Source organism: Cetorhinus maximus, chromosome 29, assembly GCF_964194155.1.
Source record: "Cetorhinus maximus chromosome 29, sCetMax3.hap1.1, whole genome shotgun sequence".
NCBI classification, from domain to species: domain Eukaryota; kingdom Metazoa; phylum Chordata; class Chondrichthyes; order Lamniformes; family Cetorhinidae; genus Cetorhinus; species Cetorhinus maximus.
Genome location: NC_135907.1, coordinates 3,747,261 through 3,819,349, shown reverse-complemented (window position 1 = coordinate 3,819,349; position 72,089 = coordinate 3,747,261). Strand labels below are relative to the sequence as shown.

Below are 72,089 nucleotides of genomic sequence, written 5' to 3'. Positions count from 1 at the left end.
CTCCACTGTGGAACTTCCAAGTAACCCTGGCTCCAAGCTCCACTGTAAAACCTCCGGGTGAGACTGGCTCCGAGTTTCACTGCAGAATCCCTGGATGACACAGGCTCTAAGCTCCATTGTATAACCTCCGGGTGATACTTTCTCTGAGCTTTGCTGCAGAATGCCTGGGTGGCACTGGCTCCAACCTTCACTGGAGAATTTCCCGGTGACACTGGCTCCAAGCTCCATTGTGGAGTGCCTGGGTGACAGTGGCTCAAGCTGCACTGCAAAATAGCTGGGTGACACTGGCTCCGAGCTCCACTGTAGGATGCCTGTGTGACACTGGCTCCGTGCTCCACAGTCGAATGCCTGGGTGACACTGGCTACAAACTCCACTGTAGAATCCCTGAGTGACACTTGCTCCAATTCCACTGTGGAATGCTTGGGTGACACTGGCTCTGAGCTACACTGTAGAATGTCTGGGTGACACTGGCTCTGAGCTACACTGTAGAATGTCTGGGTGACACAGGTCCGAGCTTTACTGCAGAATGCTTCACTGCCACTGGCTCTGAGCTCTACTGCAAATGCCTGTGTGACACTGCCTCCAAAATCTGGTGTAGAATGTGTGGGTGACACTGGCTCTGAGCTCCACTGTAGAATTCCTCTGTGACACTGGCTTTGAGCACCACTGTAGAATGCCTGGGAGACACTGACTCAAATTTCCACTGTGGAATGATTGGATGCCACTGGCTCCGGTCTTCACTGTGGAATGCCTGGGTGACACTGGCTCTGAGCTCCACTGTAGAACGTATGGGTGACACTGCCTCTGAGCTCCACTGTAGAATTTCCCGGTGACACTGGCTCCGAGCTCCACTGTAGAATTTCTGGGTGACACTGGTTCGGAACTCCACTGTAGAATGCCTGGGAGACACTGGCTCCGAGCTCCACTGGAGAATGCCTCGATGACACAGGCTCCGAGCTTCACTGTAAATACCTGGGTGACACTGGCTCCAACGTTCAATGTGGAATGCTTGGATGAGCATCACTCCGAGCTCCACTGCAGAATGCCCGGGTTACACTGGCTCTGAGTTTGACTGTCGAATGCCAGGATGACACCCGCTCTGAGCTCCACTATAGAATGCCTGAGGGACACAGGCTCCAACCTCCACTGTAAATGCCTGGGTGACTCTGGCTCCAAGCTCCACTTTATAACATCCAGGTGATACTGGCTCCGAGCTTCACTGCAGAATGCTTGTGAGGCACTGGCTCCAAGTTCCTCTGTGGAGTGCCAGGGGGACACTGGCTCCGAACTTCACTGGAGAATGGCTGGGTGACTCTGGCTCTGAGCTCTACTGTAGAATGCCTGGGCGACACTGACTCCATTTCCATTGTGGAATGCTTGGGTGACATTGGCTCCGAGCTACACTGTAGAATGGCTGGGGGGACACTGGCTCCAAGATTCACTGTAAATGCCTGGGTGACACTGGCTCCGAGCTCCACTGTAGAATGCCTGAGTGACACTGGCTCCGGTCTTCACTGTGGAATGCCTGGGTGACACTGACTCGAATTTCCACTGTGGAATGATTGGATGCCACTGGCTCCGGTCTTCACTGTGGAATGCTCGGGTGACACTGGCTCCGAGCTCCACTGTAGAATTTCCCGGTGACACTGGCTCTGAGCTCCACAGTAGAATGCCTGGGTGACACTGGCTCCGAGCTCCACTGGAAATACCTGGATGACACTGACTCCGATCCTCACTGTAGAATGCCTGGGTGACACTGGCTCATAGCTCCATTGTTGAACTTCCAGATGACACCGGCTCCATGCTCCACTGTAGAATTTTGAGGTGACACTGGCTCCAAGCTGCACTTTAGAATGCTTGGGTGACACTGTTTCTGAATTCCACCGTGGAGTGCCTGGGTGCCACTGGCTCCAAGCATCACTGGAGAACGGCTGGGTGACCCTGGCTCTGAGCTCCACTGTGGAATGCTCGGGTGGCACTGTCTCTGAATTCCACTGTGCAATGCCTGGGTGACACTAGCACTGACCTCCACTGTAGAATTTCCAGGTGAACCTGGCTCGGAGATCCACTGTAGAATGCCTGGGAGACATTGGCTCCGAGCTCCACTGGAGAATGCCTCGATGACACAGGCTCCGAGCTTCACTGTAAATACCTGGATGACACTGGCTCCGATTCTCACTGTAGAATGCTTGACTGACACTGGCTCCAGTCTTCATGGTGGAATGCCTGGGTGACACTGGCTATAAGCTCCACTGTGGAATGACTTGTTGACACTGACTCCAAGTTCCACTGTGGAAATCTTGGATAGCACTGGCTCCGAGCAACACTGTAGAATGCCTGGTGGACACTGGCTCCGATCTTCACTGTAGAATGCCTGGGTGACACTCCACTGCAGAATGCATGGGTGGCACTGGATCCAGGTTCCACTGCAGAGTGCCTGGGTGACACTGGCTCCAAGATCCTCTGTAGAATGCCTGGGTAAAACAGGCTCTGAGCTCCACTGTAGAATGCTTGAGTGACACTGGCTCCAGTCTTCACTGTGGAGTGCCTGGGTGCCACTGGGTCCGAGCATCACTGGAGAATGGCTGGGTAACACTAGCTCTGAGCTCCACTGTGGAGTGCCTGGGTGACACTGGCTGCGAGTTCCAATGTAGAATGCCTGAGTGACACTGGCTCCGGTCTTCACCGTGGAATGCCTGGTTTACACTGCCTCGGAGCTCCACTGCAGCATGCCTGGGTGACACTGGCTCCAAGCTTCACTGCAGAATGCATGGGTTACAATGGGTCGGGTTTTCACTGTAGTATGACTGGGTGAAACTGGCTCTGAGCTCCACTGTAGAATGCCTAAGTGACACTGGTTCCGACCTCCACTGTAAATGCCTGGGTGACCCTGGCTCCGAGCTCCACTTTATAACCTCCAGGTGATACTGGCTCCAAGATTCATTACAGAATGCCTGGGTGACACTGGCTCCAAGCATCACTGTAGATTGCATGGTTGACACTCGCTCTGACCTTCACTGTAGAATTCCTGGGTGACACTGGCTCCAACGTCCAATGTGGAATGCTTGGATGAGCATCACTCCGAGCACCACTGCAGAATGCCTGGATGACACTGGCTCTGAGCTCCACTGCAGAATGCCTGGGTGGCACTGGCTGTGAGCTTCACTGCAGAATGCCTGGGTTACAATGGGTCAGGTCTTCACTGTAGTATGACTGGGTGAAACTGGCTCCACTGTGGAATGCCTGGGTGGCACTGGCTCCGAGCTCCACTTTATAACTTCCAGGTGATACTGGCTCCAAGCTTCACTGCAGAATGCCTGGTTTACACTGGCTCCAAACTCCACTGTATAAACTCTGGGTGATACTGGCTTCGAACCTTGCTGCAGAATGCTTGGGTGTCACTGGCTCCGAGTTCCACTGTACAGTGCCTGGGTCACACAGGCTCTGAGCTTCACTGAATGATGCCGGGTGACACTGTCTGCAAGCATCACTGTAGATTGCATGGTTGACACTGGCTCTGACCTTCACTGTAGAATACCTGGGTGTCACTGGCTCCGGGTTCCACTGTACAATGCCTAGGTGACACTGGTTCCAAGCTTTACTGTAGAAGTTCCAGATGTCCCTGGCTTTGAGCTCCACTTTATAACCTCCAGGTGATTATGGCTCCGAGCCTCACTGCAGAATGCCTGGGTTACACTGGCTCTGAATTTCACTGTAGAATGCCTGGGGGGGAACTGGCTCTGAATTTCACTGTAGAATGCCTGAGGGACACTGGCTGCGAGTTCCATTGTGGAATCCATGGGTGACACTGGCTGTGGTCTTCACTGTAGAATGCATGGGTAATTCTGCCTCCAAGCTCGACTGTAGAATTCCTGGGTGACACTGGATCCAAGCCGCACTGTAGAATGTTTGGGTGACACTGCCTCTGAGCTCCACTGTAGAATGCTTGTCAGGCACTGGTTCTGAGCTGTGTTGTAATATGCCTGGCTGATATTGGCTCTGAGCTCCACTGTGCAATTTCCAGGTGACACTGGCTGTGAGCTCCACTGTAGAATGCCTGGGTGACACTGGCTCCGATCTTCAATAAAGAATGCCTGGGTGAAACTCGCTCTGAAATTCACCATGGAATGCCTGGTTTACACTGCCTCGGAGCTCCACTGCAGCATGCCTGGGTGGCACTGGCTGCGAGCTTCACAATAGAGTGCTTGGTGACACTGGCTCCAAGCTTCACTGCAGAATGCATGGGTTACAATGGGTCGGGTCTTCACTGTAGAATGCATGGGTGATGCTGCCTCTGAGCTCCACTGTAGAATGCCTAAGTGACACTGACTCCTATTCCACTGTGGAATGCTTGGATGACACTGGCTCCGAGCTGTGCTGTAGGATGCCTGGCTGGCATTGGCTGAGCTCCACTGTGCAATTTCCGGGTGACACTGGCTATGAGCTCCACTGTAGAATGCCTATGTGACACTGGTTCCGACCTCCACTGTAAATGACGGGGTGACCCTGGCTTTGAGATCCACTTTTTAACCTCCAGGTGATTATGGCTCCGAGCTTCACTGCAGAATGCCTGGGTTACACTGGCTCTGAATTTCACTGTAGAATGCTTGGTGACACTGGCACCGAGCTTCACTGCAGAATGCCTGGGTGGTACTGGCTCTGTGTTCCACTGTGGAGTGCCAGGGTGACACTGGCTCCGAGCTCCACTAGAGATTGGCTGGGTGAGACTGGCCCTGAGCTCCACTGTGGAATACTTGAGTGACACTGGCTGCGACTTCCATTATAGAATGCCTGGGTGAGACTGGCTCCTGTCTTCACTGTAGAATGCCTGGGTGATGCTGCCTCCATGCTCGACTGTAGAATGTCTCACTGACACTGTCTCCGAGCTGTGTTGTAGAATGCCTGGCTGACATTGGCTCTGAGCTCCACTGTGCAATTTCCGGGTGACACTGGCTGTGAGCTCCACTGTAGAATGCCAGAGGAACACAGGATCTGAGCTTCAATGTAAATACCTGGGTGACAGTGTCTCCGATCTTCAATGAAGAATGCCTGGGGGAAACTGGCTCTGAGCTCCACTGTGGAGCTTCTCTGTAGAACTTCCGGGCAACCATGGCTCTGAGCTCCACTGTATAACCTCTGGGTGATACTGGCTCCGAGCTTTGCTGAAGAAAGCCTGGGTGTCACTGGCTCCGAGTTCCACTGTACAGTGCCTGGGTGACACTGGCTTCACTGTAGATTGCATGGTTGAAACTGGCTCTGAGATCCACTGTAGAATGTCTGGGTGACACTGACACGAGGTCCACTGTGGAATGCATGGGTGACACTGGCTCCAAGTTCCAATGTGGAATGCTTGGACGACCATGACTCCGAGCTCCACTGCAGAATGCCCGTGTGACACTGGCTCCGAGCTGCACTCTAGAATGCCTGGCGGCCTCTGGCTCTAAGCTCCACTGTCGAATTTCCGGCTGATACTGGCTCTGAGCTCCACTTTGGAATGCCTGTGAGGCACTGACTCCGAGCTCCACTGTAGAATGCCTTGGTGAACCTGGCTCTGAGTTCGACTGTAGAATTCCTGTGAGGCACTGGCTCCGAGCTCCACTGTAGAATGCCTGGGTGACACTGGCTCTGAGCTCCACTGTAGAGTGCCTGGATGACACTGGCTCTGAGCTCCACTGTAAATGCCTGGGTGACCCTGACTCCAAGCTCCACTTTATAACCTCCAGGTGATACCGGCTCCGAGCTTCACTGCAGAATGCCTGGATGACACTGGCTCCGAGCTACACTGTAGAATTCCCGTGTGACACTAATTCCGAAGTTCACTGGAGAATGGCTGGGTGACACTGTCTCCGAGCTTCACTGTAGAATGGCTGGGTGACACTGGCTCCTAGCTCCACTGTCGAATGCCTGGGGGGATACAGGCTCCGAGCTCCACTGTGGAATACCTGGGTGACACTGGCTCCAAGTTCCACTGTGGAATGCTTGGGTGACCCTGGCTCTGAGATCCACTGTAGAATGCATGTGGGATACAGGCTCCGAGCTTCACTGTATATACCTGGGTGACACTGGCTCTGAACTTCACTGTGGAATGCCTGGTTTACACTGCCTCGGAGCTCCACTGCAGCATGCCTGGGTGACACTGGCTCCAAGCTTCACTGCAGAATGCATGGGTTACAATGGGTCGGGTCTTCACTGTAGTATGCCTGGGTGAAACTGGCTCTCAGCACCACTGTAGAATGCCTAAGTGATACTGGTTCCGACCTCCACTGTAAATGCCTGGATGGCACTGGCTCCAAGCTCCACTTTATAACTTCTGGATGATACCGGCTCCACAATTTGCTGCAGAGTGCCTGGGTCTCACTGGCTCCGAGTTCCACTGTACAGTGCCTGGGTGACAATGGCTCTGAGCTTCCCTGGAGAATGGCTTAATGAGACAGGCTCTGAGCTTCACTGAAGAATTCCGGGTGACACTGTCTCCAAGCATCACTGTAGATTGCCTGGTTGACACTGGCACTGACCTTCACTGCAGAATACCTGGGTGTCACTGGCTCCGAGTTCCACTGTACAATGCCTAGCTGACACTGGTTCCAAGCTTTACTGTAGAAGTTCCAGATGACCCTGGCTTTGAGCTCCACTTTATAACCTCCAGGTGATTATGGCTCCGAGCTTCACTGCAGAATGCCTGGGTTACACTGGCTCTGAATTTCACTGCAGAATGCCTGGGTTACACTGGCTCTGAATTTCACTGTAGAATGCCTGGGTTACACTGGCTCTGAATTTCACTGTAGAATGCCTGGGAGGAAATGGCTCTGAATTTCACTGTAGAATGCCTGGGAGGAAATGGCTCTGATCTTGACTGTAGAATGCATGGGTAACACTGGCTCAGAGCTTCACAACAGAAAGCTTGGTGACACTGTCTCCAAGATTCAGTGCAGAATTCTTGGGTTACACTGGCTCTGGTCTTCACTGTAGTATGCCTGGGGGGGAACTGGCTGTGATATTGACTGTAGAATGCCTGGATAAAACTGGCTCCAAGCTCCACTTTATAACCTCCAGTTGATACTGGCTCCGAGCTTCAGTGCAGAATGCCTGGCTGACATTGGCTCTGAGATCCACTGTGCAATTTCCGGGTGACACTGGCTGTGAGCTCCACTGTAGAATGCCAGAGGGACACAGGATCCGAGCATCAATGTAAATACCTGGGTGACAGTGTCTACGAACTTCAATGAAGAATGCCTGGATGAGACTGGCTCTAACTTCCAATGTGGAATGCTTGGATGACCATGACTCCGAGCTCCACTGCAGAATGCCTGGGTTACACTGGCTCTGAGCTCCACTGTAGAATGCCTGAAGGACACAGGCTCCGACCTCCACTGTAAATGCTTGGGTGACCCTGGCTCCGAGCTCCACTTTATAATCTCCAGGTGATACTGGCTCTGAGCTTCACTGCAGAATGCCTGGGTGGCACTGGCTCCGAGTTACTCTGTGGAGTGGCAGGGTGACACTGGCTCCAAACTTCAATGAAGAATGCCTGGGTGTCACTAGCTCCGAGTTCCACTGTACAGTGCCTGGGTGACACTGGCTTCACTGTAGATTGCATGTTTGAAACTGGCTCTGAGATCCACTGTAGAATGTCTGGGTGACACTGACACGAGGTCCACTGTGGAATGCTTGGATGACCATGACTCCGGGCTCCACTGCAGAATGCCTGGGTTAACCTGGCTCTGAGTTCGACTGTAGAATGCCCGTGTGACACTAGCTCCGAGCTGCACTCTAGAATGCCTGGCTGCCTCTGGCTCTCATCTCCACTGTAGAATTTCCGGCTGACACTGGCTCTGAGCTCCACTGTAAAATGCCTGGGTGACACTGGCTCTGAGCTCCACTTTATAACCTCCAGGTTATACTGGCTCCGAGCTCCACTTTAGAATGCCTGTGAGGCACTGGCTCCGAACTTCACTGGAGAATGGCTGGGTGACACTGGCTCTGAGCTCCACTGTAGACTGCCTGGGCAACACTGACTCCAATTCCACCGTGGAATGCTTGGATGACACTGGCTCCGAGCTACACTGTAGAATGGCTGGGGGGACACTGGCTCCAAGATTTACTGTAAATGCCTGGATGACACTGGCTCCGGTCTTCACTGTAGAATTCCCGTGTGACACTATTTCTGAAGTTCACAGGAGAATGGCTGGGTGACACTGTCTCCGAGCTTCACTGTAGAATGTCTGGGTGACACTGGCTCTAATCTTCACTGTAGAATGGCTGGGTGACACTGTCTCCGAGCTTCACTGTAGAATGCCTGGGTGACACTGGCTCCAAGCTCCACTGCAGAATGCATAGGTTACAATGGGTCTGGTCTTCACTGTAGTATGCCTGGGTGAAACTGGCTCTGAGCTCCACTGTAGAATGCCTAAGTGACACTGGTTCTGATCTCCACTGTAAATTCCTGGGTGACCCTGGCTCCAAGCTCCACGTTATAACCTCCAGGTGATACTGGCTCCAAGCTTCACTGCAGAATGCCTGGGTGACACTGGCTCCAAACTCCACTGTATAACCTCTGGGTGATACTGGCTCCGAAATTTGCTGCAGAATGCCTGAGTGGCACTGGCTCCAAACTCCACTGTACAGTGCCTGGGTGACACTGGTTCCAAGCTTTACTGTAGAAGTTCCAGATGACCCTGTCTTTGAGCTCCACTTTATAACCTCCAGGTGATTATGGCTCCGAGCCTCACTGTAGAATGCCTGGGTTACACTGGCTCCGAGCCTCATTGCAGAATGCCTGGGTTACACTGGCTCTGGTCTTCACTGTAGTATGCCTGTGGATGAACTGGCTCTGATATTGACTGTAGAATGCCTGGGCGACACCGGCTCCAAGTTCCACTGTGGAATGCTTGGATGACCCTGGCTCTGAGATCCACTGTAGAATGCATGTGGGATACAGGCTCCGAGCTTCACTGTATATACCTGAGTGACACTGGCTCTGAACTTCACTGTGGAATGCCTGGTTTACACTGCCTCGGAGCTCCACTGCAGCATGCCTGGGTGGCACTGGCTGCAAGCTTCACAATAGAGTGCTTGGTGACAATGGCTCCAAGCTTCACTGCAGAATGCATGGGTTACAATGGGTCGGGTCTTCACTGTAGTATGCCTGGGTGAAACTGGCTCTGAGCTCCACTGTAGAATGCCTAAGTGACACTGGTTCCGACCTCCACTGTAAAAGCCTGGGTGACCCTGGCTCCAAGCTCCACTTTATAACCTCCAGGTGATACTGGCTCCAAGCTTCACTGCAGAATGCCTGGTTTACACTGGCTCCAAACTCCACTGTATAACCTCTGGGTGATACTGGCTCTGAACTTTGCTGCAGAATGCCTGGGTGTCACTGGCTCCGAGTTCCACTGTACAGTGCCTGGGTGACAATGGCTCTGAGCTTCCCTGGAGAATGGCTGGGTGACACTGGCTCCAAGCTTCACTGTAGATTGCATGGTTGACACTGGCTCTGACCTCCACTGTAGAATACCTGGGTGTCACTGGCTCCGAGTTCCACTGTACAATGCCTAGGTGACACTGGTTCCAAGCTTTACTGTAGAAGTTCCAGATGTCCCTGGCTTTGAGCTCCACTTTATAACCTCCAGGTGATTATGGCTCCGAGCTTCACTGCAGAATGCCTGGGTTACACTGGCTCTGAATTTCACTGTAGAATGCCTGGGGGGGAACTGGCTCCGAACTTGACTGTAGAATGCCCGTGTTGTGACACTGACTCCGAGCTCCACTGTAGAATGCCTGGGTTACACTGGCTCTGGTCTTCACTGTAGTATGCCTGCGGATGAACTGGCTCTGATATTGACTGTGGAATGCATGGATAATACTGGCTCCAAGCTCCACTGTGGAATGCCTAAGTGTCACTGGTTCCAAGCTCCACTGTAGAATGCCTGGGTGACTCTGCCTCCGAGCTCCACTTTTTAACCTCCAGGTGATACTGGCTCCAAGCTTCACTGCAGAATGCCTGGGTGGCATTGGCTCCGAATTCCACTGTCGAGTGCCAGGGTGACACTGGCTCCAAGCTTCACTGGAAAATGGCTCAGTGAAACTGGCTCTGATTTCCACTGTGGAATACCTGAGTGACACTGGCTGCGAGTTCCATTGTGGAATCCCTGGGTGACACTGGCTGTGGTCTTCACTGTAGAATGCATGGGTGATGCTGCCTCCAAGCTCGACTGTAGAATTCCTGGGTGACACTGGATCCAAGCCGCACGGTAGAATGTCTGGGTGACACTGCCTCTGAGCTCCACTGTAGAATGCTTGGCAGGCACTGGTTCTGAGCTGCATTGTAGTATGCCTCGGTGGCACTGTCTCCGAGCTGTGTTGTAGAATGCCTGGCTGACATTGGCTCTGAGATCCACTGTGCAATTTCCGAGTGACACTGGCTGTGAACTCCACTGTAGAATGCCAGAGGGACACAGGATCCGAGCTTCAATGTAAATACCTGGGTGACAGTGTCTCCGATCTTCAATGAAGAATGCCTGGGGGAAACTGGCTCTGAGCTCCACTGTAGAATGCTTGGGTTGCACTGGCTCTGAGCTCCACTGTGGAATGCCTGTGTGACACTGGTTTCGAGCTTCTCTGTAGAACTTCCAGGCGACCCTGGCTCCGAGCTCCACTGCATAACCTCTGGGTGATACTGGCTCCGAGCTTTGCTGAAGAAAGCCTGGGTGTCACTGGCTTCACTGTAATTGCATGGTTTAAACTGGCTCTGAGATCCACTGTAGAATGTCTGGGTGACACTGACACGAGGTCCACTGTGGAATGCTTGGATGACCATGACTCCGAGCTCCACTGCAGAATGCCTGGATGACACTGGCTCCAAGCTCCACTGTGGAATGCCTGGGTGAAACTGGCTCTGAGTATAACCTCTGGGTGATACTGCCTCGAGCTTTGCTGAAGAAAGCCTGGGTGTCACCGGCTCCGAGTTCCACTGTACAGTGCCTGGGTGACACTGGCTTCACTGTAATTGCATGGTTGAAACTGGCTCCAAGCTCCACTCTAGAATGCCTGGGTTACACTGGCTCTGAGCTGCACTCTAGAATTTCTGGCTGACACTGGCTCTAAGCTCCACTTTAGAATGCCTGGGTGACCCTGGCTCCGAGCTCCACTTTATAACCTCCAGGTGATACTGGCTCCGAGCTTCACTGCAGAATGCCTGTGAGGTACTGGCTCTGACCTCCACTGTAGAATGCCTGGGCAACACTGACTCCAAGTTCCACTGTGGAATGCTTGCATGACCCTGGCTCTGAGCTCCAGTGTAGAATGCATGGGGGATACAGGCTCCAAGCTTCACTGTATATACCTGGGTGACACTGGCTCTGAACTTCACTGTGGAATGCCTGGTTGACACTGCCTCTGAGCTTCACTGCAGAATGCCTGGGTGACACTGGCTCCAAGTTCCAATGTGGAACGCTTGGATGAGCATCACTCCAAGCTACACTGCAGAATGCCTGGGTTACATTGCCTCTGAGTTCGACTGTAGAATGCCTGGATGGCACTGGCTCCAAGCTCCACTGTAGAATGACAGGGTGACACTGGCTCCAAGCATCACTGTAAATACCTGGATGACACTGGCACCAATCTTCACTGTAGAATGCCTGAGTGACACTGGCTCCGAGTTTCACTGGAGAATGGCTGGGTGACACTGGCTCCGAGCTCCAGTGTAGAATGTCTGGGGGACACAGGCTCCAAGCTTCACTGTAAATGCCTGGATGACACTGGCTCCAGTCTTCACTGTAGAATTCTCATGTGACAATAATTCCGAGCTTCACTGTAGAATGTCTGGGTGACTCTGGCTCCAAGCTCCACTGTACAATACCTGGGTGACACTGGCTCTGAGCTCCACTGTAGAATGCCTAAGTGACACTGGTTCCGACCTCCACTTTAAATGCCTGGGTGACCCTGGCTCCAAGCTCCACTTTATAATCGCCAGGTGATACTGGCTCTGAGCTTCACTGCAGAATGCCTGGGTGGTACTGGCTCCGAGTTACTCTGTGGAGTGCCAGGGTGACACTGGCTCCGAACTTCACTGTAGAATGCCTGGATGACACTGGCTCTCAGCTCCATTCTAGAATGCCTGGGTGACACTGGCTCTGAGCTCCACTGTAGAATGCCTGAGAGACACAGGCTCCAATTCCACTGTGGAATGCTTGGATGACACTGGCTCCGAACTTCACTGGAGAACGGCTGGGTGACACTGGCTCCGAGCTTCGTTGCAAAATGCTTGGGTGTCAATGCCTCTGAGTTCGACTGTAGAATGCCCGTGCGACACTGGTTCCAACCTCCACTGTAAATGCCTGGGTGACACTGGCTCCGAGCTGCACTCTAGAATACCTGGGTAACACTGACTCCAAGTTCCACTGTGGAATGCTTGCATGGCCCTGGCTCTGAGCTCCAGTGTAGAATGCATGTGGGATACAGGCTCCAAACTTCACTGTTTATATCTGGGTGACACTGGCTCCAAGCTCCACTGTGCAATTTCCGGGTGACACTGGCTGTGAGCTCCACTGTAGAATGCCAGAGGGACACAGGATCCGAGCTTCAATGTAAATACCTGGGTGACAGTGTCTCCGATCTTCAATGAAGAATGCCTGGGGGAAACTGGCTCCAACTTACAATGTGGAATGCTTGGATGACCATGACTCCGAGCTCTGCTGCAGAATGCCTGGGTTACACTGGCTCTGAGATCCACTATAGAATGCCTGAAGGCCACAGGCTCCGACCTCCACTGTAAATGCTTGGGTGACCCTGGCTCCAAGCTTCACTGCAGAATGCCTGGGTGGCACTGGCTCCGAGTTACTCTGTGGAGTGCCAGGGTGACACTGGCTCCGAACTTCACTGGAGAATGGCTGGGTGACACTGGCTCTGAGCTCCACTGGAGAATGGCTGGGAGACAATGGCTCTGAGCTCCTTGTAGAATGCCTGAGGGACACAGGTCCGACATACACTGTAAATGCCTGGGTGAGCCTGGCTCCGAGCTCCACTTTATAACCTCCAGGTGATACTGGCTCCGAGCTTCACTGCAGAATACCTGGGTGACACTGGCTCTCAGCTCCACTGTAGAATTTCTGGCTGACACTGGCTCTGACCTCCACTGTAGAATGCCTGGGCAACACTGACTCAAGTTCCACTGTGGAATGCTTGCATGACCCTGGCTCTGAGCTCCAGTGTAGAATGCATGGGGGATACAGGCTACAAGCTTCACTGTATATACCTGGGTGACACTGGCTCTGAACTTCACTGCAGAATGCCTGGGTTACATTGCCTCTGAGTTCGACTGTAGAATGCCTGGATGGCACTGGCTCTGAGTTCGACTGTAGAAAGATCGTCTGACAATGGCTCCGAGACCCACTCTAGAATGACAGGGTGATACTGGCTCCAAGCATCACTGTAAATACCTGGATGACACTGGCACCAATCTTCACTGTAGAATGCCTGAGTGACACTGGCTCCGAGTTTCACTGGAGAATGGCTGGGTGACACTGGCTCCGAGCTCCAGTGTAGAATATCTGGGGGACACAGGCTCCGAGCTTCACTGTAAATGCCTGGATGACACTGGCTCCAGTCTTCACTGTAGAATTCTCGTGTGACAATAATTCCGAACTTCACTGGAGATTGGTTGGGTGACACTGTCTCCGAGCTCCACTGTAGAATGCCTAAGTGACACTGGTTCCGACCTCCACTGTAAATGCCTGGGTGACTCTGGCTCCAAGCTCCACTTTATAATCGCCAGGTGATACTGGCTCCAAGCTTCACTGCAGAATGCCTGGGTGGTACTGGCTCCGAGTTCCTCTGTGGAGTGCCAGGGTGACACTGGCTCCGAACTTCACTGTAGAATGCCTGGATGACACTGGCTCTCAGCTCCATTCTAGAATGCCTGGGTGACACTGGCTCTGAGCTCCACTGTAGAATGCCTGAGAGACACAGGCTCCAATTCCACTGTGGAATGCTTGGATGACACTGGCTCCGAACTTCACTGGAGAACGGCTGGGTGACACTGGCTCCGAGCTTCGTTGCAAAATGCTTGGGTGTCAATGCCTCTGAGTTCGACTGTAGAATGCCCGTGCGACACTGGTTCCAACCTCCACTGTAAATGCCTGGGTGACACTGGCTCCGAGCTGCACTCTAGAATACCTGGGTAACACTGACTCCAAGTTCCACTGTGGAATGCTTGCATGACCCTGGCTCTGAGCTCCAGTGTAGAATGCATGGGGGAAACAGGCTCCAAACTTTACTGTTTATACCTGGGTGACACTGGCTCCAAGCTCCACTGTGGAATGCCTGGGTGACCCTGGCTCCGAGCTCTAATTTATAACCTCCAGGTGATACTGGCTGCAAGCTTCACTGCAGAATGGCTGGGTGGCACTGGCTCCGGGTTCCTCTGTGGAGTGCCAGGGTGACACTGGCTCCGAACTTCACTGGAGAATGGCTGGGTTACACTGGCTCTGAGCTCCACTGTAAAATGCCTGGGAGACACTGGCTCTGAGCTCCACTGTAGAATGCCTGGCTGACACTGACTCCTATTCCACTATGGAATGCTTGGATGACACTGGCTCTGAGCTACACTGTAGTATGGCTGGGGGGACACTGGCTCCAAGATTCACTGTAAATGCCTGGATGACACTGAGTCCTGTCTTTACTGTAGGATTCCCGTGAGACACTAATTCCGAGCTTCACTGGAGAATGGCTGGGTGACACTGGCTCTGAGATCCACTGTAGAATGCCTGGGTGACACTGACTCCAATTCCACTATGGAATGCTTGGATGACACTGGCTCCGAACTTCACTGGAGAATGGCTGGGTGACTCTGGCTCTGAGCTCCTCTGTTGAATGCCTAAGTGACACTGGTTCTGACTCCACTGTAAATGCCTGAGTGACCCTGGCTGCTAGCTCCACTTTATAACCTCCAGGTCGTACTGGCTCTGAGCTTCACTGCAGAATGCTTGGGTGACAATGGCTCCGAGCTCCTCTGTGGAGTGCCAGGGTGACACTGGCTCCGAACTTCACAGGAGAATGGCTGGGTGACACTGGCTCTGAGCTCCACTGTAGAATGGTTGGGGGGGACACTGGCTCCAAGATTTACTGTAAATGCCTGGATGACACTGGCTCCAGTCTTCACTGTAGAATTCCTGTGTGACAATAATTCCGAACTTCACTGGAGAATGGCTTGGTGACACTGTCTCCGAGCTTCACTGTAGAAGGTCTGGGTGACACTGGCTCTAATCTTCACTGTAGAATGGCTGGGATACACTGGCTCTGAGCTCCACTGCAGAATGCCTGGGTGGCACTGGCTCTGGTTTTCACTGTAGTATGCCTGGGGGAGAACTGGCTCTGATCTTGCCTGTAGAATGGCTGGGTGACATTGGCTCCAAGCATCACTGTAGATTGCATGGTTGACACTGGCTCTGACCTTCACTGTAGAATTCCTGAGTGACACTGACTCTGAGCTTCACTGGAGAATGGTTGGAAGACACTGGCTCCCAGCTCCATTGTAGAACTTCCAGGTGACACTGGCACTGAGCTCCACTGTAGAATACTTGGGAGACACTGGCTCCGAGCTCCACTGTAGAATGTCAGGGGGACACAGTCTCCGAGCATCACTGTGGATTGCTTGGGTGATATTGGCTCTGATCTTCACGGCAGAATGCCTGGGAGACTCTGGCTCCCAGCTCCATTGTAGAACTTCCAGGTGATAATGACTCCATGCTCCACTCTAGAATGCCTGGGAGATACAGGCTCCGATCTCCACTGTGGAATGCTTGGGTTGCACAGGCTCTGAGATCCACTGTAGAATTCCTGCATGACGCTGGCTATGAGCTCCACTGTGGAATGCCTGGGTGACACTGGTTCTGAGCTTCTCTGTAGAACTTCCAGGTGACTCTGGCTCCGAGCTGCAGCGTAGAATGCCTGGGTAACACTGACTCCAAGTTCCACTGTGAAATGCTTCCATGATCCTGGCTCTGAGCTCCAGTGTAGAATGCATGGGGGATACAGGCTCCGAGCTTCACTGTATATACCTGGGTGACACTGGCTCTGAACTTCACAGTGGAATGCCTGGTTGACACTACCTCTGAGCTCTACTGCAGAATGCCTGGGTGACACTGGCTGTGAGCTTCACAATAGAATGCTTGGTGACACTGGCTCCAAGCTTCATTGCAGAATGCTTGGGTGACACTGGCACCAACTCCACTGTAGAATGGCTGAGAGACACTCGCTCCGATCTTGACTGTTGAATGCCTGGATGACACTGGCTCCGTGCTCCACTGCAGAATTCCTGGCTGACACTGGCTCTGATCTACACTGTAAAATGCCTGGATGACACTGGTTTCGAGCTTCTCTGTCGAATTTCCAGGTGACCCTAGCTCTGAGCTCCACTGTAGGATGCCTGGGGGACACAGGCTCCGAGCTTCATTGTAAATACCTGGGTGACAGTGCCTCCAAGCTCCACTGTAGAATGCGGGGGTGACACTGGCTCCAAGCTCCACTGTAGAATGCCTGGGTGACACTGGCTCCGAGCTCCACTGTAGAATGCCTGGGTGCCACTGGCTCCGAGCTCCACTGTAGAATGCGAGGGTGACACTGGCTTTTAACCCCCACTGTAGAATGCTTAGGTGACACTGACTCCAATCTTCACTGTAGAATGCCTGGGTGACACTGGCTCCACGTTCCACTGTAGAATGCCTGGGTGACACTGGCTCCCAGCTCCATTATAGAGTTCCCAGGTGCCACTGGCTCCGAGCTCCACTGCAGAATGCCTGGGTGACATTGGCTCTGAGCTCCATTGTAGAACTTCCAGGTGACACTGGCACTGAGCTCCACTGTAGAATGCTTGGGAGACACTGGCTCCGAGCTCCACTGTAGAATGTCAGGGGGACACAGGCTCCAAGCGTCACTGTGGATTGCTTGGGTTGCACAGGCTCTGAGATCCACTGTAGAACTCCTGGGTGACACTGGCTCCAAGTTCTATTCTGGAATGCTTGGATGACACTGGCTCTGAGCTACACTGTAGAATGCCTGGGGGACACTGGCACCAATCTTCACTGTAGAATGACTGGGTGACACTGGCTCCCAGCTCCATTATAGAGCTTCCAGGTTCCACTGGCTCCGAGCTCCACTGTAGAATTTATGGGTGACACTGGCTTGAGCTCCACTGTAGAATGCCTGGAGGACACAGTCTCCGAGCTTCACTGTGGAGTGCCTGGGTGACACTGGCTCCAAGCTCCACTGTAGAATGCTTGGGTGACACTGGCTCTGGTCTTCACTGTAGAATTCCTGGGTGACACTGCCTCCCAGCTCCATTGCAGAATTTCCTGTTGACACTGGCTCTGAGCTCTGCTGTAAAATTTCCAAGTGACACTGGCTCCGAGCTCCACTTTAGAATACCTGGGTGCACTGGCTCAGAGTTCCACTATAGAGTGCATGGGTTGCATTTGCTCCGAGCTTCACTGTAGAATGCCTGGGTGACACTGGCTCAGAGCTGCATTGTAAGGAGTTGCTGCATTTCCAACACTGCTTGCATTTTCAAATTGTTTTGGACCTTTGTCAGCTCCTGTTAGATGTATCGATCTAAGAACATTGGTTTTCTGACTTGTTTTCTGAGCTTGTGTAAAACTTGTTTTGAGAATTTAAATATCCTGCATTATAATAAAACATTATCCAAATACACCATGCACAGGTCTAAGAACCCGGGAATATTCTGTACCACACAGTCGAACAATTCTAGTGGAATTTCCAGGATATCTGCAGGAGCTCTCCCCCCATTGGCCTTATCAGCAGCCCCCTTCCCATTGGTTCCTCTAGGAGCTCTCTTACCATTGGTTTCCATAGGAGCTCTGTCCCCATTGGTGTCTCCAGGACCTTCCTCTCCCTATTGGTCGCTGCAGGAGCTCTCTATCAGCTTGGCCATTCTACATTCACGCTCCCAGTTGGATTTCCTGGAACTCCCACTGAAAAATGCCCCGCCCAGACTCCAGCCATTGGTCCGTTCTCCAGTTGGAAATTTAACACACTTCAATTGTTAGACAATTGGATTAATCTGGAGTGTTAGCGAAACAGCCTTTTCCCTCGTCTCCACAAGATTTTTACAAAGAGGATGAAAAGGAGCAGGATATTTCCTCAGCTTTTGCTCACAGCTTCACTCTGGAGTTTAATCTTCAGTTCATGGGCAATCCTGGAGGGTTGGCAACTCACTATCAGGGAGGAGTGGGAGACCTGAGAGGAGGGAGCAGGAAAATGAGGGCCTGAGGCGTGTGAGGCTGCTAAACAGATGAGACACTGGAATTCTAGATAGTTGTAACAGGTCGGTAGCAATTCGAGGAGAAGGTCCCTCTCACAAGGCAGCCAAGGCTAACTGCAGTTTTCCCAGGGTCATCCACATCCCAAGAACAAATAGAAACCTCCTTCCCGCTCACTGGAGGAGGATCTACACTCCCCTGGGCTGCCCGGAATAGTTGCTGCCTGGATGAGGCGGTATTTTTCAAATTCCAGTTCACTGCGAGAGGTCTGCAGGCCCCTCTTCCATTCTCCGAAGGAAACCGCTCCCTCTTCAACCTCTGCTCCACCTGAGTCCCACGCTCCTGAGCTCGGGACGCCTGGTGGGGAAGGGGCAGGTCGGAGGGCCTCGCTGTGGGCCTGATCCTGGGCCTGACCATGATGCAGGCCCAGATTAGACCCGTCTGCGGGGAAGGGTCATCGCTCGGGCTGACGGCCTCTCTTCCACTGCTGGCATCTCGAATACTGGGTGCAGTTTTGGTCTCCTTATTTAAGGGAGGATGTAAATGTGTTAGAGTCGGTTCAGAGGAGGTTTACTAGATTGATACCTGGAATGAGTGGGTTGTCTTATGAGGAAAGGTTGGACAGACTGGGCTTGTTTCCACTGGAGTTTAGAAGACTGAGGGGTGATTTGATTAAAGTATAGAAGATCCTGAACGGCCTTGACAAGGTGGACGTGGAAAGGACGTTCCCTTTTGTGGGTGAGTCCACACTAGTGGGCACTGTTTTAAAATTAGGGGTCGCCCTTTTAGGGACAGAGTTAAGGAAGAATTTCTTTCTCTCTGAGGGTTGAGTGACTTTGGAACTATCTGCCTCAGAAGATGGTGGAGGCGGGGTCATTGAATATTTTTAAGGCAGAGTTAGACAGATTCTTGTTAGGCAAGGGAATCAAAGGTTATCGGGGTTATATGGGAATGTGGAAATCGAAACATAAGACGATCAGCCATGATCTTATTGAATGGCGGAGCAGGCTCGAGGGGCCGAATGGCCTACTCCTGCTCCTGTTTTGTACGTTCGTAAGCTTCAAGAACACTGCGCTATTAGAGAGTTTGCTCAAGCTTCCACCGAGGACATTGGGTGGATTTCCCTCGCCATTGTCTTGTTGGGTCAGGTAGACACAGGTGTGAATGGACCCGTTTGGCTTTGGAACTGGGACCATCCTGGAGCATCATTCTGTCGGCTGAGTGATGGGGGAGGTGGCCCCCATCTTGGTCTTCCCATCAAGTTGTTGTTGTACTTGCTCCATAAGTGGGTGCGGTATTTTTCATGGTGTAAATGGGTTTGGCATCGTTTCTCAGTGTTATACTGTTTGCAGTCTTCAACCACTCCAGCCTCTTCCTTTCACACACACTGCCCTGGACATTGGTACATGGCGACTGTTTGACCCATACAGGAACCTAACAACAATTGCGCACAAGGAGTTATTCACAATATATATTAATGATTTAGATGAGAGAACTAAATGTAATATCTCCAAATTTGCAGATGACACAAAGCTGGGTGGGAGGGTGAGCTGTGAGGAGGATGCAGAGATGCTTCAGTGTGATTTGGACAAGCTGAGTGAGTGGGCAAATGCATGGCAGATGTAGTATAATGTGGATAAATGTGAGGTTATCCATTTTGGTAGCAAAAACAGGAAGGCAGATTATTATCTGAATGGCTATAAATTGAGAGAGGGGGATGTGCAACGAGACCTGGGTGTCCTCGTACACCAGTTGCTGAAGGTAAGCATGCAGGTGCAGCAGGCGGTAAAGAAGGCAAATGGTATGTTGGCCTTCATAGCGAGAGGATTCAAGTACAGGAGCAGGGATGTCTTGCTGCAATTATACAGGGCCTTGGTGAGACCACACCTGGAATATTGTGTGCAGTTTTGGTCTCCTTATCTGAGGAAGGATGTACTTGCTATAGAGGGAGTGCAGCGAAGGTTTACCAGGCTGATTCCTGGGATGGCGGGACTGACATTTGAGGAGAGATTGAGTCGGTTGGGATTATATTCACTGGAGTTCAGAAGAATGAGAGGGGATCCCATAGAAACTTATAAAATTCTAACAGGACTAGACAGGGTTGATGCAGGAAGGATGTTCCCGATGGTGGAGGAGTCCAGAGCCAGGGGTCACAGTCTGAGAATATGGGGTAGACCATTTAGGACTGAGATGAGGAGAAATTTCTTCACCCAGAGAGTGGTGAACCTGTGGAATTCGCTACCACAGAAAGTAGTTGAGGCCAAAACATTGTAAGTTTTCAAGGAGTTAGATGTAGCTCTTGGAGCGAAAGGGATCAAAGGGAGAAAGCGGGAGCAGGCTATTGAGTTGGATGATCAGCCAATGGTCATAATGAATGGTGGAGCAGGCTCTAAGGGCCGAATGGCCTACTCCTGCTCCTAGTTTCTAAGTTTCTATTCAAACTGTTTCTGCAGCAATTTTAACACACACTCAATAGAGGTTTTATTAAATAAGGGTCTTCTCTTCCCAAATACTGTATACAGACCAGGAGGGAACAAGGTTATTTCAGAGCCTGGCATCAGCCGTTCAGCACTGATCACCTTGTGGATTAAACCTATGGCAGCCTAATCTGAAGCGAGCATTAAATTGTCGGAGCCTGAGTTTAGGGGACATGACTGCTTCTCTGGCAGAATCTGTTTTGGGACGGTGGGGCTACTGGAGTGAGCAAAGTAGCAAAGGAGGGACGCCTGGGAAGGACGTCCCGAGAGTTCACTGAGTGTGTCCATTGTGTAACTGGGCCGTATTGACCAGAAATGTGCAGATTCAGTCCCCGTGGTCTGTGCTGTGGTTGGTAATGTCATCCCGAACGTGGGAGCACCATGTGCCCCATCTCCTCAGCTGGATGTCAATGGGTGGCTTCGGAGTCAAAAGATTGTGCGTTCCTCTCCAGAGACTAGACAGATCCTGCAGGGCAGTACTGAGGGAGGGCTGCACTGTCAGAGGCCCTGTCATTAGGATGAGATGTTAAACCGAGGCCCCATCTGTTTTCCAGTGAGGACATAAAAGATCCCATGGCACACTATTTTGAAGAAGAGTGGTGGGATTTTCTCAGGTGTCAATCAGCATTGTTAAATAGCTAGTCATTGTCACATTGCTGTTTGTGGGAGCTTGCTGTGTGCAAATTGGCAGCCGTGTTTCCAACATGACAACAGTGACTACCCATCAAAAGTACTTCATTGGCTGTAACACCCCTTGGGATGTCCTGAGGTTGTGAAAAGTGCTATAGAAATAGAACTCGCTGAATCCCCCACTGTCAACATCCTGAGGGTTGCCATGAGAAACTGAACCGGACCGGCCATATAAATACTGTGGCTACAAGAGCAGGTCAGAGGTTGAAAATTCTGTGGCAAGTAACTCACCTCCTGACTCCCCAAAGCCTGTCCACCATCTAAAAAGCACAAGTCAGGAGTGTGATGGAATACTCCCCACTTGCCTGGATGAGTACAGCGCTAACAACACTCAAGAAGCTCGACACCATCGAGGACAAAGCAGCCCCGCTTGATTGGCACCACATCCACCACTTTCAACATTCACTCCCTCCACCACCGATGCACAGTGGCAGCAGTGTGTACCATCTACAAGATGCACTGCAGGAATTCACCAAGGGTCCTTTGACAGAACCTTCCAAACCCATGACCTCTACCACCTAGAAGGATACGGGCAGCAGATAGATGGGAACACCACCACCTGGAATTTTCCCTCCAAGTCACTCACCATCCTGACTTGGAAATATATCGCCATTCCTTCACTGTCGCTGGGTCCAAATCCTGGAACTCCTTCCCTAACAGCACTGTGGATGTACCTACACCACATGGACTGCAGTGGTTCAGGAAGGTAGCTCACCTACCACCTTCTCAAGGGCAATTAGGGATGGGCAATAAATCCTGCTCTAGCCAGAGACGCCCACATCCTGTGGAAGAATACAAAAAACACAATGCCAGGTTTCTGGCCACTTGCTCCTCCCTGAGTTTAATCGCCCTACCGTAGGGAGCTGTGCCTTCAGCTGCCCAGGTCCCAAGCTCTGGAATTTCCTCTCTAAACCTCTCCATGTCTCACATCTCCTTAAAACTTACTCCCTGGTCCTATTTAGTTCAGCGTTAAATTTTGTTTGCTAACCTTCCTGTAGGGCTGGGATGTTCTTACCACGTTAGAGACACCATGGAGATGGAAGCTCAAATAGAAACTACCTCAACAATGAAACTGCGATATTATTATTTGGGTCCAGGAGACACTCTTCTACCCGATGATAGCCTCCGGTCACAGAGAAGATAGTAGGACAGGTATGGCCTAAGAGGCTAAAAACGTGTCTTGCCAATGGAGAAGTGATGAAAACCCGGCATGCGGAAGAGGCCAGTATTAGATGAGTGTAGATTTCTCGGAGCTATGGGGCTGGAGGAGGTGACAGGGGGAGGGAGGGGAGTGGCCATGGAGGAATTTCAAAACAGGAACGCGGATTTTAAAATCGAGGTGTTGCTCGTCCAGGACCCAATGAGGGTCCAGCGAGCCAGGGGGTGAGTTAAGACAAGGGCAGCGGAATTTAGATAAGCTAGAATTTAGATAGTGCGTTGCCTCTAATTATAAAGCTAATTCACACTTTTGATTCTGTTCTAATATTAACAGAGCCCAGGGGCACTGGTGACAATGAATTCGAAAAGCAAAATCCTGCCGATGCTGGAAATCTGAAATAAAAACAGAAAGTTCTGGAAGTCTTCAGCGGGTCAGGCAGCATCTGTGGAGAAAGAGAGAGAGTTAACCTTTTCAATCTGTGACCTTCCAAAGGTTTTGCTTTAAGGTTTATTTTTTGCTGTGTGGTTTCTGCTGTTGTTGGGTTACACAGGGGCAGTTTAAACCCATCCCTATTGGACCAATCAAAAGAAGCAGATGGTTTCTATTGGATAAAAGCAAAATGTTCTGACGAAGAGTCATACGGACTCGAAACATTAACTGTATTCCTCTCCGCAGATGCTGTCAGACCTGCTGAGTTTTTCCAGCAATTTTTGTTTTTGGTTTCTATTGGAGCTTGGGACAGGGACTGTCACTTTAAAAGGTAGCTCCTGAGCTCTGATTGGTGGAGCCGTGTCAGGGTACTAGCCAATGATTACTAGCCCAACGCCTCCTACACCTCAACCCCCTCCCACAGCACCTTCCCATGCAACCACAGAAGGTACAACACCTGCCCCTTTACTTTCCCCTCTCCTCACTGTCCAAGGACCCAAACACTCCTTTCAAGTGAAGCAGCATTTCACTTGCACGTCCCTCAACTTAGTCTACTGCATTCATTGCTCCCAATGCGGTCTCCTCTCCGTTGGAGAGACCAAACGCAAACTGGGTGACCGCTTTGCGGGACCTTCAGTCTGTCCGCAAGCATTACCCAGACCTCCCTGTTGCTTGCCATTTCAACACTCCACCCTGCTCTCATGCCCACATGTCCATCCTTGGCCTGCTGCATTGTTCCAGTGAAGCTCAAAGCAAACTGGAGGAACAGCACCTCATCTTCCAACTAGGCACTTTACAGCCTTCCGGACTGAATATCGAGTTCAACAATTTTAGATCATGAACTCTCTCCTCCATCCCCACCCCCTTTCCGATCCCCCTTTTTCCAATAATTTATATATATTTTTCTTTTCCCACCTATTTCCATTATTTTTAAATGTATTTCCATCCATTGTTTTATCTCCACCTTTAGCCCATTTTGATCCCTCCACCCCCCACTAGAGCCATCTGCCACTAGCTTGCCCTGCTTGCCACCCTTAATGTCACCTATTAGCACATTCCTTAATGTCACCACCATCAACACCTTTTTGTGCCTTTGTCTATGACATCGTCACTAGCCCCGCCCCCAGCGGTGTCACTAGCCCCACTCCCATTGGTGTCACGAGCACCGCCCCTTGAGTGATGTACCCTCCCCGCCCCCGATGATGTCACTCTCCCCGCCCCAGATATCACAGCCTCCCCGCCCCCCACAGATGATGTCACTCACCCCGCCCCCCCGGAATGTCACGTGCCCCGCCCCCTTGATGATGTCACTGTCCGCCATGCTGTCGCGCTGTCTCTACGCCGCCCGGGCTCCCGCTTGGAGCCGGAGTCTGATCCGGGCCCGGAGCGCCCTGGCCCAGCTCAACGCGCTGCTGGAGGCCGAGCTGGAGAGTATCCGGGGGGCCGGTACCTGGAAAAGCGAGAGAGTCATCACCTCCAAACAGGGAGCGCACATCAGCGTTCAGGGCAGCAGCGGAGGTAGGAGAGGGAGAGAGGGAGAGGGAGAGAGGAAGAGGGGGGAGAGGAGGAGGGGGGAGGGGGGAGAGGAGGGGAGGGGGAGAGGGGGAGGGGGAGAGGAGGGAGGAAGAGGGGGAGGGGGAGAGGAGGGGGGAGGGAGGAGGAGAGGAGGAGGGGGGGAGAGGAGGGGAGGGGGGAGAGGAGGGGGAGGGGTAGATGGGGAGGGGGGAGAGGAGGGGAGGGGGAGAGGAGGGGGAGGGGTAGATGGGGAGGGGGGAGAGGAGGGGGGAGGGAGATGGAGAGGGGGAGAGAGGGGGAGGGGGGAGAGGAGGGGGGAGGGAGGAAGAGGGGAGGGGGAGAGGAGGGGGGAGGGAGGAAGAGGAGGGAGGGGGGAGAGGAGGGGAGGGAGGAAGAGGAGGGGGGAGGGGGAGAGGAGGGAGGGAGGGGAGGGAGGAAGAGGAGGGGGGGAGGGGGAGAGGAGGGGGGAGGGAGGAAGAGGAGGGGGGAGGGGGGAGAGGAGGGGAGGGAGGAAGAGGAGGGGGGGGGAGGGAGGAAGAGGAGGGGGGGAGGGGGAGAGGGGGGGAGGGAGGAAGGAGGAGGGGGGGAGGGGGAGAGGGGGGAGGGAGGAAGAGGAGGGGGGGAGGGGGAGAGGAGGGGGGAGGGAGGAAGAGGAGGGGGGGGAGGGGGGAGAGGAGGGGAGGGAGGGAAGAGGAGGGGAGGGAGGGGGAGAGGAGGGGGAGGGGAGGAAGAGGAGGGGGGGAGGGGAGGAGAGGAGGGGAGGGAGGAAGAGGAGGGGGAGAGGGGGGAGGGAGGAGGGAGGAGGGGGGAGGGGGAGAGGAGGGGAGGGAGGAGAGGAGGGGAGGGAGGAAGAGGAGGGGAGAGGAGGGAGGGAGGAAGAGGAGGGGGGGAGGGGAGAGGAGGGGAGGGAGGAAGAGGGGGAGGGGGGAGGGGAGGGGGAGGGGGGAGGGGAGGGGAAGAGGAGGGGGGGAGGGGGAGAGGAGGGGAGGGAGGAAGAGGGGGAGGGGGGAGGGGAGGGGAAGAGGAGGGGGGAGGGGGAGAGGAGGGGAGGGAGGAAGAGGGAGGAAGAGGGGGAGGGGGGAGGGGAGGGGAAGAGGAGGGGGGGAGGGGGAGAGGAGGGGAGGGAGGAAGAGGGGGAGGGGGGAGGGGAGGGGAAGAGGAGGGGGGAGGGGGAGAGGAGGGGAGGGAGGAAGAGGGGGAGGGGGGAGGGGAGGGGAAGAGGAGGGGGGGAGGGGGAGAGGAGGGGAGGGAGGAAGAGGGGGAGGGGGGAGGGGAGGGGAAGAGGAGGGGGGAGGGGGAGAGGAGGGGAGGGAGGAAGAGGGGGAGGGAGGGGAGGGGGAGGGGAGGGAGGGGGAGGGGGAGAAGGGAGGGGGGAGGGAGGGGGAGAAAGGGAGGGGGAGGGAAGGGAGAGAGGGAGAGAAGGAAGGTGGAGGGAAGGGAGAGAGGGAGGAGGGAGGGGAGGGGGAGAGGAGGGGGAGGGGAGGAGGGAAAGGGTAGGAGGGAGAGGGGAGGGGGGAGAGGAGGAGAGGGAGGGAGGGGGGAGAGAGGAGGGGGACGGGGAGAGATGAGACAGATATGAGGGGGGGAGGGGAGGGGGTAAGAAGAGTGGGGACGGGGAGATATGGGGGAGAGCTAGACCCCCTCTAACCCCTGATCTATCAGCAAAACCCATGAGGTATCCCCCTTCCCTTCCCTCTCCCTCTGTAAACACGTCAACACTGTTCACCTCAATCAGCCCCTGTGGGCACAGCTTCCATGTTCTCACCCCTCTGAGCTAACAAGTTTCTTAATTCCCCACTCGGTTTCTTGGTGTCTGTCTCATATTTGCTCTTCCCCAAAAGAAACACACCCTCTGTGCCCTCTCTGTCAAAATATTACACCATTGAAAGCCCTGTAAATAGTTTACCGGTTTTATGCTGTACATATGTCACTGTATTGAGTGATGTAACAATTGCACTGGCTGTGATTGATTGTCCATCAGACAGGCTGAAGGGTCTCACTGTCTCCAGGACTGAGCTCCCTCTCTGCTCTGACGCAGCCACCTTGTGAGTGGGGCTCTTGTCTCCGTTTCCCAGTTTAGCTGGCAGTGTGAACATGCTCCCATTTGTTAAGTGTTGCATCAGACAGATTTCATGCCATAATCCTCATAAGAGAGGGACCATCTCTGCCTCAGAAAATATAGTGTTAATGGGCGGAGCTGGTACCAGCCTGTCTGAACCAGTCACACTAACAGTTCATCGACATGAATTTAAGGCATTCGGTAACCTGCAGCCACAATGTGATCCTCAAAACGGCACTGGACTGTAACACTGTGCTGGTCAGCACGGGACCCAGGCTGTGCAGGTCATGTTCAGTACAAGGCCCCCATAAGAAATAGGAATAGGAGTAGACCATTCAGCCCTTCAAGCCTGCTCCGCCATTCAATAAGATCATGGCTTATCTTTTTGTGTTTTGATTTCCACATCCCCATCGGCCCCCAGTAACCTTTGATTCCCTTGCCTGACTAGAATCTATCTACCTCTGCATTAAAAATATTCAATGACCCCGTCTCCACCACCTTTTGAGGCCCAGAGTTCCAAAGCCGCACAACCCTCTGAGAGACAAAAATTCTCCTCATCTCTGTCCTAAAAGAGAGACCCCTAATTTTAAAACAGTGCCCACTAGTTCTGGACTCACCCACAAGAGGAAATATCCTTTCCACGTCCACCTTGTTAAGGTCGTTCAGGATCTTGTATACTTCAATCAAATCACCCTTCACTCTTCTAAACTGTAGAAGATTGTAGCGCTGATGGTCCAGTACTGAACTTCTCTCTGAGCTGCTCATTGTTTAAAGGGCCAGTTTGCAGTAGTTTATTCCTGTAATTTCCCATTGTTTAACATGTTGTGCCGAAAGATTTGGATGAAGATTTGCAGCTGTAGGTGTTCACGGTCATTCAGATCCTCTCCCACAGTTTGACAGCGTGTGGGTGCCCTGTGAAAGTCACCATTCTACACATGTGCCCTATTATTCTCAGCGAGCTGTTTAACTACAGTCTTCCTGCCCAGCACATGCATTATCCAATCAGCATTGCTGAACAGTGTAAGGATGATCCTGCTTCTTTCTTCATCTTCCTTTCCCAACACTGATTCCAACTGTTGCAAAGAACAGGAAATTCTGGCAATACTCAGCAGGTCGGTCAGGCAGCATCGAGGGAGACCAATTCTCGCTGTATCCTTAAGCAGATGAGAACAGCCGATTGTGCAGAGAAACTGGAAGGTTCCCAATCACGACGGGGCCTGCAGTGTAGTCGATGAGCTCATTGACTCTGAGTGAAAATGGGGGGAGCTGTCTAAGGATTGTCTCGTTCGCCAATGTTTCCCCTATTCTCTGCCCCCCCTCCATCCTCGGCAGTGGGCCCAGTGTCACGCGGACGATGTTTTCCAGTCATTTAGCTCCTGTGTTTCACTTTATTGCAGAGCCCACCGAGCATTGTCGAGTTTCTTCCCTCACTTTGGAGACTTGCCCAGTTTGATGTGTGATCACAAATGAAATTGTTTTAGATTGTCCTTTCATCATTTGATTTGTCTTATAGTGAAATTTGATAATTACCAAAACTGTGCTGGCCCCCAATGTGTAGTAAAGCTCAGTGTTCACTGCGCAGAGAGCAGTGGCTGGGTGGGATTGGTTGGTAATGGCGGTGACCTCTCTTTCGCCCCCTCCTTTCTCTGTGATGTTGTGGAGTGTCTAGGGCTGGTCAGACCCCTAGGGAATGATCTGTCAATGTGCTCTCTCTTTCTCTCTCTCTCTCTCTCTCTCTCTCTCTCTCTCTCTCTCACACTCTCTCTCTCACACACTCTCTCTCTCTTTCTCTCTCTCCTGCAGCCATTCTGAATTTCTGTGCGAACAACTACCTGGGCCTGTCGAGTCACCCTGAGGTGATACAGTCAGGAATCGAAGCTTTGGATCAGTACGGAGCAGGGCTGAGCTCCGTCCGTTTCATTTGTGGCACCCAGGTCAGTTCATAAGAGTACACAGGACTGAACAAAGGCCGCTTGGCCCAACTCCTCCTCCTCGATTTCACACTTGACCCAACCCAAGGCCCCCTGTCTCCATTTTGCCCACTAACACTAAGCTGGGGGACAGGCACCAGTTCCTGGGTACTAAACCACCTCTTGGCATAAAGTGTGACTATAAGAACACACAAGAAATAGGAACAGGAGTAGGCCATTCAGCCCATCGAGCCTGCCCCAGCATGCAATAAGATCATGGCTGATCTGATTGTGGTCTTAACTCCACTTCCCTGCTTGTCCACCCCAGCCCCCGGCCGAACCCTTGACTCCCTTGTCAATTAAAAATCTGTCCAACACTGTCTTTAATATATTTAATGACCCAGCCTCCACTGCTCTCTGAGGAAGAGAATTGCCAAGGCTGAGAGAGAGAAGAAATTCCTCATCATCTCCACCTTAATTGGGAGACCTCTTATTTTGAAGCAGTGGCCCCTAGTTCTAGATTCTAGAGGAGGAACATTCTCTCAGCACTGACCCTGTCAAACCCCCTCAGAATTTTTCAATAAGATCACCTCTCATTCATTCTATACTCATGCAGTGAGTATAGGCCCAACCTGCTCAACCTTTCCTCATGAGACAATCCCCTTCATCCCAGGAATCCCAGTGAGCCTTCTCTGAACTGCCTCCAATGCAAAATCGTGAGATATGTTGTGTACTACTTCAACATGAACACTCCCAGCTTCTAACACATCCCCCATTCTCATCCTCCCCATCAACACTGCCAGTTTCTAACACATCCCCCATTCTCACCCTCCCCATCAACACTCCCAGCTTCTAATACATCCCCCATTCTCACCCTCCCCATCAACACTCCCAGCTTCTAACACATCCCCCATTCTCATCCTCCCCATCAACACTCCCAGCTTCTAACACATCCCCCATTCTCACCCTCCCCATCAACACTCCCAGCTTCTAATACATCCCCCATTCTCACCCTCCCCATCAACACTCCCAGCTTCTAACACATCCCCCATTCTCACCCTCCCCATCAACACTCCCAGCTTCTAATACATCCCCCATTCTCATCCTCCCCATCAACACTCCCAGCTTCTAACACATCCCCCATTCTCACCCTCCCCATCAACACTCCCAGCTTCTAACACATCCCCCATTCTCATCCTCCCCATCAACACTCCCAGCTTCTAATACATCCCCCATTCTCACCCTCCCCATCAACACTCCCAGCTTCTAACACATCCCCCATTCTCACCCTCTCCATCAACCCTCCCAGCTTCTACACATCCCCCATTCTCACCCTCCCCATCCAGCCTCCAGCTTCTACATGTCCCCCATTCTCTCCTTCCCCACCAACTCTCCCAGCTACTACATGTCCCTCATTTGCTCCCTCCCCATCCAGCTTCTACACAACCAAACCCCATCCTCACCCTCCCATCTTCTACACACCCAACCCCCATCCTCACCCTCCCATCTTCTACATGTCCTCTACACTAACTGTCCAGCTGGAGGCGCTAACCTTGAAATGCGACATGGCTGTGATTTTGCCCCTCGAGTGGGACAAGATCACTGTGAATTGATTTGGAAAGCATTTTTATATTATTTGTTTCTGCGGCGGGATTAGCTTGATAGAGGGTGAAAGTGATGTGTACAGTGTCGCTGAGGGAGGTGGAGTGGGACCTAACCTCTTCCTGCTTATATCCCTAGAATCTGCACAAGAACTTAGAGGCCAAGATCGCAAAGTTCCACCAGAGAGAGGATGCCATTCTGTACGCCAGCTGTTTTGATGCCAATGCTGGGATTTTTGAGGTGGGTCCTATGCCCTCTGAGTATGTCAGACCTTGCGTTGACATGAACTACCTGTCACAGTATTTCTTTTGGTTCCAATGTGCCTGTCATGTCCCAGAGCTATCTACGAGGAACGAGACAGATTATTGATTCACGTTTACACCTGGAGCTGGATTTGCTTTTAACTGTCGGATTTACACGTTTGCAATTCGAACCCGGAGCGAGGGGGATCCGATGGTTCTGCATTTGTCTGGAGCACATTAGCAGATAGACGATGAATGTGATTGTCCAGCAGAATATAGTTGCCCCGCTTTCCTTCTGTGTTCCCTTGCCATCTCCTTTAAAGTAGCCGTGTGGTTAATCTATCGGTGCCTCCTGGTCAGTTCCTACTTGACGCCCTATGCTGCAGCCTCGCTGTGCCCTCTGTCCCACCCCTGAAGGAGGTGGATGCCAAGCAGGCCCAGCTAAAGCCTCTTGCAGTCAAAAAACTCATGGTCGGAGCCAGAAGTGTTTTTAATGAGATACAATAAACTGTAAGGAAACACAGTATCTGCTCAGTGTGGCTGGCCATTCCTGGCAGTGGAGGATTCATCAAGGATCTGGGTAATCATCCAAATAATGCAACACACTGCCAGGCATCTCTCTCCATCAGCTCATACTGTAACATTACTGGTTAGAGACAGCCTTACTTTGTGGAGTATTTTCACGTGTCGTTATAATTTTAATAACCTTATTGAACACCAGAGTTTAAAATTGAGGGGTTTTGATGTGGGGATGATTGGCATTTTTGACGGAGCAAGTTATGATCTGGAACATGTTGCCTGACCGGGTGAGTGGAAGTGAATTCAATTATATTTTTTTAAAAAGAGAATTGAAAAGGGATGATGTGCAAGATGGGATGATGATGTCGCTGTATTCGGGGCTCCAGTTGCTCTTCCTAAACTAGCGTTCTTACACTCACTGAATCACTTGACCTGAAATTGGTTTAATCAGTTAAGTCCTGCCACAGTGCCGCATACTGACAGTCAGATTGCGGGGACATAGAATGGTTAAAGCACAGTCTGAAAGGTAGTGAGTAGTTTATGTTAATGTTGGGATCCTGCTGCAATGGAGTGCATGCTTTAAGTTTGTAATTAACAGCAGTTGCCGCCAATCGGGGAACGATTAGGGATTTATTGCAAGTGTGAAAAAAAACAGTTCATACTGGGTGTTGGGAGGAACAAGAGGAATTGGTGCCATTGCTCTGTAGTCTTTGAAATAAACCTGGATTAAGGAAAATACTGACTTCAGCTTCATCCTTTCCTAAATGTGCAAGCAGTGAGATGAACAGTTTTCCCCAGTAATGTCCTGTGCTTGCTGCATGTAATCTCCTCGCTTTGATAAAATGTTAAATCTAACTGATGGGAGGGCAATCCCCATTGCTTAGTAAGCAAAGGCACTGCCCACCGACTCTCCTGGCATCTCCTCCCGGTGAGACTGGGCTTTTGGCACTGCCTCCCGATGGAAATCAGGTGAGCAGTCAGATTCGCACCTACCGCTTTGTGGCATAATGTGCCAGGGCCGTGCCTAAACCCGACATGGCTGCCGAGAACATGCTGTCTGTTCCCACCAAGCGACCTGAGTCCTCGATTCCTGCCAGGCGGTTTAACCTCCTAGCCGTTGCCTTTTCCAGGTCCTGTTAACCCCTGAAGATGCCATTCTCTCGGATGAACTCAACCATGCATCGATCATTGATGGAGTTCGGCTGTGCAAGGCCAACAAATACCGCTTCAAACACCTGGACGTCAGTGACCTGGAGGCCAAGTTGAAGGAAGCCCAGGTATGTTTAACAGCACTCGTTTAGCTGTCTGTGCAATAACTATTATTATTACGAAAATGGTCATCCAACAAAGGTCAGGTGGTGATTGGCTCCCTTTTGTGTACTCGTTTCTTCACCCTTGTGAAATCCCTTTTCCTCCTCTTTCTCCCATCCTGTAACCATTAGTTTTCCAATTTGCTTTATCACCTCGTCCTTGTCTGAGTCTTCCATATGAGCACTGGATCTTCATCTGCTTTTCATCGCGAGGGTATTTTTTGGGGCAGGGGAGCATGTAGATCTTTATAAAGCCCTCTCAGCAGTGTAACAAGCATTGTGAACTAAATGGTACAGCTTGGAAGGGAGATTCAAGAATCAAGCGATGAGAGTTCACATACACAAACCTATGAAGGTGACAGGGCAACACTTTTTTCCCCCTAATAAGTGATTTTGGTTTTATAGATAAAGAAGCATCGAGTACAAAAGCAAGAAAGTTAAACTAAACCTTTAGAAATCATTGGTTAGGAATCATCTGGAGCATTGTGTCCAATTCTGGATACCATGCTTTAGGAAGGATGTCGAGGCTTTGGAGGGAGTGCAGAGGAGATTTACTAGGATGGAGTAAGGGACTTCTGTTCTGTGGAAAGACTGGAGAAGCTGGGAGTGGTCTCCTCAAAGTGGAGAAAGTTGGTTAGTGTAAATCGAGAGAAACTGTTCCGACTGGCAGGAGGGTCGGTTAACCAGAGGACACAGAATGACTTAAGATAATTGGTGAAAGAACCAGAAACAAGAGTTTTCTTTAAATGTTGAGTTAGTGATGTGGGCTGCACTTCCTAAAAAGGAGGTGGAAGCAGATTTAATAACTTTCAAAAGGGTAAACTTAAAAAAAAATTACAGAGCTATGGGGAAAGGGGAGTGGGGCTAATAGGATAGCTCTTTCAGAGACAGGATGGGATAAATGGCCCATTGTGCTGTATGATTTCATGATAAACATTCACATTTCTCTGGTTGTATTATTGTTACTATAAAATTATTTTCACTTTTCTTCCTAACTTCAATGGAGTGATACAGTGTTAAAGGGTGGGGGGTGGGGAGCGTGTTCCAGGCTGCCTGACCCAGTCCTCCAAGCCGCCCCTTTAAGAAAAGCAGAGACTGTTGCCGTTTCATTTTCTATGCAGTACGGCTCCCCTCCCCTGCACAGTTCTGGTTTCCTCAAAAACCATTATAGAGGCACTGGGGAAGATGCAAAAGAAAGTTTACAAGGAGGATACCTCAACTGGGAGGTCCTGGCTGTCAGGATAGACTGGACAGCCTGGGGCTGTGTTCTCTAGGAGAGAATAGGCTGGCAGGTGACATGGTAGAGTTCTTTAAGATTATGAATAGCGTATACACAGAAGATGTCTGTACTTACTGGCGAAACTGAAACTAGGGACCATAAATATAAGATAATCACTACTAAACCCGACAGGGAATTGAAGAGAAACTCCTTTCCCTGTTTCCTACATTGCAACAGTGACTGAACTTTAACAAAATCTACATTGTAAGGCACTTTGAGATGTCCAGCGATCATGAAAGGCACAATGTAAATGCAAGTCTTTCCTTATGCAGGGATTGGTGAGAATGTGAGGAAAGAAAGACATGCTTGCATTTTTTAGTTCATTTATGGGATGTGGTTAGGCCAGCATTTAACTGCCCATCCCTAATTTCCCTTGGGAAGGTGGTGGTGAGCTGCCTTCTTGAACCGCTGCAATCCACAGTGCTGTTAGGGAGGGAGTTCCAGGATATTGTCCCAGCAACAGTGAAGCGACGGCCGATATATTTCCAAGTCAGGATGGTCTGTGGCTTGGAGGGGAACTTCCAGGCAGTGGTGTTCCCATCTGTCTGCTGCCCTTGTCCTTCTAGATGGTAGGGGTCATGGGTTTGGAAGGTGCTGTCTAAGGAGGCTTGGTGAAAATAGGAGCAGGGGTAGGTTATTCGGCCCTTTGAGCCTGCTCTGCCTTTCAATATGATCATGGCTGATCCTCTATCTCAATGCCATACTCCTGCTCTCTCCCCATACCCCTTGATACTTATAGAGCCTAGAAATCTATCTATTTCCTCCTCAAATATATTCAGTGACTTGCCCTTTACAGCCCTCTGTGGTAGAGAATTCCACAGGTTCATCACCCTCTGAGTGAAGAGGTTTCTCCTCATCTCAGTCCTAACTGGTCTACCCCATATCCTGAGATTGTGACTTCTTGTTCTAAACCCCCCTTCCGTCCCAGCCAGAGGAAACATCATCCCTGCCAGAATTTTAAATGTTTCAATGAGATCCCCTCTCATTCTTCGAAACTCCAGTGAATACAGGGCCTAGTCGGCCCAATCTCTCCTCATACGGCAATCCTGCCATCCCAGGAATCAGTCTGGTGAACCTTTGCTGCACTCCCTCTATGGCAAGCATATCCTTTCTTAGGTAAGGAGACCAAAACTGTACACAATATTCCAGTTGTGATCTCACCAAGGCCCTGTACAGCCTTGCTGCTGTAATCAGGCCTTCTCACAGTGAAGGCCAACATACCATTTGCTGCCTTAGCTGCTTGCTGCACCTGCGTGCTTGCTTTCAGGACACCCAAGTCCCTTTGTACATCAACATTTCCCAATCTATCACCATTTAAATAATACTCTGCCATTCTGCTTTTCCTACCATAATGGATAATTTCGCTCTCATCCACATTATACTGCATCTGCCATTTCTTTGCCCACTCACTCAACTTGTCTAAATCACCTTGAAGCCTCTTAACATCCTCCTCATCGCTCACATTCCCACCCAGTTTTGTGTTGTCAGAAAACTTGGAAATATTACATTTGGTTCCCTCATCCAAATCATTGATATATATTGTGAATAGCTGGGACCCAAGCACTGTTCCCTGCGGTGCCTCACTAGTCACCACCTGCCACTCCGAAAAAGACCCATTTATTCCTACTCTGTTTCCTGTCTACTAACCAATTCTCAATCCATGCCAGTATATTACTCCCAATTCCATGTGCTTTAATTTTGCACATGAACCTCTTATGTGGGACTTTATCAAAAGCTTTCTGAAAATCCAAATACACCACATCCACTGGTTCTCCCTCATCTATTTTGGTAGTTACGTCCTCAAAAAAAAAACTCCAACGGGTTTGTCAAACATAATTTCCCTTTCATAAATCCATGTTGACTTTTCATAAATCCTGTTTATATTTTCTAAGTGTCCTGTTGGCACATCCTTTATAATAGACTCTAGCATTTTCCCTACTACTGATGATAGGCTAACTGGTCTGTAATTCGCTGTTTTCTCCCCCCCTCCACTTCGTTTTTTAAATAGTGGGGTTACATTTGCCACCCTCCAATCTCCCGGGACAGTTCCAGAATCTACAGAATTTTGGAAGATGGAACAGCCAACATATCCACTATTTCCATGGCCAATTCCTTTAGTACCCTGGGATGTAGATTATCAGCTCGGGCTTTATTGGCTTTCAGTCCCATTAATTTCTCAAGCACTCTTTTAGTGATGGTAATTTCCTTCAATTCCCCCTTCTCACTAGACCCTCGATTCCCTAGCATTTATGGGAAGTTATTTGTGTCTCCCTCCATGAAGACAGAACTAAAGTAATTGTTTAATTGCTCTGCCATTTCCTTGTTCTCTATTATAAATTCTTTCATTTTGGACTGTAAGGGACTTTGTCTTCAATCTGTTTCTTCTTACATTCTTATAGATGCGTTTACAGCCCTCTTGTATCTTGTAGTGCATCTTGTAGGTGGTACCCACTGCTGCTACTGTGCGTTAGTGGTGGAGGCAGTGAATGTTTGTGGATGGGGTGCCAGTCAAGTGGGGTGCTTTGTCCTGGGTATTGTCGAGATTCTTGAGTGTTGTTGGAGCTGCACTTATTCAGGCAAGTGAAGAGTATTCCATCACACTCCTGACTTGTGCCTTATAGATGGTGGACAGGCTTTGGAGAGTCAGGAGGTGAGTTACTCGCTACAGGATTCCTAGTCTCTGACCTGCTCTTGTAGCCATAGTATTTATATGGCTAGTCCAGTTCAGTTTCTGGTCAATGGTAACACCCAGGATGTTGATAGTGAGGGATTCAGTAATGGTAATGCCATTGAATGCCATAGGGCGAAGGTTAGATTCTCTCGTTGGGCGTGGTCATTGTGTGGCATGAATGTTACTTGCCACTTGTCAGCCCAAGCTTGGACATTGTCCTGGTCTTGCTGCATTTGGACATGGACTGCTTCAGTGTCTGAGGAATTGCAAATGATGCTGAACATTGTGCAATCATCAGCGAACATCCCCACTCCTGGCCTTATGATGGAAGGAAGGTCATTGATGAAGCAGCTGAAGATGGTTGGGCCTAGGACACTACCCTGAGGAACTCCTGCAGTGATGTCCTGGAGCTGAGATGATTGACCTCCAACAACCACAACCATCTTCCTTTGTGCTAGGTATGGCTCCAACCAGCAGAGAGTTTTCCCCCCAATTCCCATTGACCCCAGTTTAGCTAAGGCTCCTTAGCCACACTTGTCCTGCTTTTTGTGTATAGGACAAATTGCTCGGTAGATACTACCGTTGTAGCTGTATTGAAGCGGCTTGGCTAGGGGGCGTGGCAAGTTCTGGAGCACAAGTCTTCAATACCATTGCCAGAATATTGTCAGGATCAGTAGCCATTGCATTCAGCCGTTTCTTGATATCATGTGGAGTGAATTGAATTGGCTGAAGACTGGCATCTGTGATGCTGGAGACCTCCGGAGGAGGAGGCCGAGATGGATCATCCACTCGGCACTTCTGGCTGAAGATTGTTAAATGCTTCAGCCTTATCCTTTACATCGATCTGCTGGGCTACCCTGTCATTGAGGGTGGGGTATTTGTGGAACCCTCCTCCTCCTCCAGTGAGCTGCCATTGTCAGCTATCCCTCAATTCGAGGATGACGCTTCACACCGGGTTACGAGCTTCTGTTTTTTTATTCATTCATGGATGCCGGCTTTGCTGGCTGGGCCTTCAGACGTGGGTCTTCATGTGACTGAACAGGCCGATTCTCGACTCTCAGATCTTTGGGCGTGGGGGCAGGATGTCCCACGAGTTAGTGGGATCCGGAGTGCAGGATTTACTTCCTTTTCTTTCTTTCTTTCTCTGTTGCCGCTCTGCCTCATCACTAAGGCATTAGGACTCAATGTGATGCAGCTTGATGGACAAGTTGTCGCTGTTTTGGTAGCCAGCTCCTCCCAGCCACCTATATCGATGCTGCCGCACTTCATGGAGAGCTTCACAGTGTCCTTAAACATTTTCTTTGTCTTCCCCCCGGAAGATGGACCATTTGAGGGTTGGGAAAACAGGACCTGGTGGAGGGAGATGTTTTTTGACCATCTGGACACAGGCTTGTATTTCCACAACCACAGAACATCCCAAAGCCCTTTACAGCCAGGGGGGGTGTTATAATGTAGCAGCTTGCTACCTCATGGAGTATTTGAGGCAAATAATGTAAATGTGTTTGAGGGGAAGCTTGATAAGCACATGACATGGGGTGAAAGGACTAGAAAGATTTGTTAATGGGGTGAAATGAAAGTGGGAGGACGTAAGCACCATTATAGACCAGTTAGACAGAATGCGTTGTAAACTCTGTGGAATTCTCTTCCAGAAACACCGGATGCGTTTGATTGTTACCGATGGCGTTTTCTCCATGGATGGTGATGTGGCACCACTGAAAGGGATTTGTGACCTGTCAGAGAAATACAATGCTCTGGTTTTCATTGATGAATGCCACGCTACTGGATTTATAGGACCTAACGGACGGTAGGGAACTACTCTGGTGGATGTGCCTGTCCTGTCAGATAATGGCAGGGTTGGGGGGGAAAGGTAGAGGTCAGATGCCCATGTAGTAAGCCACCTTATGGTACATTTCAATCCCACCCTGTCTCCTAGGTTTTGGGGTGTAGACTTTTAATGTTCCCCAAAATGTGGAAGGGCTATTTGCTTCCCCCACTACTCCTCCCTTGCACCTCCATGCCAAAGGTCAATGGATGGTACCAAATGCCAAGTTGACGATTGCTGGCATGGGGTGGCTGGTGGAGGGGGGAAGTTACATTTGTTATGGGTTGCAGTACTGGGTGCTGCTCTGAATCATTGGGGCAGAGCAGAGGGAGCTTCACATTGCATCACACCTGACTGCCCAAAGGAAGATCTTCTAATTGCCAGTGATCAGCCCCGTCTTCGCTGAACACAAATTGTGTGAATTCTGACAAAGACAACTCCTTCCCTTTCTCCCTACCACCAAGCCCAATTGGGGGGGGAAAAAGTGAATCAGAATTCCGGACATTTGAGCGGAAATGAAATGAGTGAAATTTTGTCTCTCTCTCTCTCTCTCTGTCTGGGGCAGGGGCACGGATGAGTTGCTGGGAGTAATGGACCGAGTTCATATTGTAAACTCCACTCTCGGAAAGGCACTGGGTGGAGCGGCAGGTAAGTGCAGACAAAGCCCTGGGGTCTCATTTCTCGAGAGATAGCAGAGAATTTATGTTAAAACTGAACTGGCTTCTGGATAGTCAGCTTCTTACTCTTGGCCAATCCCTTTAGTATCCCTCCCTCAATCTCCTCTCTTCCTGTACTGGCTATCTAGATGAGTCCACCGTTTAATGGTTGAAATTGTGGGTCCATTTTACCCCAATGTACAGCCGGACTGCTAGTTTAAACCTCCACTGCTGCCTTGACCATTCTTGCTCTGTCTTTCTCTGTGAACACTCAGTCTTTTCTCAAATTCGGCATTATGACTCTGCTTCTGCACTGAGTTACTCAGCAGCTGTCTGTCTCTGTCCTGCTGCTTAAATTTTAAACCACTGTACAGACCTATGTAAAAGTTGATCTTGATTTGACCTGTGATTTTTGGCTTAAAATTTCAAAAATTTTCATATGCCTTATGTAAAAGTTGACCATAGTTATTCAGGGATCAAAGTCATTGTCTGACCTACACTTCCTCCCTGGGACCCCTTCGCATACTCACTGAAATAAAGGGGAGACGCTATCCAGGAAAGTTCGCCCATCGGGAGCAGCCTGAGCTGATGCTCCGCTAGCGTTGCCGTCACAGACAGCCCAAGTCACAGCATTCCCTGAGGGAAACCGTGACAGCAACCTGCCAACCTCACCCTGCTGCATCGGGGCTCGGAACTGAACAGCGCAACTTGTCTGACTGTGGCAGATCCGTCCTCACCAGGATGCAACTTTCCATAGCATAGCAACAGGCAAGGGCAGCTGGCCAATCAGTGGACTCGTCTAGATAGCCAGCCCACGTACAGGATACTGTCTGAGGCCCAAATCGTGCACGCATGTGAACCCCCATCCAAAATATTACTTGTATAAAGTTGACCCGTAACTTTTGCCTAAAAAATTGGTCTCAAAAATAAGACTTTTCCGGCGCTATATCGAGTACAGCCCTTCCCTCACTGCTGCTGTTCCCTGCTGAGTCTGTGACTATTCTACCGGTTTTTCAGCTGCAGCCTGATTTCTGCCTAGACCTCCACACTCCTGGGCTGGACTACGTTTCTCTGCCATTTCTGGATCTTATTGTGACTTTCAGCTTTGCCACCATTTGTTTTTTTGCCGCTGATTCTCCAGGCCTCCTGGTTCTTCGTCCTCCTTTGAGCGTCTCACTTTGTTCCACCCCTCTCGCTTCTCACCTTAAATCCTCATTCACTATCGCCAACCCAAGTACCATCAAAATTTACCCACTGTAGATAGCTTCACTGTTTTCCTGCCTCTGTTTTTGCACCAAACAACTTCTCATCCATGGCGATTTCAACCTCCATCTCAGCTCAGCATGTTCTCGCTCCCCTTGAGCTCACTGGCCTCTCATCCTCCCTAAATCTCTTCCTCTGTCCAAACTCCCCAGTCCATAGTCACAGGCACCCCCTTGATCTTGCTGTCTCATGTGATCTCACTCCTCTTGTCGTGTCTATCTTTCCTGAACTGCAAATCGCCGGCCTTTAAACCCCTATCTCCGTCACCTCCTGCAAGTACAAGGAGCTCATGGGCTTCTTTGGTGCATTCTCCTTGTCCGCCTCGATCTGTCTGCAGCCTTCAACATGGCACCATCCTCCTCCAACACCTTCCAACTGGGTGGGACTCCATTCACTTAGTCCCATTCTTACTTATCCAGTCATGGAAGGCCTTCTCTTTGTGGCCAGGCTTTTCTTCCTGCTCCTGCACCATTACCTCTGGTGTCTCTCCCCTCCCCGCCAAGGATTTACCCTTAGCTTCCCTCCCCCCACCCACCATTTCTCATCCACATGCTGCCCCTCGTTGACATCATCCGAGAATGCAGCATCAGTTTCTACGCGTACACTGATGCTTGGCTCCCCCAGACCCCCACCTCACTTGATCCCTCCGCTGCCTCTAAATTGAGATTGCCTGATACCCAGTCTGAGATGAGCAGAAATTTCCTCTGTTTAAATATTGCGAAGACCGAGGCCATTGTCTTCAGTCCCCGACTCGACCTTCGTTCCATAGGATTTAGTAAAACAAAAGCAAAACACTGCAGATGCTGGAGATCTGAAATAAAACAGAAAGTGCTGGAAAGGCTCAGCAGGACAGGCAGCGTCTGTGGAGAAAGAAACAGAGTTAACGTTTTGAGTCCAGTATGACTCCTCTTTGGAACAGCGAAGGGTTCCGAAGAAGACTTCATATTGGACTTGAAACATCGGCTGTTTCTTTCTCCGCAGATACTGCCAGACCTGCTGAGCTTTTCCAGCACTTTCTGTTTTTATTCCATAGGATGTGCTGCCTAGCAAGTGATACCCACATCCCACGAAAGAATAAAAGTGGGTAGAATGTGGAACTCGCTACCACATGGACTTCACCAGAGGGCACAGGTTTAAGGTAATTGGCAAGTGTACCAGAAGGGCAATGAGGAAATCTTTTTCACTGAATGCGTTGTTTGATCTGGTATGCACTGCTGCTAAGAGTGGAGTAGCTTTCAGAAGGGAATGGGATAAATGATTAAAAAGGAAGCATCTGTAGGTATAGAGACGGTAAAATGAGCTGAGGAGTGGGACTAATTGGGTAGCTCTTTGAAAGAGCAGGCACAGGCACGATGGGCCGAATGGTCACCTCTTACACTGCATCATTCTTTGATTTTATGACACACTGAAACTTTACGTGTCTTCTCAAGGTGGATACACCACAGGACCTAAGGCTCTGATTGCACTACTGCGTCAGCGATCCAGACCCTACCTCTTCTCCAATACCCTGCCCCCTCCTGTGGTCGGTTGTGCCTCCAAAGCCCTCGACCTCCTGATGGACAGTAACATAATCGCCCAAACTATGACATCAAAAACCAAAAGGTAAGTTATCCAGGAGTGAGCCTGTCTGTCATCTTCACTTCTCTCCTCTGCTTCGAGGAGAACTAACTTATTAAAATGTTTAATCGTTTTCTCCTGCTCTGAATTCTTCACTTGTCATCTTGCCCCCTCTGGGGGTCACTATTCTAACATTCTCCTTGCTGGCCTCCCATCCTCTAACCTTCAACTTGTCCCCCAGTGCATTAAATCCAACATGCATCTTGTCTATAAACCCTTGCATTGCCTTGCTTCACCTATCTCTACCGTCTCTTCGAGCACTGTGTTCACCACCCCTCCCTCAATCACTCTGCCCTCTGTATAGTTCCCTCTCACCTGATACACCATCAAGTTGGCAGCACCCTGTCCTCTGGAGACAACAGCGCCCCCCCTGCCCACCAAGCACTGCAATTTTGTCTCCTCCAGTGAAAAATCTCGCATGTCCCCCATTGTCCATGTGTTTGGCCATCTCCTGTGTTCCCCCCCATCTACCTCACTATGCTTATCGCTGTGGTTATCTGAGAATTGCGTTGGCCTCCTTAATGGTGAAAAGCGCAGCATAAATGCCAGAGAGTGGTTAGACTATGAAACTCTCTACCACAGGGATGCTTTTGAGGAAAAACTCAATAAACAAGGGAGGGAGAAAGGCATGGAAGGGAATGGTGATAGTTGGATGGGGAAGGGTGGGTGGAGGCTTACCACGGAGCAGAAACACTGGCTTCCCACCTACCCCCCTTATAAATTCAGTTCATCCGCATCAAGTCCTCTTCATCCATCCCCCCTATTCTCACTGACCTACATCGACTGCTGGTTTGGCAACACCTCAGTTTTTAAATTTTCACCTTTGTTTTCGAACCGCTCCATGGCCTCGCCCCTGCCTATCTCTGGTGCCTTCCTCTAGCCCCACAACCCTTATACCCCTTCAATTCTGGCCGCTTGCACATCCCTGATTGTTGTTTCTCCGCCGTCGGCCGGCATGCCTTCAGCTGGCCTAGTCCTAAGCTCGGAAGTCCCTTCCTAAACTTCCCCCTGCTTTCAGATCCTGAGCTCCCGCTGAAAGGTTTCTACGCTGATTTGAATTGACTCTGATTTGCCTGCTCTGCACAGGTTCCGCAGTCAGATGACGGCTGCAGGATTCACCATTGGCGGAATGGACCACCCCATTTGTCCAGTGATGCTGGGAGACGCCCGGCTAGCATCAACCATCGCAGAGGACATGTTGAAACGAGGTAGCCTGCAGACTCAGCCTCTATATTATCTGTGTGCCCCAGTCTGAGGGCAGCTGCTTGCTGAGTTGTTGGGAGTTATTCCCTCCCTTCTGTCCCTGACCGAGTCTGACCACAGCAGCCGTCCCCTCCTCCCAGTGGGTTTTAAATTTTTGGGCCTTTTTATTGCTCCATATGTTAATGCTCTTAATATGCTGTGTTCTATGGCGAACCCTTGTCCACTATTGAAATATAAAATGCACAAGGATGTTTCTTCTTAATGGACACAATTGCTATTGGCTGAAGTGGAGGTGGTAGGGTGCTTTAAATGGGGTGGGATATTTGGCCTATCTTAGTTTTCCAATCGGAATCAGTGACTGAGTTCCCCTCCTGCCTGCAGTCATCTACTCTACCTGACTCTTCACAGAGTCCACACGCTGCCCTGAAAGCCATTCTGTCTGTGAATCACTCTTTGCTCATGTTCTCCCGACTCTGGCCTTGAACGTTTACCCATTACAAGTAGCAGCACTCATAGCTCTGAGTCCGAAAGTGGCGGGCCCAAGTCCCACTCCAGAGATTTGAGCCCATAATCCAGACCGGCACTCCTGTGCATGTACTGAGGGACTGCTGCACTGTTGGCAATGCTGTCTTTCGGATAAGATGCTAAATCGAGGCCCCGTCTGCCCCCTCAGGTGGACTATTTCAAAGAGGAGTTCTCCTTGATGTCCTGACCAACATCACTAAAACAAATTAGTCATGATTGCATTGCTATTTGTGGGAGCTTGCTGTGCACAGCATTTCCTACTTTACATCCATGACTGTTTCAAAAGTGCTACATTGGCACTGAAGTGCTTTAGAACATCCTGAGGTGGTGAAGCAGACCATATAAATGTTTATTGTATTGTTCTTTTACTGCTCTTAATTCACACTTTCCATCACCTTTGAACCTTGAACTTCCTTCATTTTAAGGATAAAGAGCCCAAGGTTCTCTGATCTTTCCTCCTCAATTTTTTGACCCTGCACCATCTCCATGGCCTGAATGAGCAACAGAAAATGCTGGAAAAGCTCAGCAGGTCTGGCAGCATCTGTGGAGAGAGAAACGGAGTTGACTTTTTGAGTCCGTATGACTCCTCTACAGAGCCTGAATGATCAAACTTGGTTCATTCAGTTTTCTGCTTCCTGACCACTTTTTTCCATCAAGGCTTAAGGGTTGCTGGAGATGCGCTCGGAGCTTCGGCCAAGACTCCGGGAGTGGCCTGTCCTCGTTAGACAGCTTGTGGAGTGATATATTTTGTTCAGTGTTTTGAATCGATAGGACTCCTACTATCCAAGAACCGGAGGGCGGGTATTCTGGGAATTCTTGTCTGGCCAGAGCGTTTTTCCTATCGGTCATTCATCTTGCCTTGCTTTGACTCAGGAATATACGTGATTGGCTTCAGCTACCCCGTGGTCCCCAAGGGCAAAGCGCGGATCCGGGTGCAGATCTCCGCTGCCCATAGCGACGAGGATATTGACCGATGTGTGGAGGCCTTCGTAGAGATTGGGCGGAAACATAAAGTAATTTCCTGAAAGACACCTGAAGCCTTGCAGCCCAAAAGCAGCTCGTACATAACCTAAAGGATGTCGGATGATCGAGGGTTAACCAAAGAAATAAACGTGCTGACCATTATTTTGCACAGTAATGCTAATTCAACTGAAGTTTGTGGGATTTGGTTTGACTGTCACCGCCTGTTTTCTGAAGGATGCCAGACTTGTATGAAATCAATATTGTCTTATCTTTGCGTTCATAAAACCAAAATATTGCAGCCGCTTGATCCATTGATTCTGAAATGTTACATTTAATCAAATCCTGGGATATTGTGTATCTGGGATTCCTGGCTATAATGTACATATAAAGCTGAAGCATGTGTGTGCGTGAGGTCAGTCCTGTGAAGCTTAGGGCTCTGCCAGTTGGAAGTACTTACTCAACAAGGTCTGTTGTTGTTGTATTACATCGGATTTACATCCCAGAAACGGGCCATTCACTATCCCCACCCCCCCAACTACTTCCAAGTCACTCACCATCCTGACTTGGAAATATATCGGTTGTTCCTTCACTGTCGCTAGGTCAAAATCCTGGAACTCCCTCCCTAACAGCACTGTGGGTGCACCTACACAACATGGACTGCAGCAGTTCAAGAAGGCAGCTCACCACCACCTTCTGAGTTAGGGATGGGCAATAAATGCTGGCCTAGCCAGCACTACCCACAACCCATGAATGAATAAATAAAAAAATAAACTGTGTTTATGCTCAACATGAGCCTCCTACTTCACCTATGGGCATACTTTTCCATATATATATCCTTCTGTGGTGAATTTGAGTTTAGTGATAATCCCTCGCTCTCACAGATATGCCAGCTGAAGTTCTGGATTTGGGTGTGCTGACAGAGTTACTCAGCTTATCGGCAGCAAGGGTGGTTCCATAAAGTGACAGACTCATGACAGCACATGAGGCCTATTCAGCCCATCGAGTACATGCTGACTCTGAGAAGCAATCCAGTCAGTCCCATTCCCCCTGCTCCATTTCTCTAGCTCTGACAGTTTATTTTCCTCAAATGCCCATCCAATTTCCTTTTGCAATAATTCTCCATCTCCGTGCCAAGCCCCCCTCCCCCCACCTTTTACAGGTAGCAAGTTCCAGGTTACAAGGTGTTGCATAAGAAAGTTCTTCCTCCCTCTACCTCCTGCCCAGAGCCTTACACCTGTGATCCCTAGTCCCTGTACATCAGCTATTTTCTTTGTTCATGGGATGTCAGCATCACTGGCTAGGCCAGCATTTATTGCTCACGTTTAAGAGTCAACCACATTGCTGTGGGTCTGGAGTCACATGTAGGCCAGACCAGGTAAGGATGGCAGATTTGCTTCCCTAAAGCTAATGGGAACAGCTTTTCTCTTTCTACCGTGTACACCTCTATCAAATCTCTCCTCAATCTTCTTTGCTGCAAGGAAAATGACCCTGGCTCCTCCAACCTCACCTTGTAGCTAAAGTGCCTCATCCCTGGAACCCTCTCAGGAGCTCTATATTACTCTGGTCAATGGATCAGTGATTAAAGCATAAGTGGTGGCCATTTGGGCTCTTGTGCACGCCAGCTCTTTGAGAGAGCTCTCCATTAGTCCCAGCCCTCCCAGATGTTTGAAGGAGGCAAGTGCCATGGACAAAAGGGGAACCGGTGGATGTGCTGTACTTGAATTTCCAGAAGGCATTTGATAAGGTGCCACATCAAAGGTTATTGCAGAAAATAAAAGCCCATGGTGTAGGGGGTGACATATTGATGTGGATGGAAGATTGGTTGGCTAACAGGAAGCAGAGAGCTGGCATAAATGGGTCTTTTTCTGGTTGGCAGGATGTGACGAGTGGTGTGCCACAGGGATCAGTGCTGGGGCCTCAAGTTTTTACTATTTATTGTAAATGATTTGGATGAAGGGACCAAAGGAATGGTTGCTAAATTTGCTGGTGACACAGATTGGTAGGAAAGTAAATTGTGAAGAGGATGTACGGACAAAGTGACAGGTGAGTGGCAAAGGTCTGGCAAATGGAGTATAATGTGGGCAAATGTGAAATTGTTCATTTTGGCAGGAAGAATAAAAAAGCTTATCTAAAATCTGAGATTCAGAGGGATCTGGGTGTCCTAGAGCATGAATCACAAAAGGCTGGCATCCAGTTACAAGAGGTAATTAGGAAAGTTATTATTTATTGTGAGGGGAATTGATTACAACAGTAGGGAGGTTATGTTTCAGTTGTACAGGGCATTGGTGAGACCACATCTGGAGTATTGTGTACAGTGCTGGTTTCTTTATAAAGATGTAAATGTGTTAGAAGCAGTTCAGAGAAGGTTTACTAGACTAATACCAGGAATGGGCGGGTTGTCTTATGAGGAAAAGCTAGACAGGTTAGGCTTGTATCTGCTGGAGTTTAGAAGTTAGAGGCGACTTAATTGAAATCTTTATGATCCTGAGGGATCTTGACAGGGTGGATGTGGAGAGGATGTTTCCTCTTGTGGGTGAATCTAGAACTAGGGGGTCACTGTTTAAAAATAAGGGGTCACTCATTTAAGACAGAGATGAGAGATTTTTTCTCTGTAGGTTGTCTTTGGAAGTCCCTTCCTCAAAAGGTGGCGGAAGCAGAGTTTTTGAATAATTTTAAGACAGCTAGATAGATCCTTGATTAACAAGAGGGTGAAAGGCTATCGAGGGTAGGCAGGAATGTGGAGTTGAGATTACAATCAGATCAGCCATGATCTTATTGAATGGCAGAGCAGGCTCAAGGGGCCGAGTGGCCTACTCCTAATTCATATGTTTGTATGTTCGTATGTTAAACTAACTGGCCTATAGTTTCCTGCTTTCCATCTGACTCACTTTTTGAATAAAGGTATTACATTTGCTATTTTCCAATCTAATGGCACCTTCCTTGAACCCAGGGAATTTTTGGAAAATTAAAACCAACGCATCAACTATCTCACTAGCCACTTCTTTTAAGATTCTAGGATGAAGCCCACCAGGACCCGATGATTTGTCAGCCCCCAGCTCCGACAATTTGCTGAGTACCACTTCCATGATGATTGTAATTTTCCTGAGTTCCTTCCAGTTCCTGATTTACAGCTATTTCTGGGATGTTACTTGTGTCCTCTATAGTGAAGACCGATGCAAAATGCTCAATTTTATCTGCCATCTCTTTCGAAAGGACCAACGCTCACTTTAACTTTTCTCATTTATCTATAGAAACTCTTACTACGCGTCTTTATATTTCTAGCTACCTTTCTCTCATACTCTAATTTTCCCTCATTAATCTTTTTGTCATTACTTGTTCTTGAGATTCTGGCCTACCACCCATCTTTGCGCAATTATATACTTTTTCTTTACGTTTGATACGGTCTTTAAATGTTTTTGTTAACCTTGGAATTTTTAATCTGAATTACAGCTTCGGATTCCGGCAGCAAAATTATGGAAAGTTTTGCTAAGAGTGGATACGTGTGGGGAAGAGCATAACTAGAGCCAAAAGGGACTTCAGAAAAACGTCTTTACCCAAAGGGTTGTAAAAATGTGAAACTCACCTCCAGAGGGAGTGATTGATGAGAATAGTATAGATGCATTTAAGGGGAAACTAGACAAGTATAGGAGGGAGAAGGGAAGAGAGGGTTAAATTTAGATGAACGATGGGAGGAGACTCTCAAGTGGAGCATCGCAGAATCTTTACAGTGCAGGGAGGCCATTTGGCCCATCGAGTCTGCACTGGCTTTCTGAAAGAACGTTCTACCTAGTGCCTCGCTTTATCCCCATAACCCTGCATGTTCTTTCTTTTCAAATAGCCTTCAAATTCTCTTGAATACCTCAATTGAACCTAGCTCCACCACCCTCTCAGGAAGTTTGTTCCAGACTCCAACCACCCTCTGGGTGAAAGAATATTTCCTCACATCACTTTTACTCCTTTTGCCAATTATTTTGAATCTGTGCCCTCTAGTTTTTGAGTGGGAGCAGTTTCTCACTATTTACTCTGTCCATATCCCTCAGGATCTTGAATACCTCGATCAAGTTTCCTCTCAGCATTCCCTTCTCCAAGGAAAACAGCCCCAACCTCTCCAATCTATCCTCATAGCTACAGTTCTTTATCCCTGGAATCATTCTTGTGAATCTCCTCTGTACTTTCTCCAATGCCTTCACATCCTTCCTCAATGTGCCCTGTGGTGTCCAGTACTGAATGCAGTACTCTAGATGAGGCCTCTAAAAGAGGTGCAGGAACAGAGGGACCTCAGTGTATACGTACATAAGTCATTGAAGATGGCAAGGCTTATTGAGAGAGCAGCTAATAAAGCATATAGTATCTTAGGCTTTATTAATAGGAACATTGAGAACAAGAATAAGGAGATCATGTTGAATTTGTATAAGACACTAGTTAGGCCTCAACTGGAGTGCTGCATCCAGTTCTGTGTGCCAATCTTGAGGAAGGATGTGAAGGCATTGGAGAGGGTACAGAGGAGATTCACAAGAATGATTCCCGGGATGAAGAACTGTAGCTATGAGGATAGATTGGAGAATGTTTTCCTTGGAGAAAAGAAGGCTGAGAGGAGGCTTGATAGAGGTATTCAAGATCCTGAGAGGTGAGGACAGGGTAAATAGTGAGAAACTGTTCCCACTCAAGAGAACATCAAGAACTAGTGGGCACAGATTCAAAATAATTGGCAAAAGGAGATAATGTGATGCGAGGAAAAATATTTTCACCCAGAGGGAGACTGGAGTCAGGAACAAGTTTCAAGAAAGGGTGGTGGAGGCAGGTTCGATCGAGGTATTCAAAAGGGAATTGGATTGTTACCTGAAAAGAGAGAATGTGCAAAGTTACGGGAATGAGGCAGGGGAGCGGGACTAGGTGGATGCTCTTTCAGAGAGCCAGTGCAGGCTCTATGGACTGAATGGCCTCCTCCTACACTGTAAAGATACCGTGATAGAAGAGTCACATTGGACTCGGAATGTTAACCGTTAATTCTCTGCACAGATGCTACAGAATATCAGCATTGCTGTAAAAAGGGATATACCCAAGCTTTTTATCTTGCATTCATCAGGACACCACAAGAATACCAAATGTAATGGGAACAATTGATAGTGTATGAGAAGAGAGTGTTGACTGGTTGGCAAGGCGTTGCCATGGAGAATGCACCAATTGATTGTGGCTGATAGTTAACTGCCCAGCATTGATTGAAATTTAAACCAGGCAGCTTGACCCTGATCGGTCAAGGCATTGCCCTGAAGAGTGAGTCAGTGAATGGTTGTCACTTATTTTGTTTAGCTGAAACAGGTGCAATGTGTGTACATGTTCCACTTGTGTTACTATTGCATAGTAGCATCGTGAAAATCAATTTAGGATTGAGTGGGGCTGACAGTGTGGTGCCTTTGCTTGTACTGGAAGCAACATATATTAATACACAGGGCCCTGATCTTTGCAGACAGAAAAATATGTACACAGGTTCCCCAAGCTCCCAGGTAATTCAAAAAAAGGTGCAAGGCTTGAACATATTCCTTTGTTTGCAGAGAATGGGTCCGTGCATATGTCGCTTTTAGCAGGTGTAAGTAAACTACATTTCGAGCTCAGCTGATTTCCTTAAACCCGTTCTTAGTGTACCTATTAGCGCACTCGGGGTTGTTTAGTAAGTGCTGCCCAATTGTGGAATCACATCTAACAGTAAAAAAAAATGCTGTACTTAATACCATTGCCTTACTGGTGGATAAGTCTTGATTCAGAACATGTGATAATGTCATCACCCTGCATTTTCTGTTCACTTATGGGAATGTGGGTGGGATTGTTCGAGTCCCTTGGTTCATGGGGCACACGTATGAAGCAGACAAAAACCAAGCCACCCTCCATGAGGTGTGTGATCCTTTGGTTAAGATAACATGACCTTCTGAATTCTTTGCTCTAGCACTCAGTTGTGCGAAGGTTGCTTACAGAATCGCACAGCACATGAAGGCCATTCGATCCATCATGCCTATGAAAGTGCAACCCGATTAGTCCCACTCCCCTGCTCTAACCCCATAGTCTTGCAAAACCTTCCTTTTTAGGCATTGATCCATTTCCCTTCAGAAATGTAACATTGAATCTGCTCCCAATGCCCTTTCGGGCAGCGCATTCGAGATCACAACAACTAGTTTGTGCCAATTATTTTAACCTGTCTCCTTTGGTTAATGATCATCCGGCCACTGCTGAGAGTTTCTTCCCATGTACTCTTATCAAAATCCCTTATAACTGAAACACTTCTTATTAAATCTCGCCTTAATCTTCTCTGTTCTAAGGAGAACAACCCCAGTTCTTCACACGACTGAAGTCCCTCATCCCTGGTACCATCCTAGTAAATAGGAACCTAAGGATTTAGGAGCAGGAGTAGGCCATTCGGCCCTTTGAGCCTGATCTGCCATTCAATAAGATCATGACGGATCTGGTTGTGGTCACACCTCCACTTTTCCATCTGCCCCACCCCGATGACCCTTAACTTGCTTGTCTATCAAAAATCTGTCTAATGCAGCTCTGAAAAACTTCAATGACTCATTGAAATTGAAATGTAAATCTCCTCTGCACCGCCGCAAAGCCCTGACATCCTTACTGAATGGTGACAACCAGAACTGGAAACATCACTCCAACTGAGGCTATGGGCAGGTTTAGATTCAGAAAGATAAAAACAAAAAGCTAAAAGCTACTGCAGATGCTGGAAATCTAAAACAAAAACAGAATTACCTGGAAAAACTCAGCAGGTCTGGCAGCATCGGTGGAGAAGAAATCAGTTAACGTTTCGAGCCTTCATGGCCCTTCGGCAGAACTGAAGCATAGTTAGAAGAAGGGAGAAATATAAACTGGTTTAAGGTGGGGGGGGTGGGGGAGAGAGACATTGAGGGTGTGGTGATTGTGGAGATGAGCAGATAATCAAAAGATGTCACAGACAAAAGGGCCAAAGAGGTGTTGAAGGTGGTGATATTTGTCTGAGAAAAGTGCTAATTAAGAATGGAAGACAGGATATTCAAAGTACAGCTCTAGTGGGGGTGGGGTGGAAAGACTAACAAGGTTTTAGTTTGGATTTAAAAATAATGGAAATAGGTGGGGAAAGAAGAATCTATATAAATTATTGAAAAAAAAAGGGGGAGGGGGAAGAAACGGGGTGGGGATGGGGGGAGGGGGAGTTTAAGATCTAAAGTTGTTGAATTCAATATTCAGCCCGGAAGGCTCCACCCCCGCTTGTCCCTCCGTCCTCACCCCATCTTCCAATCCCAGCCCCAGCCGCGTATTCACTATGCCCCCTGACCTTTCCCTCTCCGATGCTGAACGTTCAGTGCTCAGCAAAGGACTTAGTTTCATACCCTTACGCCCTCATCTCAATGAATTTCGGGCTCGGCATGATGCTGAACTCTTCTTCCGCCGTCTTCGTCTCTGTGCTCACTTCTTTGGGCAGGAGTCCTCTCCCCGTTCAACAGATCCTTTTACCCGCCTCCAATATTCTCCCTCCACTTGGACCCCTCCCTCTGGATTCTTACCTTCTCTTGATCTTTTCATTGAGAACTGTCGGCGTGACATCAGTCATCTCAATTTCTCTGCTCCTCTCACCCATTTTAACCTGTCTCTCTCTGAACTCACTGCACTCCGTTCTCTCAGGTCCAACCCCAACATTGTCATCAAACCCGCTGACAAGGGTGGTACTGTTGTTGTCTGGCGCATTGACCTCTACCTCGCGGAGGCTGAGCGTCAACTCGCAGACATTTCCTCCTACCTCTCCCTGGACCATGACCACACCACAGAACATCAAGCCATTGTTTCCAGGACTGTCACTGACCTCATCTCCTCTGGAGATCTTCCTCCCACAGCTTCCAACTTGATAGTCGCCCAACCTCGGACAGCCCGCTTCTACCTCCTACCCAAAATCCACAAACAGAACTGTCCTGGCAGACCGATCGTGTCAGCCTGTTCCTGCCCCACGGAACTCATTTCTCGTTATCTTGTCTCCCTTCTCTCTCCCCTTGTCCAGTCCCTTCCCACCTACATCCGTGATTCCTCTGACACCTTACGTCACATCAACAATTTCCAGTTCCCTGGCCCCAACCGCTTCCTCTTCACCATGGATGTCCAATCCCTCTACACCTCCACCCCCCACCAGGATGGTCTGAGGGCCCTTAGCTTCTTCCTTGAACAGAGGCCCCAACAATCCCCATCCACCACTACTCTCCTCCGTCTGGCTGAACTTGTTCTCACACTGAACAATTTCTCCTTTAACTCCTCTCACTTCCTCCAAATAAAAGGTGTGGCTATGGGTACCCGCATGGGCCCCAGCTATGCCTGTCTCTTGATGGGGTATGTGGAACATTCCTTGTTCCAGTCCTACTCCGGCCCCCTCCCACAACTCTTTCTCCGGTACATCGAAGATTACTTCGGTGCTGCTTCATGCTCTCGTCGGGACCTGGAAAAATTTATTAATTTTGCTTCCAATCTCCCCCCCTCCATCATCTTCACATGGTCCATCTCTGACACTTCTCTTCCCTTCTTGACCTCTCTGTCTCAATTTCTGATGATAGACTGTCCACCAATATCCATTACAAGCCTACCAACTCCCACAGCTACCTCGACTACAGCTCCTCACATCCCGCTTCTTGTAAAGACTCCATCCCATTCTCTCAGTTCCTTCGCCTCCGTCGCATCTGTTCTGAAGACGCTACCTTCAAAAACAGCTCCTCTGACATGTCCTCCTTCTTCCTTAACCGAGGTTTTCCATCCACGGTCGTTGACAGGGCCCTCAACCGTGTCCAGCCCATATCCCGCGCATCCTCCCTCACGCCTTCTCCTCCTTCCCAGAAACATGATAGGGTCTCCCTTGTCCTCACTTATCACCCCACCAGCCTCCGCATTCAAAGGATCATCCTCCGCCATTTCCGCCAACTCCAGCATGATGCCACCACCAAACACATCTTCCCTTCACCCCCCCTGACGACATTCCATAGGGATCGTTCCCTCCGGGACACCCTGGTCCACTCCTCCATCACCCCCTACTCCTCAACCCCCACTTATGGCACCTCCCCATGCCCACGCAGAAGATGCAACACCTGCCCCTTCACTTCCTCTCTCCTCACCGTCCAAGGGCCCAAACACTCCTTTCAAGTGAAGCAGCATTTCACTTGCATTTCCCCTAACTTAGTCTACTGCATTCGTTGCTCCCAATGCGGTCTCCTCTACATTGGAGAGACCAAACGCAAACTGGGCGACCGTTTTGCGGAACACCTGCGGTCTGTCCGCAAGAAAGACCCAAACCTCCCTGTCGCTTGCCATTTTAACACTCCGCCCTGTTCTCTTGCCCACATGTCTGTCCTTGGCTTGCTGCATTGTTCCAGTGAAGCCCAACGCAAACTGGAGGAACAGCACCTCATCTTCCGACTAGGCACTTTACAGCCTTCCGGGCTGAGTATTGAATTCAACATCTTTAGATCTTAAACTCCCCCTCCCCCCATCCCCACCCCGTTTCTTCCCCCTCCCTTTTGTTTTTTACAATAATTTATATAGATTCTTCTTTCCCCACCTATTTCCATTATTTTTAAATCTAAACTAAAACCTTGTTAGTCTTTCCACCCCACCCCCACTAGAGCTGTACTTTGAATATCCTGACTTCCATTCTTAATTAGCACTTTTCTCAGACAAATGTCACCACCTTCGACACCTCTTTGGCCCTTTTGTCTGTGACATCTTTTGATTATCTGCTCATCTCCACAATCACCACACCCTCAATGTCTCTCTCTCCCCCCACCACCCCCCACCTTAAACCAGTTTATATTTCTCCCTTCTTCTAACTATGCTTCAGTTCTGCCGAAGGGCCATGAAGGCTCGAAACGTTAACTGATTTCTTCTCCGCCGATGCTGCCAGACCTGCTGAGTTTTTCCAGGTAATTCTGTTTTTGTTTTAGATTCAGAAATGGCACTGGCATCCAACAGGGATAAACTCCGACCATTTAAATATTAGTGCACTTACTGGGTTTGGTCTGTTCTTTTTACTGTAGCTTACACAGGTCTGAGTAAAATAAATAAGCCCAGAATAATCATTTTTGAAATGATAAATTACTCTCTAAAATCACCAAGTTTACTGCTGACTTTGTCCCCCACTGACCATTCAGTACCCAAATGTCCAAATGCAAAATGGTGCATCCAGTTTAAAGTGGTCTCATGGTGCAGTGGGTGGCATCCCTGCCTAGGAGCCTGAAGCTCTGAGTTCGAGTCCCATCCCAGGACTTGATGTCCAAGGAAGGTACATTCATAACGCAGCCAAACAGGTTGAGTATCAACCTGCAAATCCTTCCAACACCCGCCAATGGCAGGGGGTAAGAGCGGGAGAGATTCCTGGTCAGCCGTGTGATGAAAAGATTGTTGGAGCCTCTACCATCACTATCCATAGTTCCAGACTACAACATGCGTCTGAAGTGCAGGTTGCCACAGCAACTTGGACGCCTTGGGGAGAATTTTCTCCCTGTTGGGTGTGGAGCCTATTGGCTGAGTGCCGCCATTTTACTCGAGCGGGCCAATTAAGGCCCGCCTAGCGTGACGCGCACCCGGTAGCGCTCAGCGGTCCCTGTGCGGGCGGTGGTGGAGGAGGGAGAGGTGGGCATGCGCGCGAAAGAGCGCAGAAACCTCCCTGAGGCACAGAGCTGCCTCCGGGAGCTTAAGTTCAGTTTTAAAGTTTAAAATAAAACAAAAAATCATTTACATGTGTCCCCTCATGCGACAGCGTCACGTGAGCTGGGACATGTTAATGAAATGTTTAAAAAATATTTATTAATTTAATAAACCCTTCATGAAACCTCCCCGCCCGTGGACGAGGTTCCATGAGAAACGCGAAGGTCGCCTGTGCGCCAACCTTAAGATTGAACGGGCAGCTCTGGCAAATTGGCGAAGTGGTTTATTAATGGCCTTTTACAGTTCGGCGGGCACGCAGCCAACTCCGGTGCACACCTGCCGAACGATAGATCGGAATGCCGCGCAGTGACGTCGGGACGCGCTCCCCATGTCACCGCGCGCCATTTTACACATCGGCCTGCGGGGTCCGTTCCCACCACCAACCCGAAAATTCTGCCCCAGGTGTGAGCTGTAACTCCCCGTCACTGTGCTGTGCTTCCAGTCAGATCGGTTTGAAAGCTGGTTTCTTTTTAAATCGCCTGACACCAGTTTGCATTCGCACATTTGGGTACTGAATGGTCAGCGGAGAACAAAGTCAGCAGTAAACTTGGTGATTTTAGAGAGTCATTTATCATTTCAAAAATGATTATTCTGGGCTTATTTATTTTACTCAGACCTGTGTAAGCTACAGTAAAAAGAACAGACCAAACCCAGTAAGTGCAGTAGTATTTAAATGGTCAGAGTTTATCTCTGTTGGACGTCAGTGCCATTTCTGAATCTAAACCTGCCCATAGCCACAGTTGGAGTGATGTTTCCAGTTCTGGCTGTCACCATTCAGTAAGGATGCCAGGGCTTTGCGGAGGTGCAGAGGAGATTTACATTTCAATTTCAATGAGTCATCGAAGTTTTTCAGAGCTGCATTAGACAGATCTTTGATAGACAAGCGTGTTAAGGGTCATCGGGGTGGGGTGGGGGGCAGATGGAAAAGTGGAGATGTGACCACAACCAGATCCGTCATGATCTTATTGATTGGCAGATCAGGCTCAAAGGGCCGAATGGCCTACTCCTGCTCCTAAATCCTTAGGTTCCTATTTACTAGGATGGCACCAGGGATGAGGGACCTCAGTCGTGTGAAGAACTGGGGTTGTTCTCCTTAGAACAGAGAAGATTAAGGCGAGATTTAATAAGAAGTGTTTCAGTTATAAGGGATTTTGATAAGAGTACATGGGAAGAAACTCTCAGCAGTGGCCGGATGATCATTAACCAAAGGAGACAGTTTAAAATAATTGGCACAAACTAGTTGTTGTGATCTCGAATGCGCTGCCCGAAAGGGCATTGGAAGCAGATTCAATGTTACATTTCTAAAGGGAAATGGATCAATACCTAAAAAGGAAGGTTTTGCAAGATTATGGGGTTAGAGCAGGGGAGTGGGACTAATTGGGTTGCACTTTGATACGCATGATGGATCGAATGGCCTTCATGTGCTGTACGGTTCTGTAAGCCACCTTCACACAACTGAGTGCTAGAGCAAAGAATTCAGAAGGTCATGTTATCTTAACCAAAGGATCACACACCTCATGGAGGGTGGCTTGGATTTTGTCTGCTTCATACGTGTGCCCCATGAACTAAGGGACTCGAACAATCCCACCCACATTCCCATTAGTGAACAGAAAATGCAGGGTGATGACATTATCACATGTTCTGAATCAAGACTTATCCACCAGTAAGGCAATGGTATTAAGTACAGTGCCATTCTTTTTACTGTTAGATGTGATTCCACAATTGGGCAGCACTTACTAAACAACCCTGAGCGCGCTAATAGGTACACTAAGAACGGGTTTAAAGAAATCAGCTGAGCTCGAAATGTAGGTTACTTACGCCTGCTAAAAGCGACATATGCACGGACCCATTCTCTGCAAACAAAAGGAATATGTTCAAGCCTTGCACCTTTTTTTTAAATTACCTGGGAGCTTGGGGAACCTGTGTACATGTTTTTCTGTCTGCAAAGAACAGGGCACTGTGTATTGACATATGCAGCTTCCAGTACAAGCAAAGGCACCACACTGTCAGCCCCACTCTCAATCTTAAATTGGTTTTCACGATGCTACTTATGCAATCGTAACACAAGTGGAACATGAACACACATTGCACCTGTTTCAGCTAAACAAAATAAGTGACAGCCATTCGCTGACTCACTCTTCAGGGCAAGGCCTTTACCAATCAGGGTCAAGCTGCCTGGTTTAAATTTCAAATGATGCTTGACAGTTAACTATCAGTCACAATCAATTGGTGCATTCTCCATGGCAACGCCTCAGAGTGCACTTGCCAACCAATCAACACTCTCTTCTCAAGCAGTATCAATTGTTCCCATTACATGTGGTATTCTTGTGAAGTGTCCTGATGAGTACAAGACGAAAAGCTTGGGCATATCCCTTTTTGCAGCAATGCTCAAGTTCTGTACTATCAAACAATTAAAACTAATATTGGTAGATTTTTTAACATAAAAACAGGAAGTTCTGGAAATAGTCTGGCAGCATCCATGCAGAGAATTAACGGTCAACATTCCGAGTCCAATGTGACTCACGGTATCTTTACAGTATAGGAGGAGGCCATTCGGCCCATCGAGCCTGCACTGGCTCTCTGAAAGAGCATTCCACCTAGTCCTGCTCCCCTGCCTTATCCCTGTAACCCTGCACATTCTCTCTTTTCAGGTGACAATCCAATTCTCTTTTGAATACCTCGATCGAACCTGCCTCCACCACCCTTTCAGGAAGTTTGTCCCAGATTCCAACCACCCTCTGGGTGAAAAGATTTTTCCTCACATCACATTTACGCCTTTTGCCAATTATTTGTTCTAGTTCTTGATGTTCTCACTATTTACCCTGTCCAAACCCCTCAGAATCTTGAATACCTCTATCAAGTCTTTTCTCAGCCTTCTTTCCTCCACAAAAAACAGTCCAACCTCTCCAATCTATCCTCATAGCTACAGTTCTTCATCCCGGAAATCATTCTTGTGAATCTCCTCTGTACTCTCTCCAATGCCTTCACATCCTTCCTCAAGTATGACACCCAGAACTGGAGGCAGTGCTCCAGATGAGACCTAACTAGTGTCTTATACAAGTTCAACATGACCTCCTTACTCTTGCACTCAATGCTGCTATTAATAAAGTCTAATATACTATTTGCTTTATTAGCTGCTCTCTCAACATGTCCTGCCATCATCAGTGACCTATGTGCATATTCACTGAAGTCCCTCTGTCCCTGTCCCGCCTTTAGAGTCTCTCCCTTTACTTTATACTGTCTCACCATATCTTTCCTGCCAAAACAAATCACCTCACACTTCCCTGCATTGAATTTCATCTGCCACATATCTGCCCAACCCACCAACATGTCCATGCCCTTTTGAAGTAGAAGACTATCCCCATCACAGTTGACAACATTTCCAATCTTCAATCTTCGTATCTTCTGCAAATTTTGAAATCATGCCCTGCACACCACAGTGTAGGTCATTAATATATAACAGGAAGAGCAAGGGTCCCAACACTGACCCCTGAGGAACCCCACTACAAACCTTCCTCCAATCTGAAAAACAACCATTTATCACTACTCTCTGTTTCCTGTCACTCAACCAATTTCTTTTCCAAGTGCCTACTTTCCTTTTTATTCCAGGAGCTAGAATTTTGCTCACAAGTCTGTTGTGTGGCACTGTCTCAAATGCCCTTTGAAAATCCAAATACACCACATCAACAGTGTTTCCTTTATCAACCTTCTCTGTTAGCTCAAAAAACCCCAGCAAGTTAGTGAGCTTCTTCTTCGATAGATATTTTGTTAGGTATGGGGATTAGGGATTACAGAATGAAGGCAGGTAGACAGAGTTAAGATTCAGATCAGCCATGGTCTTACTGGGCGGCCGAATAGGCTCAGGAACTGAATGGCCTCCTCCTGTTCCTGTGTTTCTAAATCAGACAAAATCTTAGACAAATGTGGTCCTGGCTTGTTGATGCCATGTTTGGCCAGGGCGTTGTCAGTGCCAAAGCTGCCACCTGACATGTGAAGAAGGTGCACTGGCAAAGAGCAGTTGGCACTTCCTTTGGTTCTTTCTGGGATTGGCGACCCTCCAGGATTGGCCTAGAGCCTCTAGGATCCCAGGATGCATTAAACAAAGTTTTTTTATATTTGCTTCAAACATTTTCACTTATTAGTTCTAGATGTATTGGAGACAGGAGTTAAAAAGGGATGTTTCACTACCGGCCATGATTAAATCCATTAGCTATCAAAGCATCTGCTCCTTTTCCAACCAGCAGTCTAACCAGAGGATGGACCAATGGCAGAGGTGGAAAGTCAGATGATGAATCCTCCCGGAATTCACCCAACTGCAGTTGGCAACCGTAATCCGGACTACAGCAGCTACTGGAAAGCAGGATAAAAATGGAACCAGAACGGTAAACGGCAATTCTACCGAGATCCATCATCCTCTCCTTTGCTAGACTTTTGGGCTTTGAACAGATTGTGCAGACGCTGAATCCGAAGGATTTTGTGTGCACTGGACAAGGAATACAGTCTCTACATGGACTGCAGTGGTTCAAGAAGGCCGCTCACCCCTCCCCCACCTTCTCAAGGACAATTAGGGACGGGCAATAAATGCTGGCCCAGCCAGCGACACCCACATCCCGTGAAAGACTTATTAAAAAAGCCTGGTGACTCCTGCTGTAAGGATAGAGATCAGGTTGACTAGCTGCGACCTGGCTTGTTGATGCTATGTTTGGCCAGGGGGTTGTCAGTGCCAAAGCTGCCACCTGACACATGAAGACATGAGAATACAGTGAGCTAATAGCTCAGCTGCATCACAGAGTGCGGGAATACCACTCAGTTGCTGGGATGGTGGGTCACCTTGACAATTAGCTGATCTCAGCTCAGAGATAGCAGGCAAGACTGAAGCTTCCAATACTCCCAGGGCAGGCAGGAGATGTTTTCCTCACTCCCTTGTATTTTCTATGAATTCCCTTTACACAGAGAACCCTTCCTTGGCAGCGCGGGATGTACCCGAGGGGTTTCAGCTGTGTGGAGAGACATGGGATTGTTGTCCTTTAGAGTTGAGAAGGTTAATGGGAGATTTAACAAAGGAGTTCAATTTATGGTAAAGTAAATAAAATTAAACTCTTTCCCCTGACCAGACGATTGGTACAGGACACAGATTTCAAACGGTTGGTTTAAAAAGAGCCAGACAAGAGGTATTTGTTTTACACATTGAGTTGCTCTAGCTCTGGGACTGCCTGAAAGGGCATTGGAAGCAGGAGTAGGGTTATACCGACCCTGATATTTCCTCCTCTGACATTCTCTGCCCTTGGGCAGGTCCGAGTTGCAGCACTGCGACCTCCACACGGGTCGGGTGAGGAGGCAGGTCCCAAATCTACCCCAGAAGGTACGGGGATCAAATCCTGTACTGTTAGCACCAATCTGATCCACACCAGCTGACCAGCCAACTGCACCACACCCACCCACCCACTTCCCCAAGGGAGTCTGAGTTGCTGTAGCAACCTGCACTTTCCCATTCATGTTGTAGTCTGGAGCTATGGATAGTGATGGTGGAGGCTCCAATTTTTTTTCCATCACATGGCTGACCAGGAATCTCTCCCACTCTTACTGCCTGCCATTGGCGTGTGTTGGAAGGATTTACAAGTTAATACTCAGCCTGTTTAGCTGTGTTATGAACCTTCGTTGGCCATCAAGCCCTGGGGTGGCACTTGAACCCAGAGCTTCCAGCTACAGAGGCAGGGACACTACCCACTGCACCACAGGACCTGGTCTCCCCTGGTATTTACCAAGTGCAATAGTTATGCTCAGACTAAAAGCCCACAGGCACATGTTAATAAGAATCAAGCCAGTTGGTGAAGTCAAAAGTAAGACACAGGGTTTTTGTTTATTGGGAGAGTTTATTGACTTGTTCAGTCTCACAACTCTCCTCCCACACAACCCAGTGTCCCAGCTATCACCTATTTATAGCCTCTTAACCTATAACCTATTATAGTGCAATAAACAAAAGCAAATGATCAGTAAAACAGAATAGCCAAAGAGGGAGAGACAGCCCCTGGTGGGCACTGTAATTAAAACAAAACGTCAAAGGAAGCCTATCAAATCAAATCACAATGTTGTCACTGGGGGCGATGATGCGCTCCAGCCACTGTGGTGCCCAATGTTTGTGGAAGGCTTCGGGAATGCTGGTGAGCACCATGTGCTCCCTCTCCAGGGCCACCCAGCCGTGAACAAAGTTGCGTTAAAGGGGCAGACAGTCAGGCCAAATGACCCCCTGGACCTCCCACTGCCTGGACCTGTTAATGGCCACCTTGGCCAGGCCCAGGAGCAGGCTTACAAGGAGGTCCTCCTCACTCCCCACCACCCCCCCACTCTGCACCGGGTGGTCCCCTACTTAAATGTGCTCAGCCTACAATATTAAACAATTCACCTGTGCATCCTAACAATATAATTCACAAACCACTAACTGCACACACTGAAAATAAACTAAATCATTCTATCACTGTTCTTCATACTCTTTTTGGTGTGGAAGTTAATTTCAACGATAGAGCAAAGAATTTGTTTCCAGTTAAGTTGAACATTAAGAGTATATAATTTTCCTGTGCTTAATATGCCCGATGTTCAGTTTTCATATTCAAACACAGAGCCATGTAGGTAAACAGCAGAATGCATTAAGAAGGCAGAATTGTGTGACCTTTTAGCAGGTGGGGGGTCACAGAACAGAGCTAAACAAACTCTAAAGAACGCATAAGGAACCACCTTCACTAAGTCACATGAAATGATTACTCTATTGTGGCGAGGTATTTGATAGCGCTGTGTCCCTATATCTCAGGAATCCACCACTTCTTTCCTCTTTTTATCCAGCCAACGTGGTTGGAAAATAAAAAAATGGAGGCAGGCAAACTCCTTAAATGCTTTCAGCAAACTAAGATTGGATTGGTTTCCCACCTGCCTTGGTTCGAAATAGAAGTTGGGCAGGTTTGAGGTAGGTTGGAATTAGATTTGAAACTTTTAACATTTTAACTTCCCACTCAATCCAAGCGCGCCATTTGTAGAGTTCATGTTACTCCCAAAGCCTACAGCACAGAAACAGGCCATTCGGCCCAGCACTCAATGCCGGTGCTGTACACGAGACTCCTCCCAGCCCTCTTCATCGAACTCCATTAGCGTATCCCTAATTTAATTTCTCCGTCATGTACTTATCCAACTTCCACTTAAAAGCAACTATGCGTTTATTCAATAGCAACTTTCAAACGGGAATTGGAAAAATACTTTAAAATAATTTTAATACAGAGAATCACAGATTCATAGAATTGTTACAGTTAGAAGGAGGCCATTTGGCCCATCGTGTCTGTATCGGCTCTCCAAATAAGCAACTCACCTAGTGCCATTTCCCTGTCTTCTCCTCGTAACCCTGCACATTCTACCACATCAGATAACAGTCTAATTCTCTTCTGAATGCCTCGATTGAACCTGCCTCCACCACACTGTCAGGCAGTGCAGTCCAGACCTTAACCCCTCGCTGTGTGAAAAAGATTTTCCTCACATCACTTTGTTTTCTTTTACTAATTTTGCTTTCTGTGCCCTCACACTCTCAATCCTTCCACCAATGGGAACAGTTTCTCCCTATCTACTCTGTCCAGACCCTCATGATTTTGAATCCCTCTATCAAATCTCCTCTCAATCTTTTCTCCAAGGAAAACAGTCCCAACTTCTCCAATTTATCTTCATAGCTGAAGTTCCTCATCCCTGGAACCATTCTGGTGAATCTTTACTGCTCTCTCTCCAATGCCTTCACATCCTTCCTAAAGTGCAGCGCCCAGAACTGGACACAATACTCCAGCTGAGGCCAAACTAGTGTCTTAAACAAGTTCAACATAACCTCCTTGCTCCTGGACTCCATGCCCCTATTAATAAAACCCAGGATATTGTCTGCTTTATTAACTGCGCTCTCAACGCGTCCTGTGTGAAGTGTGAGGTGATGCATTTTGGCAGAAGGGATAGAGAGAGACAATATAGGCTAAATGGCACAATTCTAAAGGGTGCAAGAGGAACCCCGGAGTGCATGTACACAAATCTATGAAGGTGGCACTACATATTGAGAGAGTGGTTAGCAAAGCAAAGAACAAAGGGACCTTGGCGTGTGTGTCCTTAGATCTCTGAAGGTGGAGGGGCATGTTAGTGGGGTGGTGAAAAAGGCATATGGGACACTTGCCTTTATCAATCGAGGCATAGATTACAAAAGTAGGGAGGTCATGTTAGAGTTGTGTAGAACCTTGGTGAGGCCACAGCTGGAGTACTGTGTGCAGTTCTGGTCGCCACATTATAGGAAGGATGTGATTGCACTGGAGGGGGTGCAGAGGAGATTCACCAGGATGTTGCCTGGGATGAAACATTTAAGTTATGAAGAGAGGTTGGATAGACTTAGGCTGTTTTTGTCGGAGCAAAGAAGAATGAGGGGCGACCTGATTGAGGTGTACAAGATTATGAGGGGCATGGACAGGGTGGATAGGGAGCAGCTGTTCCCCTTAGTTTAAGGATTAGTCACGAGGGGACATAAGTTCAAAGTGAGGGGCAGGAGGTTTAGGGGGGATGTGAGGAAAAAGGTTTTTACCCAGAGGGTGGTGATGGACTGGAATGCACTGCCTGGGAGGGTGGTGGAAGCGGGTTGCCTCACATCCTTTAAAAAGTACCTGGATGAGCACTTGGCACGCCATAACATTCAAGGCTATGGGCCAAGTGCTGTTAATTGGGATTAGGTAGATAGGTCAGGTGTTTCCCACGTGTCAGTGCAGACTCGATAGGCTGAAGGGCCTCTTCTGCACTGTGTGATTCCATGATTCTATAGGGTCTTGGGCTTCATAAATAGAGGCATTGAGTACAAAAGCAGGGAGATTATGCTGGACCTTTATAAAGCTCTGGTTAACCCCCTAGTCCTGGTCACCACAGTTCAGGGAATATGTGAAGGCCGTTGGGAGGGTGCAGAGGAGATTTACCAGAACGGTTCCAGGGATGAGAGATTTTAGCTGCTGGGTTAGGTTGGAGAAGCTGGGATTGTTCTCCATGGAGCAAAGGGGATTGAGTGAAGATTTGATAGAGGTGTACAGGATTATGACAGAATTAGATAAGTTGCCAAGGAAACACTGTTTCCATTAGCTGAGAGTACAAGGGTCAGGAGGCATGGATTTAAGGTTTGGGGCATGAGATACAGGAGGCAGGGATTGAGGGAGAACTCTTTAATACAGTGAGTGGTAATGGTCTGGAACTCACTGACCATGAGGCTGGAGGAAGCAGAGACGATGAACGATTTCAAAAGGAAACTGGATGGGCGCTCGAGGGAAATAAACTTGCTGGGCTCCGGGCTAGAGCGATGCAAGGGAAAGCCCAAACTGCGACCAAACCTGAGCCTCAGGCTTCATCAGCTTATCCCAGAGATCTGGGAACACCAATCGGGCATCGAGGAGACAGCTCATTGGCTCTCCGAGGTAGATTAAACCAGCTGCCGCACCAGCAGCGGTTCCTGGTTAGAGCTAGGAGGGAGGAGGACAGGTTGGGGGTTTGGGGAGGTGGTAATGTGGGCTGAATAGTGCTGTAGAATAGTAGAGCATCTCTGGCGGCCTCTGACATTCTCTTAAAGACCATTGACGAGGCTGCTGAAGACGTGCGAAACCAATAAAACTGGGAAAGGACCACAAACTCTCTCCTCCATCATAACCCTCTTTTTTAATCCAATTTAATTTTCCTCAATACCATGTCCCCCACCCCCACCTCCCATAGGGCCACCTGACATGTTGTGCTTTCACAGAGCACTGACCCATGTTCTGCTATTAACACATTCTGCTATCTTACCTTTACGCCATTATCAGCACCTTCTTTACTCTTTACCGCTACTATTAACACTCCCTTTGTCCTGTGCCCTTGACATCTTTGTCAATCTCTCCTTAGCTCCCACCAATCCCTGACCTTCTATCCTGCTCCACCTGCCACACCCCCTCTTAAATGGTATAAAATCCATCGCATTTCTACCTCTCTTTAGCTCTGAAGTCATACGGACTCGAAACGTTAACTCTGTTTCTCTCTCCACAGATGTTGCCAGACCTGCTGTGTTTTCCAGCATTTTCTGTCTTTATTGGAAGTGACTGGTACTGGTCTGGACTGGCCTTGTATACCTGAGAATAGAATTCCAGTAGTACTGGTCTTTGACAATGTTGCACTGGTTTTTCCTGCTGGGCAGGCCTGAGGCTGACGTTAGGCCCCTCACTGACATATGCACGGGGCCTAATCCTCGTTTTAGGCGGCCGGCATGGAGGCCTAACCCAGTATGTCATCTAAAGCGGGGAGATGGGGAGGGGAAGATTGCACCAGGAAATCGGTGCTTTTTGACCCAATCTGCAGTGAGAGGGTGGGCGCAGGGATGCCAAATTCACCCCCTTCCCCCCCACCAAGTAGCTCCAAAGCAGCTGAAGGTGTGCGATATCGAACCAAAACGCTGGGAATGTCGCAAGGTTGATTCCTGTGGGATGTGGACTTAATTTAGCCGGATCAAAGGCAAATTCACTGGTTCAACTGTGAGGGAGGCTCAAGGGTCACATTTATAAACTACCTAAGGGCAGATCTAGTGTGATATCCTAGAGAATAGTGGGGGATTTGAACATGCTCCACTTTGTCTGGTGCACACAGGTTCACTGAATCCTTTCAACAACAACAACTTCTATTTATATAGCATTTTTAAAGTAATGAAACGTCCCAAGGTGCTTCACAGGAATATTATAAAACAAAGTCTGACACTGAGCCACATAAGGAGATATTAGGTCAGGTGACCAATACCAAAACCTAGATTTCAAGGAGAGTCTTCAAGGAGAAAGTGAGGTAGAGAGGTGGAGGGATTTAGGGAGGGAGTCCCAGAGCTCGGGGCCCAGTCATCTGAAGGCACAGCCGCCAATGGTGGAGCGATTAGAATTGGGGATGTTCAAGAGGCCAGAATTAGAGGAGACCAGATATCTCAGAGGGTTGTGGGGCTGGAGGAGGTTACAGAGATAGGGAGGGGGCGAGGCCATGGAGGGATTTGAAAACAAGGATGAGAATTTTAAAACCGAGGCATTGCTTGACCGGGAGCCAGTGTAGGTCAGCAAGCACAGGGGTGATGGGGGAATGGAACTTAGTGCGCATTATGACACGGGCAGCAGAGTTTTGGATGACCTCAATTTTACGGAGGGGAGAATGTGGGAGCTGAGCTCGGAGTGCACTGGAATAGTTGAGTCTAGATGTAACAAAGGCATTGTTAAGGACAGGAAGGGGTTTAATTTAAACAGTCCTGATTTCTCCTCTCACCACCCGTCTGTAAACATAATTGTGTTTGATTTTGATTTCCCTCTTTAGAAGCCTCTCAGTTTTGGCGTGATCCAATTCTTATTAATAACCCCATAACAAACTTGAGATAGGGTAAACTCAAAGGGTTAGTTTATTCACACACACTCAAAACGCGGGAGGGGGTGTTGCTACGTAGACCCCAGTACACTCACACATTAAATGAGGGATAGAGAAAGAAAGATGTACAGGGCAAAGACCACAGAGCAAAGAATAATCGTTTCATGTGAGTCTAGAGTCCAGAATCAAAGTCAAATGGTGTATTCCTTCACAGAGGTCAGCAGGCTAAAGACTGATGCTGCATAATTCACTTTTCCAGTACAGATTACTTCCACTGTGGGATAGGCACGTAGAGATGAAGTAGTCTTGTATGCAATGCTATGAAATTCAGACGTCTCAGTAGAAACAGTGTAGATGGGGGCAGGCATTCAAACCTGGATGGAGCCCTTTTTTCTGAGCTGCTGCCTGCTAGATGAAAGACAGCAGATTGACCTTTGCAGCTCCACAAGGCAATATTACAGATTCCTCAAGCTAGGGGGCGGGTCACGTCACATGACTCCTACTTCTCCACTTTGGCTTTGACAAAGGGTGTATATTCCTTTGTCTGGGTTCCTGAGATTATTAACGTTCCAACCATTAAGAATTTGAAAGGAGGTTGCAGGGTCCTTTGTGCTAGCAGACTAGGAGACTCCGGTGGCCAGGCCTGGCTCATGAAATGTGGATGGCCTTTGTATCATTCCCTTTGAATTTGATCTCTGCAGCCCACAGGGTTATTAGCATTTCTTCACACATAACAAGTGTCAGCTTCTCTGATACTACCAGAAAGTTCCTTTGGTTCAGGGTTACAGGCAGACATAGCTTCAGCCCTTTTAAAGTCTTTGCCCAGTTTTTAAAATTTTAGGAAGTAGCCATGATGAGACATATATATATATATATATATAAAAATGTTGTGTGAGGCTTTAGCTCAGCATGGATGAGGGCTTCAGCAGCAGATCAGCTGAGATGGGGGTGAAGTCGGCCAATGTTACAGAGGTGGAAATTGAGGGTCTCAGTGATGGCACAAATTTTAGGTCGGAAGCTCACGTTGAGGTCAAATGTGACACTAAGTTTGCGAACAGACTGACTTAATCTCAGACTGTTGCCAGGAAGAGGGACAAAGTCGGTGGCTAGGGAACGGAGAGAGTTGGACCTATCTCTGAGTGGGGAGGAGGTACCTGGTAACGTTCCCCAGGCTCAGAGGGAGCTAATTCGAGTGGGTCAGAGAGGAATATTTCAGTTACATTTCCCTGGTTTTTTTTTCCTGGTTTTGCCTCTCTCGGGGAGATTACCTAGCTCTGGGTGGATGGGGGAGTGTTTAAGATTATTCAATATAAGGTATCACAGCCGTGCTGGACACGTTCGATGGGCAAGTGGCTCTTTATTTTCTGAATGTGTACGTATCGCTTTAAATTCCACAGCGCAGGATTTGATCGTGAAGTGTTGATGGGGAATGACCACCTAGCGACCCGGCTCATGGAGCTGGCATTCAGCCCTGGTTATCCAAGGACCACGCTGACAGAATTTGGCCAAGCCACAATATGTCATTTTAACTTTCTAGAACATTCCTGGCGTCGAAGTGACCCGAAAATAAGAAGTACATTATCAGGGTGGGAGATGTGGCAGAGGGTGATTGAACTCTCGGTACCCACAGCTGAACCTGTTAGACCAGTTAGGGTCTTACGCAGATGCCACTCCTCTGACAATGTTGCAGAGTCTGCTGAGTTAACTAGAGTCGAACCATCGGCTTATTGCTGCTCAATGAGGTCCATGATATGTTGGCCTTTATTGCAAGGGAGTGAGGAAATCCTCCTGCAGTTATATTGAGCCTTGGTGAGACCACACTTGGGGTATTGTGTGCAGTTTTGGTCTTGGGAGGATATACCGGCCATAGAGGGAGAGCAAGGAAGGTTCACCTGGGATGGTAGGACTGGCCTATGAGGAGACATCGAGGAATCTGGGCCTGTATGCTCTAGAGTTTAGAAGAATAAGACGTGGTCTCATTGAAATGTACAAAATTCTTACAGGATTTGAGAGGGTGGATACAGAAAAGATATTTGCCCTGGTTTGTGGGGGTGAGGGGGTGGGTCTAGAACTAGAGGGCACAGTCTTAGAATAAGGGGCAGACCATTTAGGATTGAGATGAGAAGGAACTTCTTCATTCAGAGGGTAGTGAATCTTTGGAATTCTCTACCCCAGAGCGCTGTGGATGCTCAGTATGTTCGAAGCAGAGCTCGATAGATTTCTAGATACCAATCAAGGGATACGGGGATGGTGTGGGAAGATAGTGTTGAGGTAGAAGATCAGCCTGATCTAGTTGAATCCAACTTGAGGGGCCGAATGGCCTACTCCTGCTTCTATTTCCTATGTTCCTCCCATTTCTAGATTAATCTCCCCTTCCATGTCCGCCCGGGGTTTAAGCCACAGGGAGCAGCTCCTGTGTCCACAGCGTGGGCGGAGGTGGAGTAAGCGATGCTGCTACCCCGAGCAGCTTTACCGTGCCGGAGAGGAGTGGTATCCAGGCCCGGTGTCCCAAACATATCCAACCCATTGGTGAGTATCCTGCCTCATTGTCACGATCAAGGATCTATTACCAGGAGATTTCTGATCAGAGAGAGGTTAAACTGATCACAAACCCACTTGAAGAGAACTGACCTCCGACAAGTTAAAGCTGCTCCTCCTGTATCTCGCCGCTCATCTCCAGAGCCCTCGCTCACAGCAGGAGTTCAGGAGAGGGAAGCGGGCTAGTCGGAGAGCAGGAGGTTTGGCGAGAGCAAGGATTGATGAGAGGGTGAGTCAGGGAGCAGGAGAGGCCACGTCGGAGAGTTGGGGGTTAGGGAGCGAGGGAGGTCGCTCCAAAATGGTGCCAATCGGGACGTGCGGCTCTACGTCAAACCGGTCCGAAACGATGTTAAAACAATACTCACAACACTAAATGAGAAACAGGCCCCTTTAACTGACCAACATTAAAACAAAACAATGTTAAACGGTGTACGCCAAAGCATCATTTAAATTGTATTGTATTGGACACCACCCACTGTGGGCATGTACCTGGAGACACCACCCATTGTGGGCATGCACCTGGAGACACCACCCATTGTGGGCATGCACCTGGAGAAACCACCCATTGTGGGCATGCACCTGGAGACACCACCCATTGTGGGCATGCACCTGGAGAAACCACCCATTGTGGGCATGCACCTGGAGAAACCACCCATTGTGGGCATGCACCTGGAGACACCACCCATTGTGGGCATGCACCTGGAGAAACCACCCATTGTGGGCATGCACCTGGAGACACCACCCATTGTGGGCATGCACCTGGAGATACCACCCATTGTGGGCATGCACCTGGAGACACCACCCATTGTGGGCATGCACCTGGAGATACCACCCATTGTGGGCATGCACCTGGAGACACCACCCACTGTGGGCTTGCACCAAGAGACACCACCCATTGTGGGCATGTACCTGGAGATACCACCCATTGTGGGCATGTACCTGGAGATACCACCCATTGTGGGCATGCACCTGGAGATACCACCCATTGTGGGCATGCACCTGGAGATACTACCCATTGTGGGCATGCACCTAGAGACACCACCCATTGTGGGCATGTACCTGGAGATACCACCCATTGTGGGCCTGCACCTGGAGATACCACCCATTGTGGGCATGCACCTGGAGAAACCACCCATTGTGGGCATGCACCTGGAGATACCACCCATTGTGGGCCTGCACCTGGAGATACCACCCATTGTGGGCATGCACCTGGAGAAACCACCCATTGTGGGCATGCACCTGGAGACACCACCCATTGTGGGCATGCACCTGGAGACACCACCCATTGTGGGCATGCACCAAGAGACACCACCCATTGTGGGCATGTACCTGGAGATACCACCCATTGTGGGCATGCACCTGGAGATACCACCCATTGTGGGCATGCACCTGGAGATACTACCCATTGTGGGCATGCACCTAGAGACACCACCCATTGTGGGCATGTACCTGGAGACACCACCCATTGTGGGCATGCACCTAGAGATACCACCCATTATGGGCATGCACCTGGGGATACCACCCATTATGGGCATGCACCTGGTGAAACCCCACCCTACTGAGGGCAGGATAGGACCACGTAGAGGTGGTCCCAATGGCCAGGGCGGGCTTAATAACCAATAACCCAATCAGATGATCCAATTTAAGGAATTACCTTATAAGCTAAGGGCCAGGGCCAGGGAGGCGTATAAAGACACAGCCCTCAGGGACATTGTTACTGCAATCGGTAGAATGGCCTGGTCAGCCATTCCGAAGTCGTGCTGGGAGATCTGTTGAAGGACTAATCACCTGAGACAGACCCGAGCTCGTGGGATTCTTAAGCAAGCAGTTCCATTGTGAGTATGTACAATTGCTGAGAGATTTAATGAAGGTGTTTCACATTTAGTGAAACGGTATGCAAGCCGATGTGTCCACTGATGTCAAGAGTAGAGACAAGAGCCTTTAGACCAGAGATGGTGGAGTGGGGGGAGGTGGGGAGGGGTTAAAACGGAGACTTCCTGTATCGAAATACAAAAGCCGGAATCTTGTTGTAGTGTCAGGTATCCCGACTCCGGGGCCGGAAGTGTACAGCACAGACGCCCTTCCTGGGATATTGAGGCAGGAATTCTCCAAGCACCCTTCCTTTCTTTGACTTGGTACTGTGTTCAATAGGCTTGCCAACCCTCCAGGATGGTCCTGGATAGGCGTCACTCAGGGGAAAACAAAAGGAACATTAAAAAAACATTTAAAAAAATCTCCGAACACTTTAGAAATTGAGGTATAAAGGTATTGGAGAAGGGAAAATGGTGTTTGACGGGGCATGGCAGGAGGAAGCAGATCACCTGATGAAAGCCCCTGGAATATATCTGACCAGAATTGGCAAAACTTGTGTTAAACCCTCAGCTGGATTCACCTGAACATTGCTTGATTTTCCACATCTGCCTACTCCATTCGTTGCAACCTCCAACGCAGGCTGCGGCCTACCCTTTACATTTCTCAATTCCTACATTTCTCAAATAGCTTCAGCTAGTGTGGAGAGGCAGGAGAAGCTGGGGTTGTTCTCCTTAGAGCAGAGAAGATTAAGGGGAGACCTGGTCATGGTGTTAATGAGCACGACAGAATTTTGACAGAATTAAGATGGAGAAACCGTTTCTAAATGGCTGAAGGTCAATAACCCAGAGGACACACGAAATTGGGGAAGATTAGGAGGTTACTCTGATCTGGAATGTGCTGCCTGAAAGGGCGGTGGAAGCAGATTCAATATTGACTTTCAAAAGGGAATTGGATAAACGCTTGAAGGGGAATGATTTGCAGGGATATGGGGAATAGGGCAGGGATGTGGGACTAATTGGAGAACTCTTTCATACAACTGACACTGGCAATGATGGGGCGAGTAGCCTCCTCCTGTGCTGTAATGTTTTAATTAGCGCCTGCGTCACTGGCCTCTATGTGTGAAACTTCAAGCCCTTCAGAGAGAACCCAGCAGGAAGATAAACACTGGGGGCAACTTAACCCCAACACCCCATCCCCCAGGAGAGGGTTAAGGTGAATAAAGTTTGAAATAAAGAAGGGATACCCGCTGTGAGCATCCCGACTCCCGAGTGAACTCATTGATTTGAGGTTGGATGAACAACCCACCCGGGAGAGGTGGGTCAGTGATTATCATATTTAAATCGGGCTGCCTGACTCAGATGTTATCATCACTTTGGTTTTAACATTTGTGGACCCGGCTTTCCCAGGGCAGAGGAAACCCGACAGTGGGAGGGAGATGGGAT

At 49.2% G+C, this 72,089-nt stretch overlaps 1 protein-coding gene across 1 annotated transcript; it reads left to right on the top strand.

Annotated features, from left to right (window-relative positions):
• The first annotated feature begins 24,310 nt into the window (after positions 1-24,310).
• On the top strand, positions 24,311-44,482 carry gcat (glycine C-acetyltransferase). Its single transcript, XM_078532046.1, has 9 exons — positions 24,311-24,546; positions 28,406-28,536; positions 30,253-30,354; positions 32,006-32,152; positions 37,785-37,939; positions 38,523-38,605; positions 41,307-41,478; positions 42,580-42,701; positions 44,095-44,482. Exons 1-9 carry the CDS (start codon positions 24,330-24,332, stop codon positions 44,244-44,246), a joined length of 1,281 nt encoding a protein of 426 aa, XP_078388172.1. The 5' UTR covers positions 24,311-24,329; the 3' UTR covers positions 44,247-44,482.
• The last annotated feature ends 27,607 nt before the right edge of the window (positions 44,483-72,089 follow it).

What these genes read in the sequence shown, in the direction of transcription:
- gcat (XM_078532046.1), top strand. Translation starts at nt 24,330, where the DNA reads ATGATGTCACTGTCCGCCATGCTGTCGCGCTGTCTCTACGCCGCCCGG. An exon ending in CCAATGCTGGGATTTTTGAG is followed by an intron (nt 30,355 to 32,005) that starts GTGGGTCCTATG and finishes TGCCTTTTCCAG; the next exon opens with GTCCTGTTAACCCCTGAAGA. An exon ending in TTTATAGGACCTAACGGACG is followed by an intron (nt 37,940 to 38,522) that starts GTAGGGAACTAC and finishes TGTCTGGGGCAG; the next exon opens with GGGCACGGATGAGTTGCTGG.